The sequence below is a fragment of the Triturus cristatus genome, chromosome 10 (genome assembly GCF_964204655.1).
Source record: "Triturus cristatus chromosome 10, aTriCri1.1, whole genome shotgun sequence".
NCBI classification, from domain to species: Eukaryota; Metazoa; Chordata; class Amphibia; order Caudata; family Salamandridae; genus Triturus; species Triturus cristatus.
Window position 1 is genome coordinate 330,198,459 of NC_140593.1, and position 72,089 is coordinate 330,270,547.

Sequence of the window (72,089 nt, forward strand, 5' to 3'; positions counted from 1 at the left end):
AAATGCTTGTTTTCTTTTTTTCTGTGTGCTGCATTGTGCAGCACACATAAAAAGAGGAAATTGCCTCAATTGATTGACTTTGTGCAGAAAGGTGTCCCATCCTGCAAATCAATCAGCCCCGCAACGCAGGCACCCTTGCACCATGGCGCAAGAATGCCTGTGTTCGCGCACGGCAGCCCACTGTGCAGCGGAACAGGACAGGAATGAGCCATTTCTCATAGATACAGGGCATTCCTGCCCTTTTCTTTTTGCGCAGGGCAGCACAGCTAGATTACTTGTGGCACTGCCCTGCCCCAAAACCTTGTAAATGAGGCCCACAGTACGGGTGGAAGTATACAGTAAATAGGATTTGGGCAAGCAAAAGGTCCGAAATCAAGCTGGACAATTTAAAACGAATAAAGCCAGCAAATCGAAAGCAAACAAAAGTGACGTGCAAGCCACAAAGCCAATGGAAAGCAATGGGTGGTTGCATTCTGAGAGAAGCTTTCCGAATGTCCCCAAGATGTCATTAGCAAAGTAGATATCTGCGCTGGTTGGTAGGCTTCGACCTGAAAACAAATACATGCAGGGGACCCCCTCTATCCTGCCGCAAGCAGTCACACGGTACAGTGTGTTTATAACATGCTTGCTGGCGCAGTTCTTCAGCACTTGGTCCAATTAGCAGTGCTCCTGAGATTGGAGTCTGAGCCCTGCAGGATGCGCGCAGACTCCATCGGCAGGTGCATTCTGCTACTGAGCTACAATCAGAACATTATGCGAAAACATTGATAAGCCCGGAGGTTGCATTTTACAATAGATTTTATAATAATGGCTGGATGGCTTAGGAGAAGGATGCGAGTGCATGTGATCGCACGTGTTTGTTTTTGTATAACAAGTGTATGCAATAGGTCGTTTTTACATATGATAAAACTACTTTATGACTCCTTTCCAGTTATTGAAGCCAAATGCTTTCTTTTCATATGTTTCCATCTCACACTGCAAGAGGCGCAGGGCCAGGAGCCATGCTGATGCTAGGTTTATTGAAGGAAGACTTAGTACATTCTTCACTTTTTGTGGCACTGCTCTGATATCATAATTAACGTTGGCTGAAAATGTAAAAAGGGAATAGAAAGGAAAAGATGACCTGGCCACAGTGGCATGGTGAGCAAAAGAATGATGGATTTAACCCAGATCTCTTGACTGGGGGTGAATGTTTGATTTGTTCTGCATTCCGTCCATCAATTGTGTATCTTTTACCTGGCCGACAGTAGGCATTCACGAGATCTTGTAAAACAGTAATATCTAACGAGGCTTGGAATGTAAACAAGCAGAAATATTACGCCAAGTGGCAACGTGCCCGTCCTTGGACAAATTAGTTCGTCTTCCCGTGAAGAAATCAAAAGGCTCCTGTGGGCGGGTCAGACCCAGAAAGGGAGGGACGCCACCACCAATAAAACCAAGGCAACCGAGACTGACACTGAATCAATCCAATCCAATCTTGGGCAAGGATTGGCTCTGTGGAGTAGTGCAACAATACAGCCTGCGACGGACAGGTGGCTTACCTGTCCGTCGCAGGCTGCATTGTAGCCACCTTGGATGCTTGCCTTGGTGGTGTCCATAACAAGACTGCAAAAAAGAGGGAAAGTGCAGATATTACGCATCACGGCTTCTCGGTCACTTTACAATCATTCAAAGCCAACGCTACCATTTCTTTGTTCCAATATGAATATTTTGCTGTGATGTGCATTAAAACTAAAAGGAATGTGTATACCCGGAGCTGCCCACCTGATGCCGCCTGGCTCCATTCTCTTTTGGCAGCCATCTGATGCCTTGCCTACAATTGAAATAATAAACCGGCAGCAAAGTTTTCTCATCCACTACTGGCGTGGCCTTGTTTTTTTCTTACGGTCTTCAGTCTACGGATATCTGCATTTCAACCAGGGCAGTGTGTGTGGTGGGCTCTGGAATTTCGGCGCTATGTGCACCTACTTTGTGTGAAGAACCTCCTGTTCTATAATTATATGTGAAGGTTTTTAGCGTTACATTTTATTGCAAGCATGTGGATGAACATTTAAGGGGTGGTACGTAGTTGTTTATGTTTGTGGCACGTGCGCGCAGTAAAAAAACGCGAAAAGAAGTCATTCCCGTTTGCAAAGTCTGGATCTATTGGCTTTGCCAATGCTTGTCGCTCATTGAGTCCGCTTTTAGCCCGTCTGGGACATTGGTCTTCCTTTGCTAGGAGTGCCCTGTGAGTGGAGTTTGAGCTAGGCGTGGGTGAATTCGGACCTAATTCCATGTGTTTTGGGTTCGCGCCCAGTTACACTAGTGGTTGAAAAGAAACAACCTGGACTCGTTGAGAGGTCAGGGGTATCTGTTCAGCCCAGTCCAGCTTTTTTCCTTCCTGTGCTTTTAGGTACATTCATTACGATGGCGACATGTTTTTTTAGGCTTCTGCATACGGCTCGAGGACAAGAAGGAATATCAGCCCAGCAACTCCCCCAGCTTTGTTGTCAAGGGCCTCCTCTTTTGGCAGGAAAGGAACAGGCGTGATTTATTGCAATTATTAGTCGTTGCACTGAAAAGATTTGTAGTTTTTGAATGTGTCTTATTCTTGCTTTTATAAACCGGAGCCCTCTGGGACTCGTAGTCCTGTCTGCTCCATTTCAAGCACCTGGATTACCATACCTGAAGCCGGGAACAAATAGCATCAAAGAAAGCCCAGAACTAGAAACCTGGCCTCGCCCTCGCACGGATTCCGAAGCAAGCTTAAATATTATTGTAAAAACTATTGGAGTGCCGTGCAGCTAATGATTTCTCCTTTTGCATTCATGACGCTACTTAGTTTAAGATTGCTCCAGGGAGGTGAACTGGGGAAAGCAGGTGTCGGTGGAAGTTTAATCTAAAGACACATCTGAAAGGAGCCAGTCATGTGAGAGCATCCCTGCACCCGTCCAAAAGGCCTGTTTCTTCGGATTCCAGACAGTGAGTCAGAGGCACATGAGCGAGGGATCGCTGGGGGTACAGAGAGGCGGGCAGCGTCCCGGCCTAATTCCATCACATGACGGGCCCCGCAGCAGTGGCGCTCCTTGGGCGGGAGGGGGCAGGCTGCTAATCAGCCTCAGCTGCCGCCCTAGCGGGGCTTTAAAGGGGGCGTGGGAGGCGGGAGTTCATTACCTCTCTCACAACATGAAATCGACGGTGGTGCTGTTCGGGGTCCTGCAGCTGGTGCTTTGCGTGGGAGCTGTCACGAGTGAGTGATTTCACGCTGGCGACAGAAGTTTGCGCGGCATTTGCTGCTGTGGGTGAGAGGAGCGCAACGCCGGCGGCGCAAGGGGCCCTCGCTTATTTTGTAGTTAGCTGTGCGAGTTATAGCCACGCGCGACAGGTGAGCGGAGGGCTCTACGCGAAGTCTCTGGTGCGCCAGATGAGCGCTGTGAGGTCACTGGGCGCAGTCTCTGGTGCGCCTGGTGAGCGCGGTGCGGTCTCTGAGCGCTGTGAGGTCTCTGGTGCGCCAGGTGAGCGCTGTGAGGTCTTTGCGCGCAATCTTTGGGGCTCCGGGTATTCCACACAGATGGAGTAGTCCACATATCCTTGTAGTGTGCAGCTCTTAAGACATTTGCAGTTCAAATGGACTGTCTGAAATGCTCGTGTTTTTTTTTTTTTCTTTTTTTTTTTTTCAAAGCTTCTAAAATGCGTGATGTGGAAAACGGGCTGGGTGTAAGTGTTGGGCGGGCGCGTTAAGCGCTTTCTTTTGTGCTCACTTTGCACTGAAGCGGTGCATGTGACGTCTCCTTCATTGGGTGCTGCATTTAATATAGGTTACCAGTTTTTGAAAACCGGGGGTACTTTTCAAACTATGGACTACAATTCCACAACCGCCGACCGGTATGGAATAATATATCAATCCTTTTTTGTGAAGAGCAGCTTATCACCTGCGAGGGTATCTAGGCGCTGTGCTGGGGCCTTCAGTCGAAGAGCCGGGTCTCGAGTCCGCAGTCAATGACGGCGCTTCTCAACTTGGAATGAGACCGAGGCCCTAAAGGGATATATTCAAAGGAAGTGGAAGCTCCGCCTCGTGTGTGCGGTGTGTTTTAAAACTAAGGGGCATATTAACAAGCCAGACGACAAAATTATCGCCGCGTTAGCGGCAGAAAACTGCCGCTAAAACGGCGATAATGGGCTTGACGATATGCTCTTGGAATTCCAATAGAAGCCCATGTTAGATGTGAAGGACATCTAACCTGGGTTTCAATTGGATTTCCATAGAGCATATTATCAAGCCCATTATCGCCGTTTTAGCGGCAGTTTTCTGCCGCTAAAGCGGCGATCATTTCATCGCCTGGCTTGTTAATATGCCCCCAAATTACTTACTGACAAGAGCCGATAATTCGTCCTGATCGGAACACATTAAACGTTTCTTCATCTTCCGTTGACCATCTCTGAAAACTTGGACGTGTACTCCCCGAACTCCTGACGGGACCGCTGGCGAAACGCGGGAGATCCTAGACGCCTGGTCCCCCTGAATTAATGCAGTTTATTGTGAGCATCAGCCCTACAGGGCCGTGTGCCCCCAGCCGGTGAGGGGAGATTAGCGGGGACTCGCAGCTCCCACAGCGGGACCTCGCGCACCCGTCCTCATCGGCGCGATGTTGGGTTTTAGTTGCATGGGTGGGCGGTCTCTGCTGCTTCAGAGGTGGGCTAACCACCGCCGCCGCCTTAGACTCGCGCCAGGAGTCCTGGTCCTGAAAACGAAATGCCCAGCCCTCGGATGACCCGCCCTGGGCATTGGATGCGGAGAGAGACCCTATGCTTCTTAAAGTCGCTGTTTGTGTGGGGTCGGTTAAATATGAGTGAAGTGACTCCTCAGCAGCTGGTAAACCGTGCGGTCATTCACACAAGAACACTCCCAAGCTTTGTCTGGAGCATCGCAGCGATCTACCAATTTATTGTATAAATTGCGGTTTAACGCACAGCTGTTTTCGGAGAATTCCCTACACCCGAATATGAGTATTGCATTAACTTAGCAGCCCATTTGGTCAAAAGGTTCAGAGTTTCAGAGTTCTTTCGGGTTACACTACGGCAATGCTGACCAACGTTTTGGAACCTCTAGAAAGGTGGCGAAGCCGAGAAATGGCAACTGTATTTCTGTCCAATTTCTTTGGAGCAGAGGCAGTTGTGAATTTGAGGAAGCCAAAAATGACATGTATTCTGTCTTTAAAACCTGGCATCTGCAGTCTAAATCTGGCATGTATGATTGGTGCTGCAGACTATGGGATATTGTGTAAAGGTTTGCTCCGCACGGACTTTCGCTTGCAAGGGAATTGGAGAGATAAACGGTCATTTAAACTGTTCGATGTTGTCCGTCGTCGCAGCAGCTCTCCAAGTCGCTGTGTACTGCCGGCTTTTTTTTTTTGGAGGGGGGGGGGGGGGACTGCCCGAAGAACGGGTAAAGGGCGGTGGCCCGGCGTCTGCGGCTCGTTTTGTAAGGGGGCTCCTGAGCCAGATCTAAGCCCGAGCCTGCCATGGGGAGGTCCCACTTATACCGATGTTAGAGAGCCTCGAGGTTAAACAAAGCCCCTGCTTTAGGGGGCATTCGGTGAACGGAACTGGTCTCCGGGCCCCGGCAGAGCTCTCCAAGCGAAGGAACGTTCGCGAATGCCTGACGATTGACGGCGATGCTGCGGTGGGTACAAACCTCCAGAGCTCTCCACTTGGGCACACCTCCCCCTCACGCACTTGACCTACCTGCGTAGGCACTATATCGCGCCTACCCAGTGGATGAGCAGGGGAGGACACAGACTATAGCTGGCATGAGATGGGAGTAGACAAAAGCATTCGAGGTTGGCCACTAAGGGCATTCAGTAGCCTCGGCCTTGGCACGTGCGCTGGGCCGTCTCCTGGAGCTCCCCCTGGAAATACTCTTGGGAGACGGAGGGCGCATGGCACTCACTCTTGGTGCTGGCATACCGCTTGGCTAGGACCCATTGCACGCGACTGGGATTGCGGCAAAGCACCCGCATACACGGAATAGACACGCGCACATAAATGCACGGATTCAGGTGGTATACATAAACTGGAGGGGGTCTCCGAGGAGGGCTGTCTATATGATCACGGGTGTGGCTTAAACACAACCCAACGTTGTGCTTACCAAGAAGTTTCCAGACTGGTATTTTGCGTCCTCTTTTCATTATTGCATCCAAATACAATACACCTGACATAAACTAGGACTATTGGCTTTGTCAAGGGTGGTTAGCTGCATAACAATGTTGTAAATAATATTGAAAAATGCTTCAGTACTGAAATAACTAACGCTCAATTAAGGGTATTGAATCAAACTCTCAAATTTACTTAACTATGGTGGGCTTAAACTGTCTAGAAGCTGCTAATATTGGACAGCAGGAGTCCATGCAGAGGCTTGAACGCTGTACACCTGTTACATTTAGAGCCTTTCACCCCTCCTGCGCCCCTGCGGATTCAGATCCCTGTCAGGTGATCCTCTCTTCCGAATAGCGTACTGTCGTAGCATGCTGCTCCACAAAGGAGTCTCTTCAATTGCATATAAGGCAAGTGAATGCTACAGCCGCTGAGTTAAGGTGTGTGTGTGTGTGGGTTTTTTTGTGTAAGGTGCAGGTGAGGGTAAAAATTGAGAGCCCGATAGGAACTGCACTCGGCACCTGCTTTGTAAAAGTGCCGGTGCGGAGCACCGTCGGGACCCGGCCCACTTAAAGCCCTGTATATATGGAAAATATATGGGGTTCTTTGACTCGACACCCGAAGAGTTGGGGGCCCTTGGTGGAGCATTTTGTCTTGGATGGCCTAACCTCCTTGAAGTCGATGAGGCTTGTTGCACAGACGTCATAACTTGCAGCTCGTTGTGCCCACCTGTATCGTAGGACCACGTTTAATTATCGCCAATATGAGCTACCCTTGTCGTTTCTGGTTATTATAAACCATATCGCCCATAGTGTGTATTCGGACTCACCTGTCCGCTTGTGTTCTGCTCCTCCACATGTGGAAAGGGCTTAGGAATGTAGCTTTCAAGAATCATTAACTCAGGTCAGTAAGTGCTAAGAATGCAGATGAGCCAAGCGCTGCTTCCGAAGCCCCACCACTGAAGGCTGCGGTAAGGCAGTTGTTTCGCAAGCTTGCACTCCTTGCTGTGTAACTATTGCTAGTTTGGGTTCCCTTGCAGGTGATCTGTGGCAGGGGTTGACTTCCTTACTGTTCAGATCTGGGTATCGACTTATTTGGTTCTAATCTGCTTCCAGAATCCTTACCCTGGGCCGTGGTACAGCTGTCTGAGTTTTATCCGGCATGTCTCGGTGGATGTCCTGCAATATTATGGAGTGCCATTCATTTCTATAGCTCTTACTACCCCTGGCAAGGCGTCGAACTTTTATGATGGGCAGCGCACTACTATAGAGCCTAAGCTTAGGGCTAAGTAAAGTGTTATTGGAAGTAGTCTTGGACACTCAAGCGAACCATGTCATGGCTTCACGCCTTCACCCAAGTAATGTGGTAGAATGTTATCAGGAGGTGGGTGCTGTCACTAGTGAGTGTGGGGGTTGTATGGCAGTTCATGTTTGGGATTTGTAGGTGAGCTAGAAGAGTTTGCATAGGAAGGGTATGGCTTTCAAGATGGTCGGGCTTGTGATCTTTGACATTAGCTGTGCAGAAGTTGCAGAAATGCCTCAATAGAACTTCAAATGCAAAAACAATTGATGGACAGAATGCAGAACAATGTCATTAACCCCAGTACAGAGATCTGGGCCTAAATCCATCGCTTTTTTGCGCGCCATTCCAGTTAGGACCCAGCCATATGCAAATCAGTCTTGACCCTGTGCCCAATGGGAACAGGCCAGCCTGAACTGCCAGGCCAGGTCCTCCTTGGACTGGAAACAAGTATCCTTTGCATATGGCTGGGTCCAAACTGGAATGGCATGGTGAGCAAAACGATGGATTTGGGCCCAGATCTCTGTACTGGAGTGAATGTAGGACATTGTTCTGCATTCTGTCCATTAATTCTTTTTGCATTTGTCACCCCGAGTGGGACGGGTATGACCAGATGTGGGTCCCATGCCACTAGTCAGGCTATCCTGCCTGAAACCAGTCCTAGGATGTTTGTTTCCAGTCCAGGGAGGACCTGGCCTGGCAGTTCGGGCTGGACTGTTCCCATGAGGCACAGGGTCAAGACTGATTTGCATATGGCTGGGTCCAAACTGGAATGGCATGGTGAGCAAAAAACGGTGGATTTAGGCCCAGATATCTGTACTGGAGTGAATGTAGGACATTGTTCTGCATTCTGTCCAACTGTTCTTTTTGCATTGATAGAGCTGCAGGCATGCATGTGACTTGGAGAAGATTGTGCCCATGGAGAGAAGACATTCAGAGGGTGGGGAAAAGAAAAGACCTTTTGAAAGGGAAAAAGAGGCTGTAATTAGATTTTAAGTGAATCCTCTGTTTTTCATGCTGGATTTTATGAATAGACACGCTTTGTAACTACATGCAATTTGAGGATGTATAACTCGGACAGAAGCAACATTAGTTCTGTATGAAGATACTGCTGTGTGCTGTACTCCTGACATGCATTAGAATCCGATGAACCGTCTGCAATGCTAGGTTAATGCTAGACCACTGCGTCAGCAAGGACAGCTGATCAGTTCAGGGGCTGGAAGCTTACAATGACTGGCACAAAGCTTGAAAGATTCTGCAAATGCTGGAGCGGGCGACTTTCAGATTGGCTCAGAGTATTAATTGGAAAGCTAAGTTGGATGCCTCTGGTTTGACATGGCACAAGATGGAGGCCATGTACAACTTCCCTACCCAGTGTAATTGTGTTGCCTGCATTTCCCTACCCAGTGTAATTGTATTGCCTGCATTTCTGTGGGTGGAGGGTATAGGTCCAAACCGTTAGGGAGCAGCTGTTGATTAGACTCTCAGGAGCGCTGCTTTTGGTAGAGGGTGTGGCACTGCAGATTCTCTTGGGCAAGATGATGGGGCCTTAAGGGGAGGCCTTTGTCTTTGATCACACTGTTGGGTTTATATTAGCCAGTACAAAACCTCACACATGTGCATTGGTTTTGGGTGTTCCAGGCCAGACTAGCCTGCTGTGGGGCATCTCCAGACAAAGGACGGTCTGGAGCACTGGAGCAACCTGGAATGGACATTTGTAAGAACTGCCCCAAACCTGCTATGCGAAGTTAATCCATTCATAGGAATATAGACCTCGTGATGCACGGAACTCGTATAAGGCAAGTTTTTGAAGGGGGTAAGCATGCTGAAGGGAATGCAAAGAGTATTTAAAGGCATAGTGTAAGAACCATTCACATGGCCATAAATGGGCAGTCCAAGTACCCTTAAAATAGAAAGCTTGAAATAGATGCACATTTAATGGAAATACACTCTTAAAGCCTCAGCCACTCGAAGGGTGTACAATCATGCAGGTGATGAGCATCATTAAATGCAGCAAATTGCAATAACATTAACTTTTTTAGAGCATTTGGACTAAAACGCAAACAAATGCATTGAATGTTCTATTATGCCACCTGGAAAACACTGATTTCGCAAGTGAATGGAATCGCGGTGACCAGCTGATCCTTATTCACCAGGACAGTTACGGGTTTTTATAATCTGTCCTGGCAGACGCCACTAAATTCAGGACATTTGTGAAATGTGCCAGTTATTGGTTTTCAAAATGGGGTCACTTCAACTGGAATGTACTCCAAGTTCTAAAGCTTTGGAGATGGTAAACAGCCCCCCCCCCCCCTCCGCTTTGGAACACGTTGTTCCCAATATTAAAGGGGCAGAAAACCAAACCAAGGGGTTAAGAGGGCCATGTATGAAGTGTAACTAGCATTAAACATGCCAGCAGGCCTGGCTTTAAAGGAATGTTGTATGGTAATGTGAAGCTTTGCAAGTAAACCGCATGGGAACGGATATGTTTCTGTGTGAAAGCAGAGTTGTGTAGAATAATAGTGTCGGGGAAAACTGCAGGTGACAGATGCACTTTCAAGCCAGACCTAAACATCGTGTAGTTAATGGCTGCCCTCCCATCTGCTACTGCCAGAGAAACGCCATACATTATCTAGCTATCTTACACACTTTAATAGCATTACAATGTCGGGTGTGTGTGTGCCCCTGATGGTTCAAGCTGAGGCACCTGGATAAATAAACAAATGATCACGGCTGTGTGGAGGGTAAGTACTGTTTTGGGGAAGCGCACAACTTCAGCCCATGCAAAACGTGTACGACTTGAGCCCCACATGTGGGCAGAGCCAAAGCTCCTCTTGATTCTCTCAATTGTCTGGGGACAGCTGCGTTGTCAGGCCCGCCCACAAAAAATGGGAAACCGCCTCTGCAACGAGGTAAATGCATTGCATGCCTGTGCCTCCCATTTTTTTAGCACGCATGTTTTTACTGCGAATATGCATTTACAACGCATGCCAATACCACTTAAGGTAAGTTGGTTTCTTCCCCCCCCCATGATAGACAATTAATCTGGTTGGCTACCAATGTAATAGTGCATCGGCAGTAGATTTACTCGAGTTGCACTTTTCCAACTGTTCGGCGAATTTCGATCCTGCAATTAAGTGTCTTCAACGAGGGTCGCGCCACCGGGAGGAGATCCCAGAAGGAGCCCGGCACGCTTAGTATAGTTCAGCCACCCGACCAGGAGGAAAGAAGGCAGCCGGATCTTATCTGGCACCACCTGCAAGCCGGCCATGTCCCTGGAGGGGCGTGGCTGACCAAGGTACAAGGGAGACTGGGGGCTGTTTGGGTGAACGCTTCCCGGGGAGACTCTGAAGCACGGGGTGGGGGTACCAAGCATCTGAACCCTCCCGTGTCTCCTCTTTGCCAATGATTCATCTAGTGTCTGTCCCTCACTAAACCACGGTCCTCTGACTTACCTGGATTATTCACGGTGTTGGATGATTTGATGCCAGTGTTCCTCCACTCCCTTCCCTCAATTACGTGCTTCGTATGTGAAAACGGTACTTCACATGGTTATTTTTTTTTTCTTCCTTCTTCCGACCCCACGTGACCACCACTGCCTTTCACCATCTCTCCTATCCTCCTGGAGTATGACCAAGTGATCTTTCCCCTCAAGCACGAAGTGGCAACATGGAATCGTCGACTTACCAACCCGAAAGGAAGAGACTTTAAGTTACTTTTTATTTGTTTCCCTTCCACCCTTCCACTCAATCTATTTAGGTTGGACAGTCCCCTGTCTTGTTCAAACAAAGTGACGCTTCGTCCAGGAAACTTTGCAGGGGGCATTTGATGGCGTCGGAGGACTACAGGTCCCAGGATCTCAAGGGGCCTCGCCAGCTGCATTATAGGTCCTTCCTACTACCAGCAAAATACTCGAACCCCCCCCCGTGAACAGGTGGTCGCCGGGCCAAGCCCGGGTAAAGGGCGGGCCGTTTTTGGCCGTTGGGGGCAGGGCAACCCCCTGTTGCTGGCCTGATACAGGGTTGGTCCGCCTTTTCCTAGTTATTACATATCATTTAGCCTAAGTTTTATGTGTTATTAATTTATCTTTTGGCCCAATTTATTGGGAGTTTTACTATTTTTGAGTGTCTTCTCACTGTTTTACCGTGAACTGTGATTTGTGAACTTCACATTGAAGTATCATGGGCAAAACCATTTCCCCCTAATTCTCGCCCGTGCACAAGACAAACAGCCTCAACCACCCTAGTGCCGACTTTAACTGCTATAGATAAAATGTTACCAAAAAAACCTAGGGGTGGTTGCGTTGGCTATAGAGAATACCAAAAGACGTCTCTCACCTGGTTTATTACCCCCCCCCCCCCCCCATCGCTAATTGGGGAACATATCTGTATCCACTGTTAATTCTACGGATTCAACACTAGCGTCTTCTTATGTTGAGCTTCCATGTGCGCAGACTGATCCAGTTACCCCTCCTACCAATTCTGCGGTCCCTCAAGGAGCTAGAAAGACACTAAAGCCTCACTCCAGAACTAAAGTCGTAACCTACTAATAAGTTAGGTAAGAGTAATATACCTATTATAGATGACCTAGAGGCAGACCCTGCTCCACCTTTTACAACTATCTCCACCGGTATGGGCTACTCATTTACTAATTGATTTTCAAGCCCAAATGGAACAACTCGTCAATTCCCATTTTAAAATTTTGATGAGTAGAATTGATAAAGTAGTTTCATTGATAAACATTAAAAATGGAGGACGAGATCTGCCTCCTACTTCAACTGGGAATACTATCGTGAAAGTAGCTCCAGGTAACACCAAGCAGGCCTCAAGGCCATAGCTCAAAGGGAGGTTCTAGCTCAAAGGGAGGTTCTAGTTTAGACAATCTGGTTCAGGGATCGGTCTCCATTAATACGAGCAAACGAACCCCAGATACTAATGTCTCTGGCCCTGTTATTCCACCTAGGGTACCTCCAGTTACAGGTAGCCCGATTCCCTGTAATCTATCTCCCACCCATAAAGACACTAGTAAGCAGCGGGCGGGTCGGGGTTCGGCGCTCCAAGGCTCTGCTTCAAAAAAATGTTGGTAATATATCCCAACAACTTCCATTTTGCCCCCAGTTACCACCTGAGGCTTCTCCGTACGTGGTGGTTTTATCAGGGGTTCCTTCGTTGTCGGGTGAGCGCGGAGAAACTTTCCCCGAGTTGAAGAACAAAGTTATCTTTTGGTTGAATAGACACAGACCATTGAGTTCGGGCCAGGGGGAAATTCTATTTGCTAGAAGAGTTAGCTGGTTGGGGAACAAACCTGGTTGGGGAACAAACCCAAGGATATCGGTGACGATTGTATGATTGTTAATTTTAGGGATCCCGGAGTGGTCAACCACATCCTTGAGTGGGGAGGCCCGTGTAATCTGGGTTCAATCCATCCTCTCCCCTTGGGGTATTTCTATTCACGGGTTTTACTACCGGGTGGGCCCGTATCAACTTTCTATCACGGGGCCACAGGTAGTGGAATATAATGTACCCGTAGTTAACACTTTTAGTGTCTTATAGTGTGAACGGACTACGTCATTGATCATTGTCTACTGTAATGTACCCCAATGTGGCCGATTGTCGTGTGGTGGAGGGTGGGAGTGTTGAGGAGAGTTCTCCCCAGTGGGCTTTAGGGGAGAAGCAAGCCGGAACAACAATGTCCACACACAGCCCATGTCTTAATAGTAGCCATTTGGGAGATGGTCTGGTTCTGGAGACCTCTCTAGGATCATCCCCTTTTAATGTGCTAGAGTCTACCATATCTAGTCCCGTAAGGGCAGATTCACGTAGATCTTTAATTGGGTCCTGGAACGTAGCAGGGCTTGGTTCGAAGTTATCCAATCCAGAGTGGGGTGAGTTGGTGGACAAATATGACTTGTGTTTGTTCCAAGAGACTTGGTTGTTGACTCCCCTGATAAGGGTAGGCTTTGCAACATCTAATATCCCGGCTGTGCAGGGACCCAGGGGGATGTCCTTCGGGGGGGGGATTATGTATTTGGGTAGCCACACATTTGGGGTGTTCAGTTAAAGTAATAGATTCTCAATCCCAGGACATCCTCTGTATTATACTTAAATACTTGGATGGTTCGTCGGTGGCGGTCATTAATGTTTACTTGCGCCCTATTCCCATCCGGTTGGGGTTATTTACCCTAGAGGCTCTTGATTAACTTCTTTCTATTTTTCTGTCACATAGTTATCGGGTGTGATTTTAACTGTCATTTCAAACCTTTGGCCGGGATCCCCTCTGTAACCTTAGATGAGGATTCTATTTGGCACATCCAGGAGTGCTCTATGTATTCGGTAAAGCGTCTAACACCGTTGGCCCTACAGATTAATAAGCTCCTAGTAACACATTCTCAGAGCTTGTAATGGGAGACTCCCTCCCGATGCCCCTGGGAAGTGTACATATAACAGAGTGGGGAAAAAGTACAACCATTGACTATTATGGTCCATGTAGAATTCTGGCCCCAACTGAGGGCTTTTACTGTAATTAATAGGGTAGACAGTGATCATAATCTCATCACTTGAACTAACATACATTGGGACATCAATATGAACTGGGGGCATTGGAGATATTACCCGACTCAAACTTAACCCTAGTGGCGGGGGGTATGTGCATCAGGTGGGATAAGTTTGTGTTGGCTCCTGATAAAGCTCATCTATATCAACATGTGGCCACCTCTCTAGCAGAGGCTTTTGAACTCCCGGTTGATAAATACGATCTCACCTATTTCCAGGAGCTGGAGAATATTCACTCTAAGCTGCTTTCTACTTTGGCCGATTTATTTTTACCCTTCAGTCAACACTAAGCTACGGGATAAAAATCAGGCCCACTGGTTTAACAATAACTGTAGGGCGGCCAAACGGGCTCTTGTGAGGGAGGTTAAAACTGGTTCCCTGTTGAGTATTATGGAGGTTAGACCTACTTATAAACATATTACTATGGAGTCCAAGTCTGAATGGGAAGCCCCGAGATGGGCTAGTATCAAAGATGCCCTGGAAGGTCTCGATAACAGGGCCTTCTGGAACCTAGTTGGATCAGGCATGCTAGAGGGGCCCCCGCTATAATACCTAACTTGAGTGAAGAGGTTTGGATAGCCGATTTCAAGCCTCTATTCACCCATTTGGATTCTGTATCTCCAGCAGACCTGGCCTCCCCATTGAAGGGTATATCTGCTTCAGCGCCACTAGTTGTAAGGGTCTCTGATAATCAACTTTGTACTATCCCTGAAATCCAGACGGCTCTTAGAAGCCTTTCCTCTGGGAAGGCTCCCGGTCTGGACAGGATCCCGGGCGATCTATTTGAGTGAACAGAAGGTTTGGGCTCCCTATGTTTTGCTATACTTTAATGCTATTTTTCATGGCATGGAGATTTCCCCCCCCCACCTGGCGGGGTGCCGAGATTATTCCCATTCATAAGAAGGCTTCCCCACTCGATCCGGCCAATTACGGCCCCATTAGCCTCATTGATGTCCTGCAGAAATTGTTAGCTCGCCTTCTTTTAACTAGGTTGCAGAGTTGGATGGACGAACACCACATCCTAACTCCCCTCCAAGCGGGCTTTCGTGTCAAGGTTTCTACAATTGACCAACTGTTTGGACTTCAGTTGGTTTACTGGAAAACGGTGACCATGGGGGCTAGTAGCCTATACCTCATCTTTGTGGATCGCCGATCCGCGTTTGACCTGGTTCAGAGGGACAAGCTCTTGGCAATACTGCTAGAGATGGGTGTTCCAGTATAACTCTGCCACTTATTCGAACGTTTGCATCAAGGCACTTTTGCAAGGGTGAGGTATGGGAGGAACGGGGAGCTTTTCGCTCCCTTTGCAGTGGAAAGGGGTGTTGGGCAGGGGTGTGTTTTGGCCCCTAACCTATTTTCCTTGTTCATCAATGGTTTGATTGAACACTTAATGGGAGTGAGGGATTTAGGTTCTCCTAGTCTAGCAGCCGATAAGATACCAGCCCTGATGATCGCTGATGACCCCCTTTTATCAAAATCTCCTATGGGTATTCAGCGAACATTAGAGGAGGTGTGTTCTTTCTGTAGATCTAGAAATCTGGAGATTAATATTTCTAAAACCAAATGTATGGTTTTTAATGCAAAACCATCAAATTATCCCCACCCTCATTTGGAGGGCTTTGTGTTGGAGAGTCTCCACTTTCGACTATCTAGGGAAAACACTAAATGATAGGATGGATTGGTGGTCCCATATGGCTAGGGCTAACATGAAGTTGGCCCAATCCTCTGGCGGTATAATAAAGGTTATTAATGAGTGTGTGTCTAAATCTCTGGGTCCGCCAGTGGAAATCTACAAGGCCCAGGCTAGAGGTGGGGCGCTTTAAGGAGTAGAGTGAAGGGGTCATGCTAATGCAACCTTTGTCTACTACCGAGAATAGTTTTATTAGACGCTTATTGAGACTTCCCCAGAGTACACCCCTGATACCTTTACAATTAGATATTGGTCTGGCCCGATATAGGAGGTTATCCTTAATTGTCCATTGTTATACTGGAGGAGACTCTGGTCTATTCCAGAGCTCCAAAGCTATAGTGCGGACTTGAGGGATTTTCTGACTATAAGGGGCTCGGGTAAAATACCCTGGTTAAAACATGTCCAACAGCTTTGCTATGCACTGGGTAGGGGAGATATGTGGCTATTCCCTGAAGAAACTTGTCCCCCTGATTACTAAAAGGGCGTTGGTCGTCGTACTCAAGCAATATCTGTGGGATCTTACTAGATCAAATCTATCATTGGGTAGGTTGACCAATCGATTTTTGGAGGCCAAGGATAATTATTATTTTAAGAAATTCTTGGACGATATCCAGCCCTCACTGGCAAAGAAGTTATATGTCCAATTCAGACATGGAACTCTTACAGTGCGGGCTGTGACAAACAAGTGGTTTAATGTTCCCAATGTTTCAAGCTTCTGCCCTGGTTGTGAAAGCGTTGAAGAGACGGACCAGCACGTTTTGCTCTTTTGCCCGTTCTACTTTAGGGCTAGAGCTAAATGGATCGTCCCACTATGCAAATCCAGGGGTCTCGGGGATTATAGGGAGGTATTTAGAATATTAAAATATACCACCTTTTTGATTGTTACTTCCAGTTATCTTTTTTTCTCTGGTGCGCAAGAGGCGGTAAAATAATAATAAAATTGTGTATCTTAATCATTTAATTTTAGAAGGCACTCCCACTAGTATACAGCCTAGGGATTGCTCCAGAATTATAGGTTTTTCTTTTTATTTTTTTTTATAGGATTTTTACTGCTTTTAATAGATTTGAGGAATATTTGTACCTGGAGTCCCCAGAAGTGTAACTTTGCTGTATATTGTCTTGTCCGTATTTTAGTGTGTGTGTGTGTATATATTCTATATCAAGTCCAAACGCTGTCTCCCACTTCCTAACGGTGAGGAAGAAAGCACACTGACACCAGCTCGTGCTTCAGAGGATTTTAATGAATGTCAGCACGCCATTACGCGTTTCTGCCACAAGATGGCCTTGATCACACGAGATTGTGTGTATATATATATATATATATATATATATATATATATACACAATCTATACGCTTTTATGGTTTTTAACTGATAATAAAGCTTTTCTGACTGACAATTAATCTATCAGGTCTTGCATTGGCTTGAGGGAGGCATTTATGAGAAACTATGTTGACTTTATCATGAATGGGCTCTTTGCATGTTTGGAGTTTGAGGTTTCCAGGAAAAGTGAGATGGGTGTCCTGCATAGAGGAAAATGAAGCGTGATGTCTTTGAATGCTCTTGTTGGATCCAGAGGATCTGTAGATGAGGTGACTCTTGTATTGAATGGAGAGGTGATGGGTGAGATCCAGTAACTTGAATGTTACTGGCCCACCTAGCAGAAGTTGCAGCGTTCTATGGTGTGGCGATGTCAGATTAGAGGGTGGGGACACTGAGCACAGGCCGCGCTCTAGTATTTCAGGCGCCCAGTCACTGGTGGCATAAAACATGGCCGCACCAGACATTCGGCCTTTAGCAGGTAATCAACCTCGTTCTGGGGGGATTTTGTAATCTGCTGAATTTAAATGCAAATAACGAACTGTGAATTTGAATGCAAATTACCATAAAATACTTCTGCACTACTCTGCCTTAATATTTTTAAAGTCGTCCCTGTTTTATAAGAATTACTAGTGCCAATTAAATCGCCGTTTTTAGAGACTTGCTAGGCATAGAATATTTACCAGTACTTGTATTAGAACTGTAACGCGCTCTACAGTGTGGTGATGTCCAATCAGAGGTCATAACTCTGAACAGAGGCCGCGCGCTAGTGTTTCAGGCGCCCACAGTAAGTGGCACAAAAGCATGACCACGGTGGGCGCACCAAAGGCAAGCCTGGCCATTGCCAGTTACCATGCCGGTGCCAGCTTTGAGGAAAACCCTCCATCCCCTACACCTCGGCTGAAATACTTAATTTAAAACCACAAGCAGTGTAACAGCCCTATACTCGGACTGCAAGGGTCCTATCTGTTGCTCTTACGTACTCCCGCTGCATCAGTGTTTAATTTGTAAAATAAAAGTGCCAGGGCTCTTGTCGGGAGGCCCCTGCAGCTAACAACCATACATTGCACCTGCCTTGCAGCCAATGATGGTAACTACACAACTATTACCTCTCGCACTACAAGTGCGAATTGGACTATTTCAGGCCTCCAAAGCTATAAGAATGGCTTGGGCGGCAGGTAAGTCATTTATAATGGATATTGTATTCATTAATAACTGTTGCGGTCTACTCTAAACTAGCCAGACCATGCCACCTTATGGAAGCCCGTCTGACAAGCTCCAGTGCTTGAAATTCAGTGTTTGTGCCGATCACTAGAAACCACCGGCTCAAATTTAGCACTGCTCTGCATCCTTTAAACCAAGCAGTCTGATAACCCGGAGCGGCTGGATACCCACAGGAAGCTAAAAGCTGCACTCTTGTTTGCTTACTCCCTAAACACGCCTTGGACTCATGCTTCCCTTCATCCACACCAAGAAGGGCGGTGGGGTTGCCATAGCCTTTAGGAAATCATTAAAATGCATAACATTCAAGGTTTAGGTTGAAGACCTGGTGGATGCAGAGGCTTTGGGCGTTCTCTCACCCTCCACTCAATGCTTCTTTGCTGGAGTCTTGTCTATTACCCCCCCCCCCCTGGTTATGTAGGCAACTACAGAAACTTTCTCAAGTTTTGACTCCTAAGATCTCTTATTATGCATGCTTCACTGTCTTGAGAGAGTTCAACATTCAGTTGGACAACTCTTAATAGCCTAGTATCAAAAGTGTTAGGCTCACATGACCCTAATCGGTCCCAACACATAAAGCAGACTACTTAGATGCTGTAATCTCTAACATCCTGCTACAGCATGGCTGGCCAAAAGTGATCTGGTTAGATCACTTCATACTACGATTCTCCCGACCCCCTCCAAAGCGTCAAGGGATGGCAGGCCTCTCAGAATCACACCTGGAATAAGGTGGATACATATCTCTGTTGAAAGATGCACTAGATGCCACCAAACCTGTACTAATTGGCCTCATAGTGCTAGATAAGGTCAGAATAAATAACTGGCTCACGAAGGCCGCTTCCACAGTTGCCCCAGAGGTTAATGAAAGGAGCCCTAGACGTGAAAGTCAGCCAGCTGGCTCACCAGTGAATTATCAGAAGAAAGCACTGTAAAAAGTTGGAACGTGTATGGAGGAGATAACATGAAGCCGACAAAAGCCAGTACAAAGCCGCTCTAAGCACATCACATTAATCTGAAACTTGCTTATTGCACTTTTTATTCCAACACATAAGAGAACACAAAGTAAACTTTTAAGATCTGGTACAAAAGGCACTGCACCCCCCCCCCCCTCCCTCCCAAGCAAGGGTCTGCCTATATTTTCAACTGACCACATTCTCGAAGGATAAAATCTTACATCCAGGGTACGATTGCAAAAATGCAAAGCAACCTATATATGCTGCAAAATATGCCTTGTGCTATACCCAAAAAGCCTTTCAGAGGGTGGAGGCCAAAGTATGTTCTCTGCTCTGGGGCAGAGGTGCCCCACATAGTGCTTCATAAACTACAGAGGAGTCTGAGGGGGTGGGGGCTTAGCATTTCCACACTGTCATTATAGAACATTGCAATTGGCTACTGTCAATGACTGGCTTTTCAGTGACCATACTGACCCGGCATGGAGGGTGGATAGGGTGACCATGGGGAGGGGAGGGTGGCTTTCACTACTTTACTGTTGTGTAGGTCGTATAAAACTATACAGGATCTGCACGTTTGGACAGCATACACTTTAGGATTGGTGTCAGACTGATTCTGAACACCCCCACTGGGTATGTTTGCCTTTTGTACCAGCTGGCTCAGTGCCACTAGAATCTCCTCTTACCAAGGAGAGAATAGTTCTTGGCAACCATCGAACATGACAACCCTGATCCTGCAGAACCATGGAAACCATGTACTACCTTTCGCTCAGTCACTCGTGCTTACTTCGTCTGTCTCTGAGAGATACACGCAATAAACATGCTGGGCATTTCAATAAGTATTTATTGAACAGTTGTTGTTCTGGTGTGGAATAGATGAGCTGCAACAACCGTTAGACAGTATAAGATACAAATGATTAGCAGTACTATAAAGGTAAATGGATGGTATAGCTCTACCATCTTGCAATAATCATGCATACATACGAGTATATAAAACACACGATAAAGATACATGCTCCAAGTGTACCTAGCATGTGTGTAGGTGTTAAGCCAAGAATCCCTCTAGGATAAAGTCAACACCTTTACCTGAAGTGAGACTGTGGGACCCTGTCCTCCTCTCGGGTTTGACACCTCGCAAGGGATGTTTAGACCACTGCAAACTGTAGTGTCTGCAAGCAGGAACCTCCACTTATCTGGGCAGTGTCGGCCGGGAAGTCTGTCTCCTGTTATATCTTAGCAAGAGGTGAGATATATATACACACCCCCATAGGTCTCAGGGGGTCCTACCTTGCTGTATTACGGCTTGCCTAAGGATGGCATCAGGCATGAACTTTATACATGGATATTATACAGGAAATGGTAGTTCTGCTGTGCTTCCAAGAATCCTCATGCATAATGTGAGATTTCAATCTAGGGAAAACCTGCATTCTGAATGCAGTGTCGTATCTAGGTAAAAGGACGGTCAGTCCCTGTAAACCGTTTCAAGTGTAATGTAGGGAAGAATATAGGTAAAGGGTTGCAATGTTAAATGGGCCTATATCGGGGTACCTATATGGAACAGAACACTACAAGTTGGAAAAGAGAGACCCGTCCATACTCTCTCGGTACTATCCGTATGGAGCACAGTTAATAAATACCTAGGTTGGGAAGGAAGCCTGACACAAATGACTCCATTATGGGCTAATGAGGGACTTCAGCGGGTCAACAAACTGAAGCGCTTTAGTAAGTGGAAGCTACTGGGCCTGGAGAGACTTCAGGATGTGTGGGGAGATCAGGCCTATATCAATACAAAAAACGACAGCAAGAATGCAAAATGGGAAGGGGTGAGTGGCTGAAATACCCATGGCTTGGCCATGCCCTTAGGGCGCACATTGTTGAAGGAGAGGTACTAGCGGAGGCCTCCCCTGCCCCCTTAGATCAGTTACTCACAGACCCACTTACATCCAGAGCAATATCACTAATATATAAAAATAATGAATAACACTCCTGATACTATGGGTCTGCTGAAAACCGCGTGGGAGGGTGACCTGGGCAACCTAGATGAGGAGGAATGGGTGGAGGCACTGCAAGGTCCTAGGGAGGTAGCAGTAAGATCCAGGTTCAGACTTGTAAAACTTAAAATTTACATTGGCCGTACTATGCCAGAACACCACTACATTGAATAGGACACTCTGGGACAAGCTAATGCCAGAGGGGGTGTGGCCAAGAGGGGACCTTCTACCACATCCTATGGGTGTGTCCAATCATTCAAACGTACTGGCAAGGGATAGGGGGATTATGACCAGCATAGACAGCCAGTACCTATCTAACCCAAATGGTTCCTATTGCACATCACTGGAGACGAAGCATGGCCTCGCTACATGGAAATTTGGCTATCCCTCGCAGCGGTAGTGGCAAAATGCTGGGAGGCAGTGCCTTCTCCACGAATTGCAGATTGGAAGTCTGATATAGGCTGGTGTAGCTTAGCTGAAAAAAACTGTATATAAAAGTAGGGGCTGCCCAAAAAAGTGGGAAAGTCTGGAGTAGATGGCAGGCATATAGAGGACTATAAATAAACTGGGAGCCCCCAACACATCGTCTACACTTTTTTTTTTTTTTTTTTTTTTACAAAGGTTGAAAGGTGTAGAGGAGAGGGTGCACATTGAAAACTGCAATAACTCAACGACTAGTCATTTTTCCAGGGTTGGGGTGGTTTGAATGGGGAAGATCAGAGTTTGATTATACTGCAAATATATTTTGTATGCCGACTTGTTAATAAAATGTAAGGCCAGACTCTCCGAGTTACAACACTTGGTAATTGTATGTTGTGTTGAGCACGTTTCAATTAAGTTAAAGGAAAAGCCAATGTGCCCATGAGCGATGTAAGTCAACTAATACCCATGGTGCACAACAAATGGTTGCAGTTTAACCCTCTGACAAATGACTCAACCTTTTCTTCACAAAGTAAATCTGGCTCCCTGCTGGCACCCCAAGTTACGATGGGGGGGGGGGGGGGAGAGGATGGGGGGGAGGGGGGGGGGGGGGCAGGGAATAGCCTAGGTCCCATTTATCAGGATCTCATTACTACCTCCCTGCACTTTGGGAAAGTATCCCCTTTCCCCTAACCTAATTCACATCCTAAAAACGTCTGACTTTAGAGCCCTCTCCTTGCTCCCTGGGGGTCTTAAAGACTCTAGAAAAAGTCCTTAATACCCAGCTAACGTCATTCTTGGAAACCTTCAAGCTCCTCCACCCATCACAATCTGGCTTCAGGGCCCTCCATAGTATGGAGACTGTACTCATGGTTATTAGACTTCCATCAAACTTATGCTGGCCACAATGCTGCATTAGTTTTGTTAGACTACATTTGACACTATTTCGCATGCAATCACCCTGATGCGTGCAAGACGTAGCAGGGAGGAGAAGTCTCTGGCTTCATTGGGTTCTTTCAACAGCACGGACAACAGGCATTTTGGCTCCAGTCATTTTTCACTGAAGCCAAAACAATCTAGTGTGCCGTGCCCCGTGGCTCAGCCATGAGCTCCGCACTTTTAAACATCTGATGCTGCTGATTTACTTTCTCGACTCCTTTGGTAGCCAGGTAGTCTCCTACAGACAATACCCAAATTCTACGGCTCTATTATAACAGTGGGCCAGAGGACAAAACTAGATTTGCAGCCTGTATGGTATCCGTGACTTGCCTGAAAACCAACCCCCGCCAGGCTAGGGTCCATCTTGAGGTGGCCAGGAAACTAGGGACATCTTGACACTTATCCTTTGAGGAATTTCTTCAGCATCCTTCGTATCCAGCGGGCAGATGTGACCACAGCGGAGTTCTAGGGTTCAAACGTCTGCCTTGGGAAGCCCAGAAAACGGTGGTACAGGGACTGATCCTGTCTAGGCTGGACAATTTCAATGTCTTGTACATAAGACTCCCAGACTATCTTATCCACAGGCTGCGAAGGTACAAAACGTGTCGGTCCGCCTCTTAATTAACCTTCCCAAATACTCCATCACCGTAACCAGTTGCACTGGCTACCAGCAAAGAAAAGGGTCACTTTACTGTCTTGACAGTAGCACACTCCTCTTTCTACAAGATAAGTCCAGCTACTTACATGAAAGGTTGACCATATATTGCCCCCAAAGATCCCTGCGCTAAGTCTGTCTTATTACTGGCCGTTCCCTTCACCAAACGAGTGGGTGGTTCTGCTTGTTTGGTTTTACTTGCTCAACAGTAGAATGAACTCCCTTTACCAGTCAGACGCATACTGGATAAAAAGCGATCCGCAAATAATTAAAAGCCCATCTGATTAAAGAATAAATTGATTATGATCCTCCTGATGGTCTTTTACTTTAGCGCCAGGACACTCTCGCAGTAGCCGGCCGCTTTATAAAACCGCGGGGAATCCTTACATTTAAGGAATACACAAATTATTTTTTCAGTTTGACATCAGCCTAGACGTATCAATGTCTCTAACATTAGAGATCGATAGGTTTATGGATTTTCAGCCATCTTCATTCTCAACCTATTCAGTCATCCACATTTTTCTTCTGCCCACTATGGCATGAGCCAGTGGGTCGACTTCAGCAATTATGTAACTTCACTGTGCATGAGGGCACTATTCTTTTTACGAGGTGCACATGCCACACAACAGCTCCCTTAGTCCCGGGGACTGCAAATGCATTTATGCTTTTTGGGATCAAATGTTTGCTTGCTTTCATTTCTTCCCCATATACGGAATGGCCTGGCATTTGTAGGTTGAGTGGGGCGCTCACCTATACCAACTTGATGCAAAGTTTCTTATCTCTGGTTTGTCTGTTCCCCCCCCCCCCATATTGTCCAATTCCAAGAATGGGGAGGTGGGGGGGGGGGGGGTTGTATGTTAACTAAACATTACCCTTTCTTGACGCGTTTAAATGATAAAACGCTATTTTAAGGGATAACTTTTTTTGTACTCCATTAGTTTTTCTCGCAGGCACTGCAACCATGTAATTCTGCCCGAAGTGCCATCTGTGTTGGCAAATACGGAGGATGCGCCTTGTTGGGTGCGTGGCTTGAACGCCGTAAAAATCAAGGCAATGTTGGAAGAGCGCACGCCTCTGATTGGCTAGACCGGATGACCTACAAGGCTGGGTAGACCATTTATTCCACTGCTCAACCCTGGTGGGCTGGAGGCCGGTTTTGAAAGCCTAGGCGCCTGTCACTTCCAAGGTTAACGGCAGCGCGGGGCGGGCCGCGGCTTCGGGGGGGGGGGGATGGCAGGGATGGCAGAGGGAAAGCAATTGGAACGAAGAGTAGAGAGAATAGACTAAAGCGACGAAGAGGGTGGTGGGGGTTGTTGCCATCTGAAAGTTTAAAATGGTGAGTTCTTAAACTGGTGGCCCACTGCTACCAGTCTGAAGAATGTCGAACGGCGGGGATGCAAATCAATGGTGTGGTGCTCCTATATACTATAGAATATAAAAAATGTCTTACCTCTAGCAAAGGAAGATCTGTCAATATATGATTGCATATCACGCGGACTAGCAGTGCACCGTGTGATCTTAAACTAAAGAGCGTGTTCTCCCGGGTTCCTTTAAGTGCGACAAATGGTGCGCTACCTCATAGTGTAGTGCTGTACATGTAGATTTTAGTCTAGAATGAAAAGGAGTCTTCGCCATAATCACAATTTAAAATTCCATGTCATTCTTGCTCTGTCATGTTCTGCTTTCTATTTGGATGGAACAAATTTGCCTACTGTTAGCAGATGTGTGTACAAAGAATCTTTGAAATGTAACTCTTTGCTGTGCCCCTGACATGAAGAGAGGGGTTGGCCTAGCGGCTAGGGCGGTAGACCGCGAATCTGGGGAATCAGGTTTGAGTCGCGGCAACGACTCTTAACATCCTGTGATTCTGGGCAAATCACCTAATCTCCCCGTGCCTAACAGAAAAATTAATGTGTCCTCATGTAACGCAACTGGTGTTATGTAAAGCGCTCCGATACCGGATCAAGTTCGCGCTATATAAAACTCCGTTTAAAAAAAAAATGATTCACTACACACTTATCTGCTTTTGCCAAATATGCGCTCGCAGGGCAGGTAATCTGATGGACATGTTGTACATTTCAGAATTATGGAATACAAATTGTTTTGATCGGTGTCCATAACAATACACTTCTGAAATAGATGCCTGCTACGCAAATAAAGGCCTGTAGTGTTTGCCCCTGGAGAAAAAACATTTCTTTCATTCTCTACAGTCATCGCTAAGCATGCGGGGACGTTTAAAAATATAAATACAGGTATACAAGACATGGGCTTAGACCTGTCGACTAAATTCAAGGCTCAAAACAACACAAGCCATTGCGATTGGTCTGCAGAACCAAGTATTAAAAATACTTTGTAAATGCCACGGATAAACTGTTTTCTTTTAAAAAATATTACACCGAACTGAAAACATGCTAGATGCATTTTTAAGACTGTCATACTTTAAACTGTTTGTTGAAAAGACGTTGCGATGTTAGTCTATTAACACTAATCGGCTACATGTTGTAGAGAGATCAGACAGGCCCGGAAGCACTCTGTCAATTTCACTAAGGAAAGTGGACAGTGGCCTGAGTAGAGAAAGGTTGTTTGCTGATCTCATTCCTAAAATTCCTTCGCTCTAAAATGGCCTTCGACTTACTGCTCGCTAAACAAGCAGGAAGTGGGATAAGGGAGGGGCTGGCTTATGGTGAGCACTTTCGCGGGCGCTTTGATGTTCTCAGTGGCCACGCGGCTCACTGAGAACATCAAAGCGCCCGCGAAATGTACACGCAGGCTGCCAAATGGTGCGCGCGCCCGGCACACATGCACTGTAGTTGGGGGCCTGAAAAGCACTCGTTTGCACATCCAAATCCCCATTTTCTATAGCTCTCGCCAGAGCAGCACTAAAGCGCTGGCTGAGGCGAGACCTAAAAATGAAATGAAGTAACGTTAACCTTGTGTTTTATCATTTTATTTTTCCATTGAACTCAATGTGGTGATGCTCCTAAGCGGAGGAGCTGCTGCTGAATAGGATGCTTATACTTCTATTTTGCTGGTTTTTATGACTACTATGTACCTTAAGCGGATTGAACTAATTTTCGTTTAGGATTTCGTGATGTGTCCCGACAACGAAGAACCTGTGTTCCAGGTCATGGCCGTAAGCTGGAAGGCTGGTCTCCAAACAGCAACCCTTGGGATGAGAAGAATTATCCAGCCTGGGCAGAGGGCGACTCTAGATGGGCCAAAAGTTGGAAAGGTGAAAACTGGATACTGACATTATTCATTTTAGTCTTCTATTGGTCAGCAGTTTGCTGAAGGTCCTGTACTAGCCCTTTGCTGAAACATTATGCGAGACCTGTTTGTGTTTCTTTCCCATTTCATAGGCGGAAAGGTTGTGGCACGCTTGACCAGTGACAGCCCAGCTCTTGTGGGATCAAATGTGACGTTTGTAGTCTCACTGGAGTTCCCCAGGTGCCAGAAGGAAGATGAGAATGGAGACATAGTGTATGATCACAGTGGGAGATGCAGAGATGGTAAGAATGTACTGCTTGGCAACAAGATTGCCAGACTGCCACCACCCCAGTCCATCCCGTGGGCTTCTGACTGGTCTTCTCTCCATGATGCTGGAATGCAACAAATTTAGAAGTTTCAGCAAACTATGGTCTTTAATTGTGTCTTCATATCTAAAAAGGAACACCAAAGTGTTTGAATCCTGTTGCTTATGTTGTAACTATTCTTGAATGTGTTGCAGATCCATCCGTGCTTTCAGGTACATTTGTGTACAACTGGACGCAATGGCTTGACTACAGCTCTCCAGGCTACTTCCCGGATGGCAAGCCTTTCCCTCGTCGCCACGACAGGCGAAGGCAAAACTTTATCTACATCTTCCAGACACTTGGTAATTTGGCTTTATGTATCTTGGCAACTGTAGTAATTGTCTGAAAGTCCAAGTTGCTGTTCTCTTGGCCCCGCTTGCTAACTTAATTGTCTGGTTCTAGGTCAATATTTCCAGCAAATGGGAGGGTCTTCGGTGGTCCTTTCCTTGAACACTACAGATATCCCCCTTGGCACCCAACAAATGGAAGTGTCTGTATATAGGAGGGGACGCCGGCAACACACCCCAGTGGCCAACGCAAGTGCTCTCTATCTTGTAACAGGTGAGCATCACCATAAGTGTTAATTCCTGTGGGCTACAAAACCCTGATCTCATTTGTGTAGCGTCTCTATTTACAGATATTGGATTTGTTTGCAGCGTGGCCACAGTGCAAGGTAGCGCTGTAAATTGGTGCCAGAATCTCCAAAAAGGATTGGAAATACATGGTTGATCGATGAGCTTTTTTTAAGCCTAAAGGTGGAGTTCTTAAGGGGCAGGGGAGAATGACTGGTCTTTGGTTGAGGAGTCTGGGAATGGAGGGAAGCAGAAGCAAATGTGTTTAAGGTTCACGGGAGTGGACCTTAGTCTGCCCTCAGTACCCTCCGCTCAGATAAAAGTAGTTAAACTTCCCTGTGCTTATTTTTAGCACTTCGACAGTGTGCGGTATAGGAGGACTGCTCTGTATGTGGAGTACCCCAACTTAAGTAGCAGTGCAGGGGACATGATCAGTAGCGGCCGGTGGTGGGTGTGCTGCAGGGCAGGGGTGGAGCAGGGTGGGTGGGGGGGGGGGGGTAAGTAAACTATGGAATACAGCCCAATGGAGGTAAGTAAATCAAATTTCATTGCGTGCGCTGCATCACATTTGGCAATGTAGCGCGCACAATGAAATTTGTTTACTTACCTCCGTTGGGCTGTATTCCATAGTTTACTACCCCCACCCTGCCTCACCGCCCCGCAGCACTCCCACTGGCCGCTACTGGACATGATTAAGTATCATCATTTTGTGACTTCTACTTGTATGCTATAGCAACTCAATTTGGGGATATTGGAGCAGGATCCCTCCTGATGCATACCGTGGCTGGCCTTCAATCCCTCTAAAACCAGAAGGAATTGCTGCTTTCAGAGTAATCGCAAGCTCGCCACTTGGCATTGCACGAGCAGAAAGATTCCTCCCGCATGAAAATGCATGCAAGACCTTGGGAAACTCATTAAAGTAGATAAATTAAGCAACACTTCAGATTGCAAAACTGGAAGACAGTGATCCTACTTGGTACAATTGTAAGGCTGACTGGAATGAGGGTGGATACCGTTTAGTGGCTTGTCCATTGAAGTTCTATGGAGAACCGGGACTTGAGCACCCTCTGGTGCTGAGGAGATGGGACATGGGTTGGGTACGGGTTAGAACTTTAAGAAATTTCATTTAAATCCTTAAACTGGGCAGGGCTGGAAGGTGTGGCTGAACCGGACTTCAGTTTTGGCTACTTTTCATGGGTTCATCTTGGTTGTAGCCTTAAACCTTGTGCTACAAAGTTGCATGCAGGATCAACTTGGTGGATACTAAGGTTTCCAATTTTTTAGCAGCCACCTGGGACCACTTCTCCCAGAAGTCCAAGGTTCCACACTCTATGGCAAGTAGTTGCTAATATAAGAATATTTCTTGTGTAGGCTGGCTTGTCATGTGTTGGGTGTATGCCAAACATAGGATTACTTAACTACCAGTTGTTGCGTTTGCTTAACCTTCTGACTTTACTAATGGTGAATATAGGCGAGCAGAAAATTCAGTTACTGGGAGCCTTCTGTACCTTTTTAGATAGTTTGACACCTGATCCTGGATTGGATGGATAACTAAGCAAGTCCTGGGATCCAAAGAAAGGTGTCCGGCAGTAATTTGCTGATGAATTTCAGCTCTAATTTGAGGCATCCATATTGCTTGACCTGCAATTTTTAAAATGGAACAAAAAACCTGATAATTAAGCATGTAGCTGTAGTCCTTTAAGACCATATTCTCAAACCACAAACCTAACCATTCACAAAATATAACCCTTTCAATTTTTTTTTTTTTTACAATTATCAATTGCAACCATTAAATCTTCCCAAAGCGCGTTACAAAAAACAGTGAATCAGAAATAAAAATGTCACTATCAACTTGGACCCTTATCCTATGTATTTCATCAAACCAGATTAATTAAACTACCTGTTTAATAAAACTTAAACAATTAAATGTTAGTTTGTACATCACCGTTGAAACCACAGCTACAAATATAATCGCTGTCCAAGAATAATTTTAAACCCAGAAAATTGGCATAAAAGGGATTTAAACCTGATCTAAATGTTATGGCACCAAGCATAGGCTGGTTTGGTTAAATATGCTAATAAGAGTTACCTTTCTAAGAATATCTCGAGCATAGCAGATATAAATGTATTTTTCTATGCCAAATCTCTGGTTTCTTTCACTTCATTCCACAGCCCTTGTAGCAGAGTTCCTTGTTAGATACTTCTATGGAGCAATCTGGTTTCCAGTCATTAAATTGATTTAACTTCCATGCACAAGCAGTTGTGTTCTCCACATATTGGCCCAGCTTAACGTGTTCATATCTACAAAAACTAGACTTAACTGGTTGTAAGCTAGTTGCCTATTTCAGAACTAAGTTTAAAATCCACACTTCACCGGGCTCTCAAATTAGCTTCCACCCTAACAGCGTGTACCATGGAACAATTGGTAGAGTTTACAAAGTTTGCAGATAATGGCCTACCTTCTCCTAATCCACCACTCCTTCAAATCTCCTATCTGCTTAACGTCTGCAGCCGTGCCAAGGTTTTATAAACTGTCAGAACAGGCTCCAAAGAGTATCAACCAAAATTTCATATCACCAATTGATGATGCCCTGGATTTTAGAGTGGGTGTTATCTCCAAACTAAATACTTGCAAATTGGTGTGACAATCTATAAAAGCTTCCTCTAGCGTTCAAATCCCCAAAAGACACTGTGAAATATTGTTGTATTGAACCAAAGTAAGTTTGTTCACTCCAAATGTTTATAATTTACAATAGTTAGTCATAATTTACTTTTTGCAACCCAATTTGTGTTCTATTGGTTATTACCAAATCAGCATGGTAACACCATTATTTAGTGCCCTCCCATTTTTGGCCAAAACTCTTGTGTTTGGAAGTATTCAGGAGATTTGCTAGATTTAATGCAAATAGGGTAGCGCCAAGACAAGTCCTTGACACTATGCATTTTTCAATAGGAATTCTTGAGTCCATGTAGATGGATCAAGCTCTACCCTGGCACTGTTTACGTGGTTTATTTCTTTAAGAAGCACAAAGCTTCTGTACATTTTCATTTGTTCCAACTGAGTCCCAAAATATCTTGGCTAACTAAATCTAATATGGTGCGAAAGTTCAAGCAGGGAGCCACTGGTTTCAGTGGCCTTATGGGCAATCTGTTTAAAACTGTCTAGTGGCCACGTCCTTCTATTGTTTCAGACCGTAGTGTGGATCTCTTTATGGATGAGCTTATTTATTGCCCAGTTCCACCTTCCCAGATATTGCCCAGTTTGGGAACCAGTATGAAATAGCTAAACATATATTCTATTCCCCACTCAAGATTTGGCTTTCATTATTCAGGTAGATAGTCTGTAGCTGCTGCTCTTGATTAAGAGAACAGAATAATTTTTAAAGTTACAGTAAAAAGAGCGTCTTTCACACTTGTAAAGATCGGCTTGAGGGGCCAGACCATTGTTTGACTAGATTTCTTTCAAATAACCTACCCAGGCTTCTTCAGTAACCATGCATTGTGAGACAGTAGTGGTACCACTGCTCATGCCAGACATTGAAAAATTCTAGTGCATTTTTAATGACAAAGCATTTGCTCCAGTTAGATTTTTGCATTTGGGCGTTATTCCTTTTTATAATAGACTTGTCTTCATTTCACAGTCTACTTTATGAGGCTATCACCCCCTTTTAATCCCTTTCTTTATCCTTAACTTTTTTTTCTTTGCATTGTGCATTCTTTGTATGAATTTGACCACAATTAAAATTATCCCACTTTGTAGTTGACCTTTAATTAACCTATTATACCACGCTATTACTTCCACTTTTTTTAAAATAGCGATTTAAAAAAAAAAAAAAAAAAAATGTGGTTCTGCCTGCATGTGAAGCCTTTAGATTAACACTTTTAGTTAAACATCTAACCAATCAAATTTCCAAGGGTAGGATAGTTTTCGTTGGATTTAATTTTCAATCTTACTAAGGCTCTCAAAGGGAAGGGATTACTACCTGAATCCGCAATTCACTCAAAATGCCATGCTTGAATATAATTTGGGCAACTTTGTTTGCCCTGCTTAAGTCTGAACTATGTCCCATTTACTCGTAGCATTTTGAAGCCCAACTCAAGATATCAAATCTTGGTCTGCTACTAACCAGAGGCAGATAAGGTACCGGAAGGCCACACGGGCTAATCCTGACCAGCGTAATGCAAGCTGGAAACTGATGGAGGCACGAGGATGCACAATAGGAGGAGTATTTAAAAGGTCCTGAGGAGCATGTAGATTGTTGCTTGAAGCAATTTGTATGCACGTTTATAAATCAAGTTTCAGCAGTTAGTGCATGGTGCTACATGGCACGATTATAGCTAATCTGATTTAGATAAATGTAAAACCAGTTAATTTGACACCCTTGGGCATCTCTCAGTATCTGCTTAAAGGTTCATGGGTTCCACATGTGGGTGGTGAGACTTGTGGCCCACAGGCGTCTTTAGGTTTACACCTTAAGCAGATTGCCCTAAACTAATATGCATTTTGAGAAATCAAAAACAATTGAAATGTTTAAGATCTAAATGCATGTGGGAGCCCGGTGGTCCAGTTTGACAGCCCTAGTGGTGAAAAAGGGTCCGAGTGACCACATGAAAGGTGAACCATTAAGCTATTGCGAAAGGTGACTGCAAATGTAATGAGAAATGCCAATTATAAACTTTAAAAAAAAGCTATTGTGAAAGGTGATCTGACCAGGCGATTAAATACCTAGAACTGAACTCTTGTGATGCCTACTGATGTATGAGGAGCACCTTGATGTAAATTATAAAGGTTAGATGTATTAAAATAAGTTAAATCAGATTTTATTGCAAAGGGCTCAACGCTGTGTAGGTATGATTCAGTAGCACTCTTGAAAGGGCGTATTATAAAAAACTTTTGATCCTTTGGACAAACTAGTATGACGTTTGGCACTAGAGGATCTGACCCAGGGGAAGACTGCTGAATTGACATCTGCTTCAGGAGGGCTTTCTTACAGACTTCTTGGCCTTGTGTGATCAGTTTGAATTCCTTATGAAAGTTGCAGCTTGCAATCCAGCGGACCTGACAGACTCCACCTAAAGCACCTCTCAAGCCCGCTGCATTACAAACACTACAATTTCCTACTGTGTCCTAACATGATCCATTTGCTATATAAAGGGCTCTGGAGTCCATGCGGGGTTTCCTTGCACGTCCCTAAACGTACCTTGAGATGGCACTCCAAACTGTCTTTGACCAAGAAGGACAGGTCATGCTTTGGCATGAGTGTCCAGGGCTGTGGAAGCACTTTGAATCTGCTCATCCTGTCACCTAGGCTGCCTGCTGTATTGCAGCTATGCCCCCGACCCGCCTTGCAGGAGAGTTGGGCAGCTGTGACGAGTGGGCCCTGTGGTGACTAGGACAGGAGACTCTGGGACATGCCTACACCAAATCCTGGGCTCACAGCAGCGTTGGCCCCCTTCCTCCAAACCCAGGGTTGGGCAGTCCACCTATTGGACAGTGGAACAAGCAGCGTTGCGAGCCCAGACATGTCCATGGATCTGCTACCTCCGTGATCCTATCCAACGGCTCGTGGGCCACCTCTGAGGAAGGAGGCCCAACAAGCTACCGGGTCTAGCTTTAGACTGCTGGAGAATAAAAGCCAGCTGGACCAAAGGAAGTGGAGACCAGGCCTGCAGCTGTATGGTAACGACTAGAAGGGAGGGCTAACTGGCCACACAGGTCATCAATCTTGCCTGACCAGCCTTGGAGCTGGTTCACCTATCTCCTCCCCAGATTGCCCCATCGGCTGTCTGTTCGGAGCCCCCTTCCCCAGGGCTGGGGTAATCTGGCTGGTTCCTCTGACACCGCTGCCTATTACCCATACAGGGCCTATTGCACAACTCTTCATGACCAGATGTTGGGATACCATTAGGCTACCGCCTTGCAAACCAATATACTGCTTAAGTGTCTGAGCTTTAAATATTTAGGATTTCATACTTTGTGGGACACTTGCCTTGCATGGAGTCTAAGCCCCCCCCCCCCCCCCTTCCTTGCCAAAATGATAGATTTTCGAACTGTGGATAACCTTCCAGTAAAACTACTTGACAACTACAAACACCCCAGACGAGTTCCCTCCTTCCTCCTTCCCCCTTCCCGGTTCCAGAAGCTAACTTCTGCTATCTGCTTTGTGGACCGGATGCATGTTCCTCAGTATAGCCTGGAACAAATTCTGACCCTGTATATGATGGAAGACTAGTCGTGGCCAACAATCTGCTTGCAGCACTGGGCTTTCTACAAACCTTTAACCGAATAAACTGAACTACCTGCTCGCCACACCTTACCACCTATGCAGAGCTGGTCTGACACCTCACCCAAGTGACTCGCTGTACACCTGAAGATGCATTGCCCCCCCAATCCCCAATGGTTTGGACATGTCCTTGCAAAGAGCAGTCCTGGGAAGGAATAGGTGTTATGCTGTCACATATTGGAGACTGGTGGGTCTCACACTCTGGGTAGCCCTATTAGAGGGTGTTTGTGCCGCACGCACACTGATGGTGGCAGCAAACTGACGTTGCATGTAAATGGATGACTTTTGCTCCACCTACATTATCAGAATGGATGGCGAGAAGATGGTGTGCAAAAATTGGAACCATCAATCTATCGGACATGGGGTTGTCCCTCCAGAAAAAATTGAGAATTTGGAGCACGTGTTGGACACTATGGTTTTGCTGTATATACACATGTGCTGTAGGTAGAATTTGAATTGCAGTGTAGGTAAAGCAGGAATGTGTGTTCATTATGTAGAACTTGGTTTATCAAAAATAATTCCATTCACTAGTTTGGGGAAAACGAAATTGGGAGGGGTGGGGGAGTTAAAGGGATGTGAAGGGTTAAAATTATCTCAATTTGGCTTCCATGGGAAATTCTCCTCTCCTACAACCCAAACTGCTGAAAGGATTTACACCAAACTTTGCATGAAAGTAGATCATTACTAGGGGCTTGCTTTTGTTTGAGTAAACCATCCATTCAGTAGTTTGAGGTACTAGCATGAAGTTGCTAATTGGGCTTTAAAGGATTAAGACTTTGTACAGTTCTGCTGCTTAAAACTTCAAGCTATGATCCGTGGACTCTGATCATTTTTTTCTATTTTGGAGAAATGGGATTACAGGGGTTCCGCCTCCACAAAGGTGGAGCATCGCCACTGGCTTAAGCCAGCAGGTAAAAAATAAAACTATTTTCTATCTGTTTATTTTTCACCTGCTGGCTATCCCAGCATGCAGAGAGGGCCAGGGCCGGGACCATGGGTGGAGGGAGGACTGGTTTGTGTTATTTATTTTTGTTGCTAATGCTTCCAGTGAAACCATCAAACTGCTTGCCAAGGACAGCCACTGGTTTTGCTAGTAGTTGTGCTTGGTTTTAATTTATAATCCATGCTATTTACTGAACTGCTGCTCCAATTTTGGTCTGGAACAAACCACATTTTATTGCCACTGTTCTTTTGTTACAGACAAAATTCCTTTCCATGTGAGTCTCTCTCAGAAGAATGATCGTAATGCAACAGACAACATATTTATTAAGGACTCTCCAATATCATTCACTGTGAACATCCATGACCCGAGCCATTACCTGAATGCTTCAGCTATCTCTTATGACTGGAACTTTGGAGATGGCAGTGGGACATTTGACTCCAATAGTCCTCTTACAATGCACACCTACACCCTTCCGGGGAACTTCAGCGTTAACTTGACCATCAAAGCTGCAGTTCCAGGACCATGTGTGCCAACCACTACTGGGCCACCGCTAACCACTGCTCTGCCAACCACTACTGGGCCACCACCAACCACTGCTCTGCCAACCACTACTGGGCCACCATTAACCACTTCTGAGCCTATGCCACCCACTGTCAATATATCTTCCCTAGAGCTGGAAGGTAGGTTTTATTCACAGAATTCAGCTTTGCTTAATGTAATTTCAGCTTATTAAGATTTGAGATTTAATTTGTGTAGGGTTTTACAGAAAATGAATTTTGAAGCATTACTTGCTGCAGAGTCAGGACAGCCGCCCCGTGCAACATGAGCTCCGACTTGTTGAAGGTGTGAAGAGATGGTGACTTGCCCAGGGTGATTCCTTACGGTCATGATACAACCTCAGTTTCAGTCCTCATCAGGTTTGCAGCGAGTCCATGGGTGTCTGTTTGTCCAGAAAGGTGCGCTCTATAGCATTTTAGGAGCAGGACGTCTATTTAGATTGTAGCTCTCCTGAATGGGGCGTTCACCATAGCAGTTTATTGGAAGGCCAGGTTAATCGGTGCTGCTACTTAACATGGCGTGCTGGCTCTTCTCTGTGAGGATATTTGCGTGCGGTCCGCCCATTCATGAAATGTATGTTTTGTGCAGAAGTCAAGAACCTCGGGTAATTAGTAACTTCTATCTTGCATGTAGAGGCCTAAAATTTACTTGCCTCCTACTTGGACTATTCTTTTCACTCTTCCAGCTGATTTTGTCACTGATCTATACGCTTCACTTTCTCGAAGTCCATCTCTAACCCTGCTATTTTGCTTGGCATTTTCCCCCATTATTGCATAGCCTGCCCCTTGCAAATGCTTACACCAATTTTTGTTGCTTTTATGCCCATCCTCTTTTTCCCACCTCACCCTGAAATTAAGTTTGAAGAGAATAAAGGCAGTTGCTATGAAGCCTCAAAGAATGTGGCCTCATAACTGCATGTTGTCTACCTTCCATGAATACAACTTCCTTTAACAATGGACGGTCACATAACGCCTCCTTTTGTTAGACCACGCCAGTATGACCTTCTGAAACTAATGTCCAACTTGCCTCTCCGCCACATCCAATTTTCCTAAGAAAAGTCGTCCTCTGGCCCCCTCCCTCGCTCTTCCTTCCCTCACCCCCCTCCGCTCTTCCTTTCCTCACCCCCCTCCTCCGCTAAGGTGAGGTAGCATTGCCCCATTGCTTTGTGCAGTTGGAAAACGATCACTTTATTCTGATCCTGGTTCAGCTGGTTAGAGGCAGAGTGGGCTTGACGTCACGAACAGGGGGAGGAGTGGTAGCGCTCCTAACTGGACATGGTCTAGCCGGCCTTCTGGGTCGGCCAAACAATTGTGCACAGTTGGCATGTTCTCCACCAGCTGTAATATACAGCCTGAGTGTAGAACCTGCTCGGGCTCTGTTCCTGCCCGAGCCCTGAACTATGGTGCATAGACCAATCCCAATGCTGCTGTAACACAGCGTTGTGATTGGCTAGGATTCTGGGAGCTTCCTGGTGCCTACTTCCTTCCTGCTCCTGGCTCTGCCGAAGGATGGAGAGGAAGCAGCCAGTGTTCATGTAAGTTGGTGGTGGGGGGGGGGGGGGGGTTTGTGTGGTTTTTGTTTGGTCCCACCCCCCCGCCCCTCTATTTACCACCTCCCCCACTACCTAGAGGCTGCCACTCCCTACCCCCTTTCTGCTAAGAAGTGTTGTCCTTGGTGTTTCTCTGCCTCCATGAGATATATTTGTACTATTCAGAATTGCCACAGGATCCAAATACCATGTTTAAGTATCTAATGAACCATCTGGATAGAACTACTAGCCCACGCCTTCTATAGCCACTTTTCCAGGCACTTCAGTGGTGCAGCTGATACCCGGGGCCCTGCCTTTCAACGCCTGGTCTCTGTTCCTGGCAAAGACTGGAACAAAGTGAGCCCTGTTTATCCTCTAGTTGACACATTGCCAAACTGAAAATAGGGCCTGGAGGGGTGATGAATGGTAGTATGTTCAAACGAGTGATGCGGGGGGCTGGTGGTTTGAAGTGTCAATGTGTGGCGGTGCTTTCAATGGCCTTTCCACCGTGCCAGAGTCTTATCCTATACGCCTAAACCTTTCAAGCTAGTTTGTCCTCTGACCCTGGTTGGGCCAATAAACCAGTAGAAACTGCTACCATCTACTTGTGCTTCAGGGTTTCCCTTGACCAGGATGCTGTGTGCTTCCTGTAAGTGTCCGCTGACCCTGCGGTTGGTGAGGACTGTGCATAAATGCTTATTTGGGTTGAAATGTTGATTAATTGTTTTGGACCGTATTACTCGGATGGAAACAAGGGGCAAAACCAATATTCCATAATGTTCTTATGTATATTGATTGTCAGCCAAAACGTCCATTTGACTTTTTTTCAACACATTAGCATTTCAACTCTGATCACAAAGTTATCGGGGGATGAATGACAAAGATTGGCTATATAGTCTGACCTGGTTTTCAATATTCTATGGCCATTTGAGATTTATTTTTCTCGCAGCATGATTCCAGTCTGAATCATAGTGATGCTTATACCAAGGAAAACGTCCACACAGCTACTGTAGGAAAGTGGTAAGGCTGGGTAACCTTGTCGTGGAATATCTCAATACCCCAAAGATGCTCCTTGGATTCATAGGAGTGAGCTAAGGATTTATTACTGAGTGTCAAAAGGCAGTCTGGCTTTGCTAGAGTAACGTGTGTTAAGCATGTCAGAGGATCAACATGGAATAGAAGTAATTGGCACAGCTCGAGCTGACACCTATTTATAAAAAAAAATAGGGTCTTAATTTCAACACCAGAATGAAATAGCATATATAACCAGAGTTGTAGATTAAGTTTTAGGTAATAGTCACTCAATGCAGTAAAATGTGTAGACTGAGTAACTTTGTGGCCAATGGCAAAATCCACTAGTGACAGTCACTGGCAGGTCAAGGTATTTGGAACCCTTATACAGTTATGGTGAGGTCACAAGTCTGTGTTTTTTTTTTTTGGTTTTTTTTTTTTTCTCCATCCTTGGTGCTAAAACTGCTGCATGTTTTTTGGTTTACCGCTTGTGACACATGTGTACACAGCTGCAGACATTGTAGGATAGTTGCACTGTTCTCTGTAGCTATGGCATCTGTGTGTGTGTGTGTGTGTGTGTGTGTGTGTGTGTGTGTGTGAGAGAGAGAGGAGTGGGGTGGATACCAGATTGGTAACCAACGAGCCTTGGCAGTAGCAAGCACAGCAAAATCTTCTGGCACTTCATGGGTCGTAACGTATTGGCCTGAAACTTTGGGGCAGGCAAGACTGCCTCCACAAGGCACTTAACCACCTGTCCAGATTTAGTGATGTGGGAGCTAGTAGTTAATGGGCAGCTAGTAGTTAATGGGCAGCTAGTCCCTGCAGCTAATCTGCCCCGAGGTGACCACATCCAGTGGTGTAGGTCCCCTTCTCTACCCAGAACTCACCAATTCATCCTTCCTAATGGCAGAATTCGATTTTTAGGTGTGCGGATCAGGCTGCCCACCTTGGTGTGGCCAGCCTTCCTGGATATAAATCACACCTGAATAGCTAATTTCTTGCCTTGCATAGCTGCAAATGTTCCTGGGACATCGCTATTTCTTCCACTGAGACCCCACCCTGATGCATATCGGAAGCAGTGCAGCCTTTGAAGCTCACTGCCTTGATGTGCCACTAGATGCTTGGGAGGAGGGATGTATGAACTTCCGTGCCCAAGTCTTGTCTGACTTCAGGGAGTGATTGCACTGACTGGCAGGTCATAATCCTGGCTTGGCAGCAGGTGTGGGAAAGCACATGCTGATTAGACTAAGCTCAGTACAGCTGGGGATAATAAAATGGTGGGCAAATTCAGAGGTGGCCTATGTGCATGCCACGTCGCCCAGGGCATAATTGTCGGGTGTGAGATGTCATGCTTGGTATCAAATATGACTCCTTTTAGTGGTACCATAATGGAACTGCTAATCTCGTGCCCAGTTGGCAGCCCATGTTCAATGGACCGCTAACACTTATAGTAGTGTCAAATGGTTCCCGCCGCTATAAGGACATAGCCTTGCACTTATGTCCTTCCCTTTCATAGACTGCATCTAGCCTCTTGGGCAGAGGAGCCCTACCTTGGGGGTTCTTTACATAGATTAAAGGCAGTGTATGTACCACACAAATCCCCCCCCCCTCCTCTCTAGTTGTGGAAAACTGTTTGGTTCAGTAGTGCCAATGGTCTGTTCTAGCTACACTTTATAAAACAATCTAACCGGGGGTCTCTGATTCTCTCCGTTTCGGTTCTAGTTGTATCGCATGACTAGACCCACACTGAACACAACCACTACCCTCAATTTTACTAACTGGCTACACGTTACCCAGGCAAAAGCAGAACTTACTTTGATTTGAAAAGCCCGCTTTGGAAATTGAAGGACTGATCCTGGGAAGGTAGCTCTTGCGTATCTTGGTTTTAAAAAAAAAAAAAAAAAAATTAAAACCAATTTTATTGCTCAAATGATTTGTTTTATGCTCTTTTAATTACTTCTAGAGGGCATGGTCTGTCTTTTCAGTCAAAGTGGACTGACATGTTTGTTAAGTGCTGTGCTATCCTGTACTGAGGCCTACCTGTGAGTGGGGCTCGGATGGTGGGAGTGGCTGTTCCACTTGGGAATGAACCGAACCCCCTTGGAAGGTAACGCTCATTTAAATGTGTATTCGCTTATACTTAGTCTTCAGGTTTTGGGTACTTTTTGTTGGGCTTGCTTTCCTTGCACTTTGGATGGTGGTTTTGAAACTATTTCCTATTGAACGTGCAGATCTCAATACAGAAGAGGAGATATTTGGGGATTTTGTTAATGTAAGCTTCCTATGGAAGAACCACACGTGTGTTGACGGTTGCACGCTCTTTCTCTTTATTTTAGAACTCTTTGAAGTGGAGAACCCAGAGAGAGTGGTGACTCCACGAGCTGAAACCGCCAGCCCTTCAACTCCTGCCGCTCAATGCGTCCTCTACAGATATGGGTATTATACCGGCAACATCACCATTGTAGGTATGGCTTCTAGACTTTGTGGGTAATGGTTGCACTTTGAGACTGTAGGTGGTGCATGCTTCTGCAAGCAAGAGTATTACTCGAAGATCAGTTTACATATGGTTGGTATGGTGCCACAAGAGGACCTTGTAGAGCGCCCTAAGCAGTCACTAGTCTTTCATTGGCTATAGAATACAAAATGGACTCTTAAATGGGCCATTCTAGCACCTTGGGAAGAAACAGTCTTGAAAGTGTACTGTGCATTAATTTCTTTAGCAGGAAAAAGCAGAAATGGCGCAACTAAAGCCTAGTCTTAGTTTATTGGTCTATTGTAAATTAAAATTTATAAATCGAAGTTATCAACGTTACCAAAAAAGTAGTGGTTTGGGTGGCTAAACAGAATGCGAAGGGTCTGAATTCACCTTGGATTAGAGTTCTGAAGGAGAGGGTGCCTAGTGCCCCAAGTATATATTGACTCCTTGGCAAAGGCAGGCTACGAACAACCACAAAGCAGTCTTTGCCTCATTACCACCGCTTGATTGCCATGCCACTAGTCCCTGTTTTGAGTTCACTGAAGTTGGATTTGGCGTATTTTCATTTTTGCTTATTTTACCTCAGATTGTGGTATGCAGCCTTTCATATCTGAATTCATTGTCCATGTTTGTCTTGCTATTTTGAGACGCCTGCCAGGACACGGAGGGTACATCAAATGTTCGGCGTGTTTATAACTTCAGATGGAAAATTGGCAAGAGTCGACACTGATACTAATGCTGCCGGTTCTGTATTATCAACCTTTTGATGTTGATAGACTATTTTAAATGTGTTACAAGTTATGCAGCCTTTGATGTCACAAATTTGCCCTCCGTAATTTTCTACCCCATTTTGGCATAATTAGTTGCGCCATTTCCAATACTTTTATCACATTTAGAATGGAGTGTGAACTCTAAACTGTTTCTAGGAACATCTTGTTTTCTAGAAATGTAGAGACTAACCCTTCTCATACATGTAAAACCTGTTCCAAAATAATTCTACCTGCCAATCTGAAGTACAGATGGGTGACATTGCGGTGGTACAGTTTGGGTGCTGTACATGCTTGCACATTCTACTGGAAGGCAGTGGCTCAGATTAAAGGGAAACTTGAATGAAGATCTAATTTCAGACCTTGGTGAAGCTTGGGCACTACGATAGAAGTATCCTATACCACAGAATATGAATAGTAAATCTCATTGAGGTGGGGGGAGGGGATAAAGGGGTTCCATCAGAAATGCAACCTGAGATGAACCTCCCTCTGGTCAGCAAAAGACACTGACCTTACCATCGTCACTTCCCCTTAAATTGTGGCTTGCGTTAAAGTGCACAGCATGCCTTGTTTAGGCATCTGCAGGCTTGCCTTCACGGGTGCTGGGATTCTGTACAAGCCTTTGCTCCGCGTAGAAAACGCAATGCCCATGTGCTTCTGTTGCACCTGTGCTCTTCAGGTGTACAGATGGGCACAGCAACTTCGAAGAAAAGGGGCTCGACTTGTATTCCAGACTAAGCTTTGTGTGTTGCATCATAGCTTACACTAGGAGACGGCCTGGTCCAACATGCACACCCTGCTGGGAAAAATCGCATGGGTTTAAGTTTTACTCAAACCTGCTTCTTTCTTGCTACTACTGTGCCTGTGCTAATGTGTGGCTTTATGATGGGATTAATATAGAGATGTAGGGGGGGCTTGGGAAATAAAGTGGCTGCCCTAACAAATGTTGGGTGTTCCTCTAACATGTTCATTGCATCATAAAACTAATTCCTCATTCATGACCACCACGAGCTTACTTTAGTTTGCAGATTCTGAAACTGAGTTAATAATCTAGTTGCCTCCAAGCTTAAACGCCTTGCTTGTCTAAAACGTCAATTTGTTTCGTCTGCATAGATCAATTCATGTTCTAGAGTTGGGAATGAAGTTTGATCTGGTTTCCTTTTCGGCCTTGGAAAGAGGGCTCGAGCTTGATGCAAGGTAGTGCTGCCCCTAGTGTCTGTTCATGAGACTGTCTTGTTTCTGTTTAGAGGGAATTCTGGAAATGAATATCCTCCAAAGCACCGGAGCGGAGGTGGCCACAGCACTGGTTGACTCCGATATTGACTTCATTGTACGCTGCCAAGGCAGGTAAGTACTGAGTCAAAGCAGCTCTGGGTAACATTCTGTCCCTTAACCGTGCCACCTCTGCCCCGGGCAGGAGACTGGTTACATGCTTGGGCTGGCAGTCTGACCTGTGTAGGGAACTTTTTGGTTGCTGATGGAGTGACTTGACAGTGACTGCATGTGTTTATCATGATGTGCGTTTCCTCATTCATAAGTATGGAGAACATAGGCATCCATAGTGAGCACTTATAATTCAGGGTGGTTTGAGGTCCAGCCTGGGCAGCGAGCATGCGCTGCTCTGCAGCATGCTGTATTGGAGTACGGAATTGAAGCCCTGCCCACTCCACCCATATTTGTCGGTGACTTGTTTCATTTCCCTTCGTAAATGCTGGCTTCTGATTACTTAACAAGTTGTTAGTCTCTCCTTAGTACTGCCTCGTCTTCATTGGTAACCTCCCATGAGGACTGGCCCTTTTACTCCAGTTGTTACACGGTATGTCTTTTTTTTTTTTTTTTGTCTGTAAGCACTATTCTTTAATGAGTTTCTCCTACTGCAGGTATGACCTGCTTTCTGGCAACGTTCAGCGCACCATGCACTCTTTCACTTTCAGAGCAGCCCAGGATAATGGCGGTCGCTTCTTTGAATAGGTCTCACCTTTGCAAGAGTTTGAGCTATTAGCATTGTAAATGCCAATTTTTTTTTTTTGTGTTAACAGATTAATAAAAGGCTTTGTCATTTACAATGCTAATAGCCTAAACTCTCGCAAAGGTGAGACCTATTGCATTGCAAATGCTTAATTTTTGCTTTGTTTTTCAGCATTCCCAAGGATGCCTGCACTGTCATTTCGGACTCCACGTGCATGGTGCCTCAGGGAACAGTATGTGACCAGGTAGCCCCCACCACCGACGAGTGTCTGCTGACTCTGCGTCGGTCATTCAGCACACCTGGAACCTACTGCGTTAACTTTACCTTAAGTGATGATGCGAGCCTGGTCCTTGGGGGTATAATGGTGTCTGTGCAGGAAGGTGAGTGCTCCAGATAACAAATTGCATTCTTGGCTAGTGTGTGCGGCAGTGGCTGGGACTCCCATGTGATGCAAGGTGCAGATATAAAAGGGGGGGGAGGGGGGGGGGGGAGAGATTGCGTGGGGGGGTTTAGAGGGCTTTGCCTCCTTGATTAATTCTCGGTGGTTACCTCACTAGTGAGGATAGTATGGAGTGGAATAGAGGGGTGTCTGCTGCATTAAACTCCTTTCTACTGTAATTGTCTCAGGGTCTGGAAGCCCACGGACAGCGGCGGCTGCTCTCCTGTCCCTAAGCGTCTTGGTTATTCTGGTTGTTGTAGTAGCTGTCCTACTGATCAAGTAAGTGTTGCTTGTCCATGTTCATAGTGTTTAGGAATGCGGTTTCCGGGTGATTTGTGGCATTAAGAGTGCCTTTCTACTTGCAGGCGATACAAACAATACAAGCCCATTGAAAGTGCTGGCGACAACGTGTCCGGCGAGGGCCTTGGCGTTTATTTCAGCAACATGAAGGCTATCTTCATAAACCGGAAGAACGAGAACCGCCCCCTGCTGAAGGGCAAAGATGGAATCATTTAAAGGACCTGGAGTCATTCTGCCCTTGCAGCACACCGAGGGACAGACTGAAACACTGTAATTAAAGCTTGGCACGAAACGAAAGCTGCTTAACAAGCCTGCATCTATAGCACTTGCACTACTGAATGCCCTTAATTGGTGCTCTGATAACCAAATGTTCATAAGGTTCAAAGTAAAACATTTTCTTAAAGTCTTGGTGATTTATTTTTTTTGTCTTAAATTTGTGTCTCTAGTGGAAATGGGTATTGCCTGAACGGCAGTAGAAAAGTTCTTTGCAAGTGCCTTCCCTTATGGTGTGGGAACTGTGCCTCAAACTGTCGCCAGGAAGTCGATGGCACCCCTGTAACTGAGCATAAATGGTTTTAGAACCAATGACCCTTCGATCTGCAGTAAAGCTAATGTCAAGTCTTCACGTTAACTACTTGGTGTACGTCGCCTTTGATTCCATAATGGTGACCAAAGGAATAGTGGCAGCTTCCTCGTGGTTTAAGGCATCTTTTTAAAAACTGGCCTGTCTAGTCCTTTGTCGTTTGATTCCTTTTGGGCATTACATGCAAGCCTGGAGGTGTGCTTCATTGGAAACTTGCCACTTTGTGTAAACCTAGCCGACCCGGAGTCCCTGAGAACCATCTGTGCCGGTCATCTGCTGCTCACCAGGCCTTATGCAAGGCAGTGGGATTCTCTGCCTCCCTTGAATGCTCTTCTGCCTGGTTTTGGAGGCACTCGTGACGTGCAGGTCTAGCAGGGGAGGGAGCTCGGTGGGGGGGGGGGGAAGCCTGTTAGAATCAAGCAGTTACATTTTCTGCTTTACAGTGGTAGGGAACGTTTATTAAGAATGATGGGATAACAAGCGCCAGGATGCAGCTGTGATCAGTCTAAGCCCAATCGACGGGCTTGAAGTGCATGATAATGGACTTGTGTATGACGTGCAGCGTGTTAAGTGGCTCCCCTTGATAAAATGTAAGTCTGATATTAAATGTGGGTTGTTTGCAATTACGACCATAGATGAGCATTCCATTGATTTAGAACTCTTGCAATGTAGTTGTAATCGAGGAGTAAAGCAGTCCATGGACATGAGAACCAAGAGGATGGTGGAAGTAGTTTATTCCCAGAAAAAAGACTTAAAATCTCCACTGTTGCCGAAGCTGCCGGTCGCTTGAAGTCCAAACCGTGTTCATAGAACATGGAATACAGAACCCAATGACTTGATGGTGAAGTACACGAGCCTAGCCTGTCCCGCCCGTCTTCTCCCCAAAACATACACCCAGCACAACCTTTATAAACCAGAGTTTTAAATTCCACAGTGGAGTAGCAAAGTGGGTGGTCTGGCCCGGCAGCCCTGTTGGCGGTGCGGCGGCACTTTACCCTTTCACTTCACCCCTTCACTTGCATATCCCCCCCCTTACCTGCATGCACCGGCAGTCACTAGGAAGAGCTAGCTATAACGCTGAATTTCCATATGCGCCAATCTTTGAGCTTCACTACACCACAAAACAACTTCTCTTTGAGGCTTGCTGGATTTAAAATTACTACAAGATTGCACAGGGATTTTACCATGCATCAACAATCACTTATTGGTTCCGGAGTAGCTTGCTACTTGCTGGAAAAACACCGACACCTCGTCAGGGGTAGTAAGCGCTATATAAATGCAATTCACTTTCAGATCACCTTTTGTGTAAACATATTCAGTTTTCCTTTGCACTTGTTTGTGCTCCTAGAAAATGATCTACAATTCCCGGATTGTATTTAGGCCGGTCACTTTCAATCTGACTTCTTTCAACCAAAGAGGACACCTTAGTATTGGGCAATCGGTCAAACTAACTTAGTTTGAGTAGTATGTGGGTACATTTAAATGCCTCAATCCTTATCTGCAGTTGATCTTTCAAAGAGCATGTGGGAGAGACTGGTAAGATGCATACAGTGTTTGGATTGAGTTTTCTCAATCTGGTCATTGGTCTGCGGATGGTAGAGTGAACGTTTATGCTCGGATTACTTTCCGGGGATCCTCATACTTATTTATGGCTCGGTCAAGGATGAGAAGGACTAAGAGTAATGGCTGGGTCGAGGGATTTGGAGGGAATGCCCTAGTTCCCCCTCCCCTTTAAAAATTCCTTCATTTAAACATGAACCCCATTATGTAAAACTGTTCCTGGGTTACTTTCTTTACTGAATGGTCTCCAAAAATATAACCAGCTGTAGTAGCATCTCGCCACCGTTACTTCTGACCACCTAGAAAGCCTAGTCTTACCTACTAAAAGAAGACCGTGTAGTGATCTGCTGGTCACTCATCTAGTCTTGTGGTTGTACCAGCCACTCCCCTAGGGCTGGCTCTCATCCCCCCCCCCCCCATCAACACAGGTGTCGCTGGATTATGATCCTGAGAATAAAAGGGGCCGGGTGCATGTGCCCTAGGCCAGTTCTACCGACTATGATACTGTGTCCATGTTGCTATCTATGCATGGAGGCCTAGGGCCCCTCGGCATTACATTGGAGGCAAGCAGGTTGGACCTGCTGCCTTGTGAGTGGGGGAGTGGGGGGGGGGGGGAGGGGGGGGGAGGAGACGCATTGCCTGTGTCTAGGGCACACCTGCCAACATTGAGGTGGAAGGTGAACTTAGTGTGCCAGCTGACTCGACTAGCATGAGGTGAGCCTGGGAGTGAGGTGCATGAGGCTGGGCCTTCTCAAGAGCCCAAGAGAGGAGATGACCCCAGAAGCCTGCAGTGTGGCAACCAAGCATGCCCGCACCCACTCTGACCCGGCACCAGTCTGTAATGAGTGTGGCGGGGGAGAAGCTGGGCTGATGGCGCCTGTAAGGTAAAGGCCCTGCAGCCTCTGCCATACTGCCCAAGCAGCAGGAGGAGCTGTTCTGTCAGTCAGAGGTGTCTAGTCACGGTGCTGGCTAAAGTTCCCCTGCATGGGGAAGTGCTGGGCTGCAGGCGGTGTCATGCCTGAATGGTGTGCAGACCAATATGGCCCAATGTGGATTGCAGCTTTGAGTAATGGTGCCCTGCGGCGTAAGTGGGGGGGGGGCAGCAGGGAAAGAGCTCTAGGGAGCATCCTGCTGCCAGCCACTCATGTGCAGGAAGCATGGGAGAGCCCCCAGGGAAGAAGGAACATGGAGTCAAAGTAAAAGATAAGTCTGATGGGAGCTGCTGTGGTTGCCTGAAATAACCAAAGCCTCCAGGAGTTCTGCCACCCCAGTCATAAAGGCGATTGCCCTCAAAAGAAAGATCAGATTATTTTCTGTGGAAATTTAAATATCTCCTTAGAGGTTAGGAAGCAAAGCCGGGATGGATACTCTGGTCGGAAACAACAGCCACGGTTTGGTGGAATGTTGGGCATTAAAAAATCCTTCTGACCCGGGCTACACGTATTTCTCCTGTCCGCATAATAAATGTCAGGATTGATTATTGTTTTGGTACAAGAGATTTACTAGCAGCCAGTGATAATAACTTCCTAAATTAATATCAGATCATAATCCTCTGACTTTAGAAATTGCAGTAGCCAATATTAAAAAAACATCGGACCCGGTGGACGTTTGATAGAAAGCTCCTTGTCAACAAAGATATCGAATTTATTAAGAATTGGACACATGTATTTCGATATGAACAGTTTTAGCGCAAGTAGGGGGGCTGTCTGGGATTGCTTTAAGGCAACCCTTAGAGGTGAAACTATTAGTTATACCGCCAGAATAAGGAAGGAGCAGAAAGATGAGAATCAGAAAATTCTACAGGAGTTGGCTAGAGCGGAAGAACATTTTTGCTATTACCCAGGGACAGGATGCAGTTCATATACAATATTAAATATTAGTATTAAAAATAACATTGAATAGCTGGCTAACTCAAAGGTCTGCAGAAGCGTTTCAATCACATCGAAATGGCTCGTATGAAAATGGAGAGTTGGTAGGTAAAAGATTAGCTCTACGGACCAGGCAGAAGATTTCTCTAAATGTAATGCCCTCTATTAAAAGTGACGGACAAGAATATACAGATCCAGAAGATATTATAGATTGCTTTCAAAGGTATTATCAAACCTTATATCAAGATATTAGGAAAAACTCTGTAGAAGTCAGGCAGGCCCTTTTAGAACTGACTACAGGTACTGAATTTGAAGGTGGGGTTAGATCAGCTAATGAGAGATGAGTTAGAAAGAGAACATCAGAGGAAGTTCATTTAGCCCTGGCCTCAGGTAAAGCAGCGGGACCAGACAAAATTCCGCTAGAGCTCTATAAAATCCTGGGAACAACAATTATGCCCCTCTTATTAGACCTGTTCAAGGGAGTGCAATATAATGGGATCTCTCTGGAGTCGTGGGATGAGACCGATATAATAATTTCTAAGACAGGTAAGCCGGTAGATAATCCTTCGCCTTATCGACCAATTTCCCTGATTAACTCTGACTCTAAATTGTATTAAATCTTGGCTAATCGGCTCGGGAGGGTCATAGCACATCTTGTCTCACCCTGGCAACATGGCTTTATTCCGGGCAAAGGAACCACCGATCATACCCGTAGAGTTATCACACTCTTTGACATCATGTCCGGGACGGGAGGCCAGATGGCTATGATCCTCCTTGATGCCGAGAGAGCTTTTGATCGGGTGTCCTGGGGAATTTTTATGGGAGATTCTCGAAATAAATAAATTTGGGCCCCAAATTATCAAAGCAACTCGAGCTATGTATTGCCAACCCAGGGCCTGATTGCAACTCATGGGTAAAGAATCCAATGTTATAAATGTATCAAGAGGGACAAGGCAGGACTGTCCCTGCTCACTGATTGTTTGCTCTTTACATTAATCCCCTGCTGATTAAATTATTAGAAAATCAGAATATTAAACCAATAGTTACGGGGGGTTTCGAGACCAAAGAATTGGCATATGCCGACGATGTGGCGGTATTAACCTCAAATCCAGCCGAGGCCTTAGTAGAAATAATCAATCGCTGAGAGGTGCGGGCTTTTTTCCAGATATGCTTTGAACAAAGGAAAAACAGTTGTTTTGTGTACTGATTTCTGTTTTAATGATCCAAGAAAAACAATACCACTATCTATTTGGGAGTTTCCATAAGTGCTAATATAGAAGAAATTAATAGATGCAATTATGACCCCTTGATTAAATCTATCGGGGATGATTTAAGGAGAGCATTCATCGATCATTGGGAGGGGTAACGTTGTAAAAATAACAATGCTCCCAAAGATCTTGTACTTATTCCGAGCGATACCTCTAGCCCTAGAGGATAGTATTCTAAAAAACATTGGAATTAATGTTTTCTAATTCCATATGGCAATATGGAAAAGTTAGGAGAGCAATGAAATATTTGGCTTTACCACAAGATATGGGTGGCTTAGCAATCCCAAATATCACTTTATATTATTGGGCGGCGCTTCTTCACCAAATGGCTACCTTATTCATTACCGGAAATAGCTATGGAACTGAGGAAAGGCAAAAAATCCTGGCTATTTAGGAACTTTCTATTGGGAAGAAAGCTCCAGGACTCCTATTAAAACAATTGGAGCCTAGTTACTATAAAAAAGTTAAATTTAAAGTAATCCGGGGAGTATGGAAACGAGTCTCTAGATTTATGGTAATGCTGAAGCTTAATAGATACACACCCTTGTGGCACTCATCGTTGTTATTGCCTCAGATTAATGATATGGGAAAGGATGGGTGTAATAACAATAGGAGATTTTTCAGGGGAGGACAAGATTTTCATTTTTCAGCACTACAGGGTGTATTTGGCATTCCTGACAATCAGTATTTTAAATTTGCTCAGATTAAAAGCATCCTTAGGTTAAGCATCCCCGAGATCAAGCTTAATAAAATTCCACTCCTAGATAATGTATCTAGGAAATCCATTAGAATTAGGAACTTGTATAGCCTACTTCTTGATTCGCCAGATCTGGAAAAACAGAATCTACTTGCGCTCAAACTTGATAATCCCAATGTTGATCTTTATACTTGCCTTTCGTTAACTTCCAAAATAGTTTTGTCATCTAGTTTAAAGGCACAACTTTATAAGACAATTTTTGATTTATATTATACACCAGCTAAATTGTTCACATGGGGTAAAAGGACAGATGATCATTGTCCTAGATGTGGGCTAGGGCCTGATACATATGTTCTGACTGCGCTAAATTAACCTTATTAAAACAAGGTTTATTAGGGTATTGGGAGGAGGTATTCGGGCATAGAGTGGAAATTTCCCCTACCCTGCTAGTTCTTGGCTATGATGACTCACTGGGGTCAAAACCAGAGGAGAAATTTTGTTTATTTTTGGGGACAGCTGTAGATAGAATAATCCTTGCGGCAAGATGAAAAGACGCTGAACCTCCAACTTTCCAGATTTGGCTTGCCAGACTCCTGGGAATTTACAATCAAGAAAAGGCTATTTATGCGTGCAGGGGCAGAAAGGCTAGAATTCAGGGTCAGAGGGCTTGGTCCTGTATCACCACCTCTACCAGAAACATAAGGGGTTCACAAGAAGGCAATTAACATAACGTTTATGGATTAGTTTATGCTATTGGGATGGATGTATCTTATTATTTTTATAAACTTCTGCTGCTTGGTTATTACTGCCTATTGTCTACATTCTGGAACTGCTTAATAAAAAATAGAAAGATCAGATTGGCATGTCCCACAACCCAGCACCACAGTCAATACATAATGACTGTGTTTACATCACCTGCTGTAATGATGGGAGCCATACAGGAAAGGAGATGGTGAATTGCTCCATGGTGCCGCAGGAAGCATCTGATGCAGGAGTGAGGGGCTGCACTGGTGTGGAGAGAAATCCACACTAGCCCTAAAGGAGGACAGTCAGCCTGCACTGTGCCAGTGTGTGCCTCCTGGTTACAGGCAGCCAGGAGGATACCTCGTAGCGAAGAAACCTGAGACAGAGAGCAAGGAGTCCTGTAGCATGTAGAACGCTGCTGGGGCATAGGACTACTGCAACAGTAACATCTTGTGGCAAGTATCTTGCTCGGTGAATGCTTGCAAGAAAGACTGGAAAAAAAAGACTAGGAAAGAAGTGACTGAGTGCCAGCAGGATATGAAATGACAGCCCTAAGAACAGTGCTGTCTCTGTTTTCAAATGAACTCGCAGAGTGCAAAGGAAAGTACTGCAGCATAAGGACTGCTGCTGCAGTCCAAAGTTTGGTGGGAGGGGAAGGGGAGAGAAGGGCATCAGAAGAGACTTTAAGTGAGGAAAGTGCTTAGGAATTGACTGAAGCGTCAGATACCCAGAATACCTTGTCGTGCAATGTCATCAGGAAGAGAACCCCAAGGAGAGAGGCCGCCAGGGCTTGTGAGCAGGAATGCAGTGACACCTATTGGCCATGGGTGGTCACTGCAGCTGTAAAGACACCAGTGGTTAATGCACCAGGATGGCATGCAGTGTACAGGGAAACCGCTCAAAAGCAGCAAGCTCGCAGAAAGGGCACAGCAGGTGTCCAGTGATGTAAGGACAGCCCCACAGGAGGAAGAATCCGGTGTGCATGGCACCAGAAGTAGGACGACCTTCAAGTGACGTACAAAGGGTGCACAGCGGAAGCTCTCTGAAGACAAAGGGAGGATGATTGTCAGAGCTGGAGCCTGACGGAGTGCCCTGTGAGGAAGAGGGGCACTGGTGGTCACAAGGGGGACTGATCATGTGAAGCTGGCCCAAGTGGAGACTTCAATGAACCACATAGGTGTGGTATTGAGGTACCGGAGCGTGGTCTGACTAGATGACCTGCCAGTCAAAGTAGGAAAGCCTACAAGAGGTAGAGAAAGGAAGGTGGTGATGACGGGTCTGGTCACTGAACAAAGAGCATGCATTGTCCTAGGGGTAGGACCGGGCCAGGGAGACCTGTGAAGTGCACATCGCATGGAGAGGCCTGGTCAGAGGTGCAAGACCTGATGGGACTAGACCGTGTCCAGAAGTTAAACAAGAAAGAGGAAATTGCTTGGCATGAGGCCACCACAAAAGAAGTTCCGAGAAGAAAAGTGTGATCAGACAACTCGCACACCACAAGATGGAGGTCAACAATGCGTAAACATCGGTAGCACCGAGAGGATAGCTGTCCAGAGGTCTTACATAACACCAAGCAAACCTGGTGACTGCAGATGTGAGCAAGCTGGACCATTTATGACCGCCTCCTTTGGGGTTGCACGGGAGACTGGATGGTGAGACTCCTCAGATGTCCTGAGGGACCTTGGATATGGGGTGTAGAAGAGGATCCAACCACTCCACACCAGACCGTGGCGATCCAGGGGCAAAGGCCTTGGGACAGCCGGTCAGAGTGGGCTCTGCCACGAGAGTAGTTTACAGCCGCGCCTCCGCAGGTCCCAGGAAGACTAAGATCTCAAGGTAGGTGGCAGTGAACCCATCAGGAAACATCTACTCTCCAGGTGGAGTGAGGGACTTGAAGGTGGAACTTGTAGCGCTTCCTCCACAAACCTAGAGTGGCGTTTGGAGTGACGCAGCAAAGCACACCCAATCCAGTGGAAACCTGGTGGGCCGCCGGGGCATCCTGCGAGGGGAACACCTGGGAGAGGGGCATCCTGGTGAGAGTGGGAAGTATGTAATTACTCTTAGCTGCTGTAGTTAGAAGCAATGCTGCCTTTGTGAAGATGCAACAACCAGGACTGATTAGTGAAAATGTGACCTCTACCAGATTCACTATCACTCCGCCTGCACCCTCACATAACTGTACATATAGCGACTTGGGTGTCAACTTCCACACCTGGAGTCCGAGGAGGACCAGACCCATAGAGCAACACTGAACTGTCCCAAGCGGAACTGGTGGTCTTCGCTGCAGTTGTACCATCATCGTTTTTGCAAGCAGCGGAACACTCGGTGGAAGTTTTTGTTATTGTTTTCTCTCCCACAGGTTAGACTTTGTTCCCGTTTGAATAAGTTTTGGGAGGGATGTAGTGACCTGCTGGTCACTGGTCTAGTCTTGCAGTTGTACCAGCCACTCCCTGAGGGCTGGCTTATGCTTACATCCCTCCAACACAGGGGTCACATGACTTGTGACCGACCCTGAGAATAAGTGGGTCCGGGTGCACGTGCTCTGGGCCAGTTCTACAGACTGATACTGTGTCCATGTTACCATCTATGCATGGGGGCCTAGGGCCCCACAGCATTAGTCTGTAGTTGTAGCACCAACCAGCGACGGACCCAAAATTTGTAACACCCTGCTTTCAAGACTCCCCTGGAAGGCTTCTAGGCATCATAGTTGGAGTCCTCGGGAGGAATATTTTGCACTAGGTTGTAAAGTATAGTAAATTAAATATTGTATATAGTTGACGCCAGTGTCCAATTTGATACCCGATCTGAAAAACTCGAGTACTTTTTTTTAAAGCCTGGGCGAAGCACTACGCTTCGCTCGCGTAGTTTGCGAAGTTCGCGCTACTTCGCACTACGCGAACTGCACGTAGCACAGTGCGAACACGCGTAGCGTAGTGTTGCGGTCATTTTTTGCTTGCTCGCGGTCCTTAACGTCAAGTTGGCGACCGCGAGCAAGCAAAATGACATCCCGGCGAGACGTTTGCCTTGTTCGCCATCAACAACATCAAGTTGGCGATTGCGAGCATGGAAAATAAACCTCCCGGCGAGATTCCCAACACGAGGTCAGGTTTCTCATTGCGAGGGGTCGCGTATGCTCGCTGTGAGAAGTTGGCCTGGTATATGATGTTCACTAGCTAAAGTGACCACCTTGTACCATCCCAAGCAACCCTTATGGTGTGGTTGTAAGTCAACCTTTTCGGACTAGCTGCCCTAGTGGTAGCGTAGGCCAAGCAGTCTTTGAGGCTAAACTCGTTTAAGCGTGTTAAGCAAGCTGTTTTATTACCACAACAAAGGTTGGACACTGTTCCAAGGATAGGGTCCAGAGGTTGACCCATATGTCTTATAAAAAAGACAAAAAGAAAAGAGGGGGAGTCCTGGGTTGAGCAGACCCACCACAAGGGGGAAAGCACATATGTTGCCTCTTGTTGCCCTCACACACCTCGAAGGGTGTCATGCTTCATCATCGGGCTATGCTCCTCGTCGGGCCGGCGCTGCAATTCCCAATGGGCCCCCGAAGGGTCACTTTCTCGGAGATCTTTTTGAGGCATGCCGGATGGTGTATGAGGGTGTGTGGGGTGTGGGTTCTAAAGAGGGTAGCTAAAGTGTGTGCAATGTGAGTTAAAAAAATGACTGGGGGTTATGTTGGTTTAGTCACCCTCCTGTCAACAATAAAAAACTCATTTTGAGTATGGTCCCCAAGGACACATTGTGCCTCGGTGTCATTAAAACGGTCAACATGTTTCGCGCCTCTGTCGCTGCTAGAGTCGTTGGCGCTTCATCAGGACCAAAGAAGTGCAAAAAGTAGTGAAATGCACGTGAGTGTGTACGTGAATATAAAAATATATAAATAAATACCCACAATATATGTCAGGGCGGGCCAATTGTACTGCTCCTGAACATGACGTGTTAAACCATTCTACTCAGTAGATCTTGTCTTCTGTCTTTATATGTCCTGTTGTGGTGGACTCCGTCAATAAAGACAAAACCACTTCCCTTGGTGTCGCATAGCATGTACCCATCAATCCTTGAACAGTCCTTAACTAGACATTGAAAGAGGTATTTGTTCCCTAGGCGTTGTGACATCTAGTGCTTCGTCGGTCGCAGTCGCCTCGTCCTGTCCGACGGGTGCCGCACCCGCCCCAAAGTCTCAATGCCGTCAGACGGGACCAGGACAGGACGAGGCGACTGTGACCGACGAAGCACTAGATGTCACAACGCCTAGGGAACAAATACCTCTTTCAATGTCCAGTTAAGGACTGTTTAAGGATTGATGGGTACATGCTATGCGACACCAAGAGAAGTGGTTTTCTCTTTATTGACGGAGTCCACCACAACAGGACATATAAAGACAGAAGACAAGATCTACTGAGTAGAACGGTTTAACACGTCATGTTCAGGAGCAGTACAATTGGCCTGCCCTGACATATATTGTGGGTATTTATTTATATATTTTTATATTCACGTACACACTCACGTGCATTTCACTACTTTTTGCACTTCTTTGGTCCTGATGAAGCGCCAACGACTCTAGCAGCGACAGAGGCGCGAAACATGTTGACCGTTTTAATGACACCGAGGCACAATGTGTCCTTGGGGACCATACTCAAAATGAGTTTTTTTATTGTTGACAGGAGGGTGACTAAACCAACATAACCCCCAGTCATTTTTTTAACTCACATTGCACACACTTTAGCTACCCTCTTTAGAACCCACACCCCACACACCCTCATACACCATCCGGCATGCCTCAAAAAGATCTCCGAGAAAGTGACCCTTCGGGGGCCCATTGGGAATTGCAGCGCCGGCCCGACGAGGAGCATAGCCCGATGATGAAGCATGACACCCTTCGGGGTGTATGAGGGCAACAAGAGGCAACATATGTGCTTTCCCCCTTGTGGTGGGTCTGCTCAACCCAGGACTCCCCCCCCCCCCCCCCCCCCCCCCTCTTTTCTTTTTGTCTTTTTTATAAGACATATGGGTCAACCTCTGGACCCTATCCTTGGAACAGTGTCCAACCTTTGTTGTGGTAATATAACCTTTGGGAGCATGGACACTGGACCATTAACCGGCTCCTTGGTCCCCCCCCCCTCTTTTTGATGGAAGCAAGCTGTTTTACCATATGTAACCCCTCTTTATACCAATGAAAGGACACCACACAGATATATATTCAAAATATATATGTATTTATTGCTCAAAGTATCCCCTAGACTCTTTATGAGCACAGGAGCACAAATAGTTAAACAAGAAAGTATCACAATATACACTATAGTATCACAATATGCACTTTATATGGATAGGCCCGGGTGGCCGCTCAAACCATATACTAAAATAGTGGTATAAGTACCACGAACAGGAAAGGGAAAAGGCCTAGGGCCTCTAGAATCGCTGGGCCTACAAGGAGCTAACTTCAGTTAGTGACCAGGAGGTCCACGGGTCGCGTGTGCAGTGAGGAAAGTTACACGCGGGCTCCCATAGGTTTTCAATGGGTGCGCAAAAGTTACTGCTAAAAGGGTCTTCTGGTTGAACTACGAAATCAAGACTTCAGATCTGGGCATTAGAGATGTTACTCTACACTTGTGCACTGGAGTGCCAGCTTTACCTCACCCACAGGAAGCGGGTGTATAGGTCTCGAAGTGCGTCGGGTTTCGTCTATCTGTTCAATGGAGCCTGATGACAAAGATGCTGCAGGCGGCCGGTCCAGAAGAGATGCGGTGGATCCAAGGGTGGATCGGAGTTGTAGAAGACCTGTAAGCAGAGGGGACAGTGTTCACAGTCACTAGCCAGTGACCAGCGTGGCACCAGGTAGGTACCAGGCGATGTCTGGTGCAAACAGGTGAAGAGGTGTAGCTTGTCTCTGCAGCCACGTGGTCCCTGAAGGTCGACGACGTCCAGGAGTCGGTTCACGAGCTGCCCCACGCAGGCTCTCGCTGTCGGTGGTGTCGGCGACTCGAAAGGAGCAAACAAGCCGTGGCAAAAGGAGTAGTAGGAATTGAAGAAAGCTGTTTACTCTGACCAGCGAGGTCAGAGGGGCTGCTCCTTTGGAGGGAAGCAGGGGCCAGTCTGGAGCAACCAGACCAGCATCGTAGTTTTCAACAAGGGTCGCCAAGATGGCCACTAGCCAACGGGCCAGGGACCGGTTAGGCGCGTCGAGTTGCAAAGTGCAGATGGGCCCCACGCAGATCATGGAGATGCTGGAGGGCTCACCTTTGGTGCAGATGCTGCTCGGAGGTTGGACTTCTCAGGACCCAAAGCACAACTTGGAGGGAGCCTCTGTTGTCGCGCTTGCAGCTTGTCGAGTGTCTTCCAAGATGGCTGGCTCCACGTGTCTCGGTGCCTCCACGGGTTCCTTCTTTGCAGGGACTGTGGATCGGGCTGTGAGAGGTCTGGAGGTCCAGTTCTTGTCGGTCTCTGGGCTCGGGCTCTGGCGGGAGGCGGCGGCAAAGCAGACGTCGATTCGCTGGTTGGTGCTTGCGTTAGCAAGATGGTCACTCCCTGACCATAGGGGAGAATTACTTCAGTCTTCTGTGCAGCAGAACGTCGAAGTCCCGTCTTCTTCTTAGTTTCAAGTTGATTCCAGGATGTCTGAAGTCTTAGGACACAGCTCCTACCTTACCAATACACAAAATCCTGTCTGCGGTGGTGCTCGCACCTCCCCTGGCAGGAAACCCTTTGTTCACGTCTCCCAAGCTGGAAGGACTCCCAGCAGCAGGAGGGCAGACTTGTCTGTGGTGGCAGCATCCATTTTGTGGAGCTGAGGCTATGTCTGATTTTACCCGGGTTTCAGTATCTGTACATGTCGTGTCCCTCTGGAAGGGTGGAATGCTAACCCCGTCGCCAGAATTGGCGAGGGGTTAGTATTCCAATTCGTATGACACCTTACTCGACATGTTTTGATAAAGCCAAACCAAAGATAGCATTTAACCACGAGGTTCATAATGCACTTAAGAGTATATGGTATGACGATATCTGGAAACGGTTGAAGAAAGTTGTTCCGACCACTGCAGACAGGCTCAGCTCATGCCAGAGCACCATCTCACATGAAACCAAGCACTCTGCCTTCAGGATTGTTAAGGCCTGCCATAGGAGTGACTTATAGGTTAACATGTGTCCCATTTAAGGTTAGGTATAGGTATACTACACCTAAGTAAGAGGTGGATACACCAACTTACCCCAGCTGAGTGATCAGCCAGTTGTGTCAAATTGTTAGGCCAGGGGTGGTATAATACATGCTTCAGCTCCTGGTAGGCCTTAGATACACCAATGCCCTGGGTACCTAGTGTACACTGGTACAGGGGCTTACAGGGTGACCTAGTTCCAATGGGTTATGCACCTAGAGTGCATAGTGTCAATTTAGTAGAGAGAACAGGCTGGGGGTCTGATTAGCAGGCCCACAGCCTCAGTATGTCAAAAACCAGTGAAGCAAAAAGCAAACATTTGGGGTGACCATAGGATAGCAGACCCTACTCTCCTACACTCGCGACCGCTCGCGATGAGAAACTACCAGTTCGCGTTGAGAAAGCTGCCGCTCGAGTAAAAATCTACTCGAGCAGCAGAAAACTACAGCTCGCACTGTGCCAGATGCCATTTTCGATGATTGCACAGTGCCGGTTGCTTGTCCGCACTGTGCAATCATTGAAAACGACATCTGGCACAGTGCGAACAAGGTACTACGCAGTTCGCGAAGTGCTACGCGTAGCTCGCGTAGTGCGAACTTCACTTTGCGTAGCTTCACGAAGTGCTACTTCGCGAACTACGCCCACCCTTACTTTTTTTATTTTCAGGATTTGAGTACATAACAGTAATTTATATTAAAAAAAAATCCAGTAGATGGCAGTGTAGGTCCGCGGATTCTTATGGAGAAAGCAGGAAGCGGCAAAAGTAAAATAAATTGCAGTGGGAAATGAAGCGTTTAGAAGATTAGACAAGCTGCGACCCTCGGGCCTCACGCTTATAAGGGGAGTCCATAACTGCCCCGTTTACTGAGGCAGAGCAATGGCCAGAGAAGACCTGTGTAATAATAAATCATGAAAGGCGTGTCGCAACAATAAATCCGTCCATGCTTTCTGTAAGGGCAGTAGACCACATACTAGGGACTCACTCGATCGTAGGGAGCGTCTCCCTCTAAGGCAGCGCGTGAGCACCTGCACGGCCTCTTCTGCTCCTGCAGGTTAACTGACAGCATTGTCCCTGTTAATCCTACAAAAACAAGGAAGTGTGTGTTAGAAACAGATGCACTTTGCACGCCGTAGTAAAATAACATGAGGGTATACAGGAGTAAGATGTACAACGTACCTTCTCCACAGTAGCCTTGCCTTATTGTTGATCATGGGATACTGGGTTATTGGTAGAGGGTGAGGAGCGGGAGGTGGAAACCTCTCAGGCTTAACTTGGAGGCAATGTGTAAAGTACTTATGCAGCACACAACAAGCAATAAAGTGAAAGCAGAACACACAATCCCATAGTCTGGCTGAACAAGTTAATTTCAAGTTTGGTGGGCAGAGTTTAAAAAAAAAACAATTTCACAGAGCAGCTTCTTGGGGATCAGGACCTCACCCCCGCAGGGCTCGGGCATAGCAGGTCAGCTCATCAGTTTCAAGAAGGCAGTGCTTAATTTGCAGCCTAAGGTGCTGGTGTCCAAAGCACTTCTCCACACAGCAGCTGGTGCTATTTAATGTCCCCATCAATATCAAGCATGCATAGTCCTGAATCCACTCCTGGCTTCTTTAATCCGCTGCTAGAGGCTTCCTGCACCTTTGCTGCTCCTTATTTGGCTCATAGTGGATTTCCTGCATTATCCTCTTCCTGTTTACCACGCTGTTGCTCTTGGTGAATGTCTGATAAGGAAAAAAGTGGTGGTGGGCCCCACTGGCTCAGATTAAGCACTGTAAGGAGGCATCTGGAGCTGGTGTCGCTGTAGCTTGGAAGAGGCCATCCAGATGACCCTTGGAGCTAATCTGGTTAGCCTGGGCTGAAAGGAACAGGTCCAGTTTTCCTTCTCGGGGCAGGCCTCAAACAAGGCAAGCCTTAAGCAACAGAGCCCTGCTAGCATCAAACAGTCTCTTGAAATAGGCACGTGTCCAGCAACTGAGCAGGCCACTGCTAGCATCAAGCAATCCCCTGAAGAACCAGGCAGATGTCAAGCAACAGGGCAGTTTTCGGGTGGGGGCAGCAGTCCTGTAATGTCCACAGGTCCAGGAGTGTATTGAAGAGTTGCTACCAATACTTTGTGCCAGCCTTTTAAGTGGGAGAAACTTCTGGCTCCCAAATCCCTCCCCTCCAGTTCTGGATATTTGTCTCCCCACTAGTCTCACTATACATAAATGATCAAGTCCCACCTAGACCCTTGCTAACTCTCGTTTCTGTAATAGTTATCAGATTCAGCAGATAGCCATAGTTGTGTTCAACCAGGATAGAGGCATCAAGATTAGAAGTGGGGAGGGCAATGGTTTTCAGGTATCTACTTAAATTGATGCATAAATAATGGAATTTCCAAGTTTACTGACCTTATACAATAAAATTATTGGAGCTTCACAATCTGCCCTTATTTGGCAGTGAACATTAAATCTAATCAGTCTGTTTGTGACCACACATGTTACCCTTTCTGTATGAAAGTCCCATTTAAACAATGTCCTACAATCCTAAATACTTAGTTGGGGAAAATGGCTGACAGGATGTGAGCTCTGGCCAGCCACTATCACTAATCCCACCACCCTGCTCTCTAATCCTGCTCCCATGAAGCTCGCTGCTGTCCTGCACCACCAGGACTATAGAGGCTGACCTCCGGTGCCTGCAGGTTCTGATGGTAACTGGGGGCTTCCGTTGCAGGGAATTTAAGTGAAGTGGTGTGGCCCAGGACCACAGGAGCTGGGGACTTGCCATGGTCTGGTTCCTGCCTGGTTACATTCCAGGTCCTTGACTCTGCCTCATGAGGTGGCTGCAGCCTGTAGGGATCGTTGGCTCAGTGTCTCTGGGCAAAAACAGTGCAGGGTAGGGGCTGTGGCCACTCATGTCCATGGGTCATAATTCCATACATGTGGGATCTACACTACAAAACTTCAGCTGCTGCACAGTGGAGCACAACATGTTGTACTGCCTACCACCGTTGTTGATCTGTCTGATAGAAACTCAGGTGAGGTACAGTCTGCCTGTTGCATTGGTACTGATAATCTGTTACTGCTGACCAGGAGTGCCTTTGGCACTCTGGGAAAGGACCAACTGGCCTGGGTGGCGAACACCATAATACAGTACACTATGCCGTCATCGCACTAAAAGGTTAACTAGACAAATGGGAGCTCCTGACCCAGAGTCTGCCAGACTACTCTTATGAGCTGTCCAGATCTGACTACTTGGCAGCTATACAGGGCTTTTGAGCATGAAATAGAAGCTGTCTCCATTAACGTTCACCTTCTCAGGGTGGACTTGAAGAACATCAGACAAAGTGAAGTTGCCTGAGGGCAACCTATTCGAACTACAGGAGGAGGCTTCTGTTCTAAAGCACCAGGTGACCACCAGCACAATGGATCTGGAAAGATGGGCAGAAGACTCGGAGGGCTGCTCCTGCTGGAGTAAAATTCGAGTCCTGGGGTTACCGGAGCGGGTGGAGGAGTCCTCCATAGAACAAATTCTGGAATCTTGGATATGTAATGAACTCAATCTGCAGGGCTCATCAGACCTTTTTGTGGTACAAAGGTTGTACAGGGCCCTGGTGCCCTCTTCCTGGGTTAACAGTTTGTGATCTTGGCTATTGGGACAGGGACGGCATTTTCCACGTTGCCCAGGAGCAACCGGCTTCCCTTTTTTGTGAACTGTAGGATCGCCATCTACCCCGGCAAGTGGCAGCTTGCACAGGTAATGCGGTGGATAGTGGAGTCTGGCATACGACGCCAAAGGTGAAAGTAAAGAAATAAATAAAACCACTGACTTTGTGCTCGCTGCATCAGATGGGTTCAGGGGGTCGCAGACCTCAACAGGGTCACACATCTATATGTCTTGCTACCTGTAGTGACCTGCTGGTCACAGTTCTAGTTGTTCTGATGTATCAGCCACTCCCAGACGGCTGGCTTACACCCCATCCACCACAGGCGTCACAGGACATGTGACCCTGCCAATAAAAGGGGCCAGGCGCAGGTGTGCTGGGCCAATTCCACTAAGTAACCACCCGTGTCTGTGTATTCATTATGAATGCATGAGGGCCTAGGACCCTGCAGCATTACATTGGCGATGAGCGGGACCTGACCACGTGTGCAGCTGCCTTGTTTGGTAGATGAAGGGGAAGAGTGCTGCCCGTGATTGGGAGCCCACCTGGCATGGCGGCACCCAAAGGAAGGATCGTGTGGCCAGTGGCAGGACCCCTGCCACCAATGTGCTGAGGCCCCGACTGAAGAGCGAGCTGAGCGGGAGCCCACCCCGCATCGAAGTGACTGCCTGCGGGGCAAGAGGTGATCCCGAGCAGGTGCAGAGAAGTGATCAGGCTGGGTGAAGAACTAGCGTGGGGGGGAAAGGACACTGCTGCAGTAGTCCACAGTGAAGCAGGCCTCCACTGGACCACTAGGAGGTACGGTGCCAAGAGAGCAGAAAGTGCTGCATGGGTGAGCAAAGGCGAGTGGCAGCACCTGCAGCATGAGTGAAAGCGGCGACCCAGCTCGGTGTACCTCGCCACCGGTAAGGAGAGTCAGGCAAGCCTGGGTAGTTGGGGAGCACCCCGCAAATGTACTGGGGCCTACTGGTAGAACTAGCACGGTGCAGGAACTGGAGTGTGGTGTTGGCGCCTGCATGGCGTGAGGGTCCCACGCAGCCCAGGATAAAAATAGGCTTACTGCATGGTGAGGTGCCGCTGCTATACGGGAGGTCTCCTGCTGTGTGAAGACCAGCAGCGGTGTTCAGCGATGGTGCTCCATCTGTGGGGGAAGTGAACACTAGAAGGCCGGCCAGAGTGAGGCTGGTGCTGTGGCCGGTGTGAAGAGGAAATGGATGCGAGACCCCTGTGTGGTTTGAGGGGGGCTGTGTGGCAGACAGTACCTCATAGCTGGTGCGGATGACGCGAGTGGATGGGCTGCTGCAGAGCACGAGGCAGTGCGAGGGTCCCCACTCCCAATAAAGAAATAAACACAAAAGAAAAAAACGTACAGTATTGAGGAGAGGACGTCCTCCAGCGGAGTCAGGCAGCATGGAGATATCCCGGGCAGGACGGGGGGCTGTCTGGAACGTGCCTCACCCATGCCAGCCAGTGGGAGGTATCTGGCTTCGTGCGGTCGGAGTGACGCAATGAGAAGGGACAGTGTGCGGCCCGCGGCTGCTGACAAAGATAAAGGACTCCCTGGGGCGGGGAGCTGTGTACACCCAAGCAGCATGGAATGGCAGAATCAACGGCAGCAGGGGAAGAGCTCGTAGAGAGCTGCCACCACCAAGAAACACAGACGAGACACGAGGAGCCCGGTCATGTCTGCTCAGCGGGAGCAGTGACTACACAGGAGGCCTGCTGCGTTAGAAAACCATCGGGTTTTGAAATAAAGCAGCACTGCCATCTAGTGGCCGTTTTGTGATACTGCACCAATGGTAAATAAAAGAATGAGAGGACGATCGGGGCACAGTGAAAGGGCCCCGCAGCGCAGGGAAGGCTGCTGAGGCGTAGTGACCAAGGGAGGAGAATGTCCAGCAGTACCCTACACTAGAAGCAGCTGGAGCAAAGCAGGGCCTCCAGAGAGGCACCGTGCACACCAAGGAGCAAACGGAGTCCCAGTACTGTAAAGGTGGGAGAACCAGACTACAGTAACTGGAAAGGAGCAGAGGCGATGCTGCCTACTTGAAAGAAGGGGACTGCAGCACAGGAACAGTGGCTGCAAACCCCTATTTAAAGTTAGGAGGACACTGTCAAGATGGGAACCTTGAAGACAGAGACTACCAGGACTGGTGAGGACAATGCGATCATGTCTAGTGGGCGTGGCCACAGGCAGTTACCACAGCAAGCAAGGACATCGGAAGTTTTGCCACCAGGAGAGAAGGCAGCAAATCCCTGGAGAACAGAGGAAGTGCGCAGTATGCACGCCCAGTGGCGAAAGGACGCCACCGCAAGTGGAAGACTAGAAAGGAGTGCAGGGAGCGACATTTTCTTTTTTTGTCGCATATTTATATAGCACGAACTCGACCCAAAGGTATTGGAGCGCTTTACATGAGCACCGTATTTAAATTACACATTCAGGCACGGGGAGATTAAGTGATTTGCCCAGAATCACAGGATGTGGACATGACCTCGAGGCTCGAACTCTGGTTTCCAGCACCAAAGTCGGCAGCGTAGCCGACGGACCACATCCTCTTTCCCCCATTGCGCCGAAGATGTACCCAAGACACAGACGGTACAGACTGGAGCACAAGAGTCAGCGCCCTGCAAGGAAGAGGGCCCAGGTGGTCACACGGTGTGACTCCTGTGAAGCCGGCCCGAGAGGACGCTGTGACAAGGGAGCCACATCGGTGTGGTATTGAGGTGCCGGGAGCACGCCCTCAAGAGAGATGACGTGCCAGAGGTCAGCAAAGCAGTGACCTGAGAAGAGGTCGGCGAAGCGGTGACCTGAGAAAAGGTCGGCGAAGCAGTGACTTGAGAAGAAGTCCGAGTGACGGTGATCAAAGTAGAGGTCAGAGAAGAAAACCTTGGAATAAAAGAATGAAGACCGAGAATGAGTATTGACAAGAAGGTCGTGATGACTGGTCTGGTCACCAAAGGAAGAGAATGCTTTGTCCTAGGGGTAGGACAGGACCAGGGAGACCAGTGTGAAGTCCACGTCACACGCAGAGGACTGGTCAGTGAAGAGGAGCAAGAAGATGGGACTAGACCGTGTCGCAAAGCGAAAGAATAAGAAGGAGGAAATTGTGTGGCATGATGCTACCGCAGAGAAACTTCAGGAAGAAGAGAAGAGTGTGTGGTATGACAACTCGCACACCGGAAGGCAAAGGTGACGTGCAGGAACATCTGGTCTGGAGCGCAGTACCTGGGGAACATCGGTGGCACTTGGAGAAACTACCTATCCATGAGTCTTCGGAACACCTGGTGATTGCAGAAGCGAGCAGGCTGGACCATTCATGACATCCACCTTTGGGGTCGCTTGGGAGACTGGATGGTGAGACTGCTTGGACGTCCCGAAGAAGAGTATCCGACCACCCCCACACTAGACCGTGGCAACACAGGGGCAAGGCCTCAGGGATGACGGTGAGTGCAGGTCCCGCCATGAGAGAGGAGTCTATAGCCGCTCTTCCGCAGGTCCAAGGAAGACGAAGATCTTGTGCTGAGTGGCAGGAGTAAACAACTACCCTTCAGGTGGAGCTAAGGACTTGAACGTGGGACTTGTAGCGCTTCCTCCACACACCCAGCGGGTGGCGTTGAAGCGACATGGCGAAGTGTACCCAGTCCAGTGGAAGCCTGGTGAAGAGTGCTTTCGGGATATCCTGTGAGAGAACACCTACGAGAGGGGCATCCTAGTGAGAGGGATGTCTTACAACTACTCCACCATTTCGTAGAGAGAAGCAATGCTGCCTGTGGGAAGTTTTTGCAGGCAGCTAAAGCGACTCAGCAGAAGTTTGTTATTTTGCTTTATTCTCTCCCACAGGTTGGACTTTATTGTTTCCAGTTTGAAAAAAGTTTGGGAAGGATGTAGTGACCTGCTGGTCACTGTTCTAGGTCTTCTAATGTATCAACCACTCCAAGAGGGCTGGCTTACATCTCACACTCATCCACCACAGGCGTCATTGGACATGTGACCCTGCCAATAAAAGGGTCTGGGCACACGTGCCCTGGGCCAGTTCCACTAAGTAACCATCTGTGTCATTCATTTTGCATGCATGAGGGCCTAGGACCCTGCACTATTACACTACACACAGTGCTGTCTGTTGGGCAATATTAAGCACCCAAGAGGTAGGCAGATGCAGTACTAGTTCCTACAACTGGTATTAGTCTTAGCCAGATGTAGGGTAGCTATCACTTGGATGGGACAGAGGGTGCACAATGTTACAGAGATATAATGGAGTGGGCCTTGGCTAAGGAAATACACTAAGGAAGCTCAATAGATGCTATGAAAGGGTGACCGACCTGGCTGAGTGGAAGTATCTGTGTGCCACGTTGCTGGACCTGAGCTTGGACATGGTGTTGGAGGGCAGTGATGACAAAAACGATTGTGTGCAATGTATGGGAATAAGTTATGTATACAGAGGCTCTCTTATGTATACCCATTGTCAACAGGAGTGGCGCATGCATGATTCGCTGGACGGTCTTAGTCCGTGGACTGCAGTTTATTGTCCGAGGCCATGCTTGTTGAAAGATCTTGTTTCCTTGGTTGTGCTTAATCTCTTCACCATGCATTCTACTGCTTTCTTTTTGTATTGTTATTTTTAAAGTGAAAAATAAAGGCTTTAAAAAAAACTAAATAACATGTTACAGTCCCGTTGCTGCATAATCCACTTTCCTGCTCTAAGGTAAGATGAAGACCTGTTCATATTAATTGAATGTTCTATATGAAAACCTCCCTCAACGCAGACCCGTATGGAGCAATATGCCACGGGTAGGAGCTGGTCTGTTGAGGCTGTCCACAGCGAGACCATGCTGCAAGCCATACCATCCTCGCAAGATCCTGTGGAGGGTAAAATAGGAGAGGTTCAGGTTGACATGGCCCTCATAAGACAAGACCTCCGCAATGCCATGGCCCGCATAACGGAAGCAGAATCCCACCTGTCTTCAGTGGAGGATGAGGTATACTGTCTAAAAGAACATGACATGCAACTCCAATCCCACACGTAAGAGCTACACAGGTGGGAAGAGAATGCAGAAAAACGGTCGCAGCGTAACAATCCCCGCCTGGTAGGCATTCCCGAGGGCGGGGAACCTGGTCAAGTGGCAACCTTTGTCGAGACTTGGAAAAAATCATGGATGCCGGCGGATGGGCTCTCCGCAAGGTTTCCCGTGGAGCGTGCCCACTGGGCTCTGGCACCCAGGCCGTCACCATGTGCCCCACATTGACCATTAATTGCTAGAATCCTCAACTTTAATGACAGGGATGCTACCCTACAACCGGCCCGCTCCCAAACAACCCTGTCCAATCAAGGCCACAAAGTTATGATTTTCCTAGCCTATACTAGGGAGGTTCAGGCACAGCGCCGATCCTGTGTGGAGGATAAACAGAAATTGCAAGCTTTGAACCTCCAATACAGACTGCTATTTCCGGCTCACCTCAGAGTGGTCTTCCAGAACAAAAACCTCTTCTTTGATACCCCATAGGCGGCATGGACTTGGGCAACTGAAGAGCGCCTCCTCCGGCCCCACGGGGTCACCTCTCCTCCTGCAGTGTACCCCAGGGTCAAGGTGCCTAAGGATCCCAGGCCAAAGGGACACACACCCGCTTTCGCAGGGGAGGGAATAACCGTACAGACTGGTCCGCCTACCCCACGGCTGCCGCCCAGGCCTCCAGTAAACCGCTCAAACTTCCGCAAACCACAGACCAGATGCTAGACCGTGAAATGGAGGAGACCAGATCCGAAGGAGGACCTCGCTCACTGCCGATTCTTGGATCGGGGAACAACGAACCGTCGCACACCCAGACGATCTAACAGACATGCGGCTGAATCTAGTCCCTGCAGCCATTTATAGAAGACTTCCATTAAAATCCGCCCTTATCATTTATGGCCCCGGTATAATTAGTGTGTCTTGCTCAGAAACTTGATCACATCCTACTACATGGAGGGGTCCACCAATTAATTCACACACTAAGCTAATAGTTTAGTCTTCTTACATACCCTGTTATAGTTCGGGTGATAGATGCTGCCTTTAAAAAGTATAGGGAGTGGGGTTGGTTGGGAGATGGGATTGGGACCCTTGTCCCAAAGTTAAGTTCAGTTCCGCTTCATAGACGCAGCATTTACTACACTACATTACACGCATGCCCACATTGCCACCAGTGTCTATTTTGACCTCCAAACTGCTCCGGGCAGGCTCCCTGGCCTGCCGAATGCAGTACTGCTACTCCCTAACCCTACACACGTGCTATGGCCATGACACCATATTGGGGAGACCGCTTAAGGATTCTGTTCTTGAATGTTAATGGGCTTCTTAACAAAATAAAACTTACTGTGGTGCTGACACACTCAATGACTAGCCCCCGAAATCCATTTGCTCCAAAAGACACATCTCATGAGTAACCAGTGTCCCTTCCTTGCCAGCCACGTGTTTGACGGAGTTTGGAACTCATATCCTCCCTGCCCCCGGGCTTAACGATAGTTGGGGTTGACTTCAATGTAATCCTGCAGCCAACCCAAGATGTCTCTGGCACACCAACCCCACATACGCCTCAGCAGGCAAAGCGAATGATGGAGTGGGCAACACAAATGAGGTTGTGCGATGTATGGAGGACATGAAACACCAGAACATGGCAATACACTCACACCACGCTGCATATCATACACATGCGTGCATCAACCTGCCGTTCAAGCCAGTCCCCGACTGCCGCGCGGTAACAGATGTCCGTATCTTTCCTCAAGGCATATCTGACCCTTCTCCCCCCCCCCCCCCTCCTCCTCCAAGTGCTGGCACTCTGCACCACCTCTGGCAACTCAACGTCTGGTTTCTTCGATAAGTTTTGGCGCACTCTTGGGAAGGATATCAAACAATACTTTTGGGATAACCCTAGCAAGGTACATTGTGGGAGGCTAGCAAAGCCACTATTCGAGATCTCGCTAAGAGACATCTCAAAGCCAAACAACTCCTAAGGGAGAGCCGGCTCGCCCTCCTGGAAGCTCAGGCGACCCGCCTGGAGCAGACCGTTACGGGGCAGAAACAGAGAAAGAAACCCAACAACTCAAGCTCCTATGGGAAGAAATAAAACCCCTCTTGCTTGAGTCGGCAAAGCTTCTGTGGAGGTCCTCGGCTTCCCATGTCTATGGATGGGGCGACAAAAATGGCAAATTGCTGCACTGGCTGGCCTCCCAATCCTTGGCAACCCGAATAGTCCCGGAGATTCTTAACCATCAAGGTCAAATCCATCACACGCCTATATTTATCACCCAAACCTTCGCCAATTTGGGAGGGGGCAAGATGGCCGCTGGTGGTTTGCAGTGAGAAGTCGCATCTCAATCCTCCTCCTGACTACAGAAGAAATGACATAAAACCCTCCTAATACGGCGATGAGAGTTGGTATTTGGCTACGAGGAGTGGATTTTAAGAATATCTTGGCTGTCTTGGAAGGTTATTCCTTGGGTGGGCTACCCTGGAAGATAATTCATCTGATTCAAAGGAAGTTTGCAGAGTATATTATACAACCAGACATCGGGTGCTGTGAGATGCCTCCTCGTATTGTCAAAGGGAGTGAGGCGTGTAAAGACAGCGCGATGAAAGAGCAGCCCACTCGGGACAAAAATGACTCAAAATCGGCAACTGGGGCAGCGCCGCGAGCTAGCAGTACACTTACCGTAAGGAAACCGGCTGGTAAGAAGACTGGAGAGCCGCGAGGCAACGGCGAGCTGCGAGGTAATGGCGAAGGGTTGACTGCTTCTAGCGATCCTCGGGATCTAAGGAGTCTGCGATCCACTAAGCCGGCGAACAAAGAATCATCGCTAAGACAACCCTCGGTAACAGAGAGTTTCCCACTGAAAAGTACGGGGAGCTCGGATCTGGGGAATGCCAACAAAGGGGACAAACGGAGCGGGGTTGAGCTGCAAATTACCCGCAAGGACACAGAGGTACCTAGGCAACCGGAGCAAGCGTCCATGCAGGAGCTGACGTGTTCGGTTGTGGGCGGTGCGGCCGAGGAGCAGACAGAGGGTGAATGTCTGGAAGGAACGAAGGTAAAGGTCTCTTCGGATTGCGATGCCAGAACTGAAGCAGGGGTGAAAGTTCTATCCTTCACGGAAGATAACGCTAACGTGAGCCAACACCCGGAGGATACGGAGATCCCCATAGCTCAAAGATTTGGTGAGTTGTGCGATGGACAAAATATAAGGCAGGAAGTAGGTGGTGAACTCGAGGCCTCTATAAACCAACAGCGGTTGAATAAGAATACTTCAGTAGTCCTACCGAGTAGGGGGCCAGTTGGGGAGGCTGTCTCACCAGATTACTTTTTCTCGGTTAATGAGGACTCGGAGCCAATAACCCCAAGTGATGACAGCCTGGACAAATCCTCTGTCTCAGGAAGTAGCTCGGCGCCGCAAAAGTGTACTTTAAAGAAACGTAGATCATGTAGAAAGCCGAACTCCTCAGAAACCCCACCTGACCCTACAAAAAAACTATCATGGGATTACTCAGCTACCTCACAGACATACCAAGATGCCGCTAACACGATGGCGCCATCTGGGGGGGAGGGACCACCTCAATTTAACCCCCAAGCAACATCATTGGACTTACTATTCAGCACTCTTAAAACTATGCAAAATGAGGCAAGGGCCGAAGGTCGGAGGTCGAGACAGGGGCTGAATAAAATTCACAACTCATTAAGGAAGATGAATAAGCTGTATAAGGAGGTCGCTGAGAGGGTCACGCAGGTGGAAGAGAGAACAGGGAGGTTGGAAGACGATCTGAGCAACATCCGGAGCTTTAAGCAAGAGCAAAGTAAAGTTTCCGAGGATATACAGTGGAAGATGGAAGATTACGAAAATCGGCAGCGCCGCAATAATATAAGACTCTTGGGGGTTGAGGAGGGGATTGAAGGGCAAGATGTTCGGATGTTTGTGGTGAACTCGTTAAAGGGTCGATTCCCCTTAGTGGCTAGGAGAGAACAGAATTCACGACAAGAGACTAGACCTAGAGTTATTCTTTTGTTTATAGGCAATTTTTTGCTGAGACAACAGATAATGGAGAAAGCAAAGCCAGAATCTAAATGTACATTCAACGGTGTGGCTTTTTTTGCCAGGCCCGACTTGTGTCATGTTACTGTAGAGCGAAGGTGGAGGCTGAGGCAGTTGATTGCACCAATACAAGTCTTAGCTTCAGAAGCTTATTTACTCTACCCCGCCAAATTAAAGATAGTCACAAAAGGCCAGGTGAAAATGCTATTCTCCGAAATAAAGGCAAAAGAGTATATGGTAGATGTGCTGGGCTACAAAGACAGAGGGGGTCACTAGTCAGATTGGGAGGGCAAGGTTTATTGATACTGGGAGGAGGAGGCGACAACTGCATTCTCAAGCTATCACGCATAGGTCATGGTTGACCTATTTGCCTGTAGGGGGGGAGGGGGGGACAGGGGGGGGTAGGGAGGAGGGGGGAGGGGGGAGGGGGGAGGGGTATAGGAAGGGGGGGGTCACAAGAAAAATACAGCATATTTGGCACTTTCAGCACAGCACATTTTGGTTTCTGTTGGTCTTGATTATTATATTAGTGGTTAAGATAAGATTAACGTACAGGGTTTTTTAATGACATGTAAAATAGCTTCAATTAACATTTGTGGTCTTAATGATGTAAATAAAAGACTACGAGTTTCGGCTCTACTGAGAACAATGAACTTAGACTTAGTCTGTCTCCAGGAGACACATATAGAGGGTGGTAGGGGGTTTCTGTTGGATCAGCTGGGATTTTCTGTATTGGCTAATACAAAACAAGGGTCTAAAACTAGGGGGGTTGCGGTGTTGGGCAAAACTAGGGATACGGTAGTAAGGAGGAAGAGAGAAGATCAATGGGGTAGATGGGTGATATTGGAGATTATATTCAGGGAGGAGTGGTTCACGTTGGGTTCAGTCTATGGCTCCACTGAGGATGATCCTGAAATCTTGCAGTTTTTAGACGCAGAATTAGCTTTGTGGCCTGAACCGATTATTTGCTGTGGTGACTTTAATATTCATTGCCCAACTGGGGTATCTCCAACTGCAGGGAGGGGATATATCGGTAGGAAAAAAAACCTTATAGGGCATTAAGGGATTTGGCACAAAATAATTCACTGATTGACCTTTGGGCCACTCTTTACCCCCTTAAAGACGGAAGTACATTCTTCTCTGCACCTCATAGGGTCTTGGTTAGATTAGACTATTTTTGGATATCCAACTCTCTGATTAGTAGATCTCAAATAGAAAAGCACCCTCGGATCGTATCGGATCATAACCCCCTGATTTTATCTGTAAAAATGGGCCAGCGACGGGTACTGGATTCCTTTTGGACGTATGAGAGGGCCTTGTTAAAGGAGGAGGCATACATTAATCATATGAAATGCTGGATTAGTAATTTTTGGGAAATAAACAGGGGGACAGCAGATTCTGGAATGGAGTGGGATGCTTTTAAGGCAGGTATACGGGGAGAAACGTTGAGTTATTCATTGTATAAACAGAAAAGGGAAAAAGCGAGATTTAATGAAGTACTTATAGAGCTAGCCAAAGCGGAGGTAGAGTTATTTCTAGCGCTACAGCTTAAACAGCCAGTTAAAAAACAGGGATTAAAAATAGTTAATCTTAAAGCAAGGGCGGTAGAGAGTATTGCCAGCAAAGCTGCAGCTAGATGTTTAACAAAGAGAGAGGATGCCTATGAGTTGAGCGAGAGAGTGGGGCATATATTGGCTATTCGTTCTAGACAAAAAGCTTCATCAGCAGAGATCAAGAATATCATGGATGTTCAGAGTAATATCGTCACAGAGCCTGATGGGGTAAGGGAAGTGTTCAGGCAGTTTTATGAGGGTTTGTATAGCTTAGATAAGGATCTAGAATCAGGGGACATTCTAGACTATCTTAATAACATTAGGCCAACGTTCCTCCCTGAGGAAGACAGGGATATGCTAGATGCACCAATTAAGCTGG

At 47.0% G+C, this 72,089-nt stretch overlaps 1 protein-coding gene across 1 annotated transcript; it reads left to right on the forward strand.

Annotated features, from left to right (window-relative positions):
• Window positions 1-3,072: 3,072 nt before the first annotated feature.
• On the forward strand, window positions 3,073-43,992 carry GPNMB (glycoprotein nmb). The gene is made up of 11 exons (XM_085631528.1): window positions 3,073-3,229; window positions 26,250-26,399; window positions 26,527-26,676; window positions 26,895-27,041; window positions 27,142-27,300; window positions 34,796-35,218; window positions 39,972-40,100; window positions 42,126-42,225; window positions 43,019-43,227; window positions 43,475-43,565; window positions 43,652-43,992. Exons 1-11 carry the CDS (start codon window positions 3,166-3,168, stop codon window positions 43,800-43,802), a joined length of 1,773 nt encoding a protein of 590 aa, XP_085487654.1. The 5' UTR covers window positions 3,073-3,165; the 3' UTR covers window positions 43,803-43,992.
• Window positions 43,993-72,089: the final 28,097 nt, after the last annotated feature.

Coding starts and splice junctions, on each gene's coding strand:
- GPNMB (XM_085631528.1), top strand. CDS start 3,166: ATGAAATCGACGGTGGTGCTGTTCGGGGTCCTGCAGCTGGTGCTTTGC. Junction 26,400..26,526: donor ATGGGCCAAAAGTTGGAAAG/GTGAAAACTGGA, acceptor CCCATTTCATAG/GCGGAAAGGTTGTGGCACGC. Junction 43,566..43,651: donor GTAGCTGTCCTACTGATCAA/GTAAGTGTTGCT, acceptor TTCTACTTGCAG/GCGATACAAACAATACAAGC.